Here is a 72,089-nt window from a genome sequence, read left to right on the forward strand (position 1 = left end):
TAGGTTGTGTGAAAATGAAGGGGTGAAGAAGGGTTTATATAGGGGAGGGGGGCTCATGGTTCGGTCATGTAAGGGTGGGTTTGGGAGGGAAAGTGGTTTGAATTTGAATGGTGAGGTAGGTGGGGTTTTATGAAGGATGGATGTGAGTGGTGAAGAGAAAGAAGGGATTTGATAGGTGAAGGGTTTTTGGGGAAGAGGTATGGAGGTGATTGGTGAAGAAGAGAGAGGGTGGTGGGGTTGGTGGGGATCCTGTGGGGTCCACAGATCCTGAGGTGTCAAGGAAAAGTCATCCCTGCACCAAATGGCATGCAAAATCACGTTTTGAGCCAATTCTGGCGTTAAACGCCGGGCTGGTGCCCATTTCTGGCGTTTAACGCCAGGTTCTTGCCCTTTTCTGGCGTTTAACGCCAGTCTGGTGCCCCTTTCTGGCGTTAAACGCCCAGAATGGTGCCAGACTGGGCGTTAAACGCCCACCTGCTAGCCTTACTGGCGTTTAAACGCTAGTAAGTTCGTCCTCCAAGGTGTGCTGTTTTTCTTCCTGTTTTTCATTCTGTTTTTGCTTTTTCAATTGATTTTGTGACTTCTCATGATCATCAACCTAAAAAAAATATAAAATAACAAAAGAAAATAGATAAAATATAATATTGGGTTGCCTCCCAACAAGCGCTTCTTTAATGTCAGTAGCTTGACAGATGGCTCTCATGGAGCCTCACAAATGATCAGAGCAACGTTGGAATCTCCCAACACCAAACTTAGAGTTTGAATGTGGGGGTTCAACACCAAACTTAGAGTTTGGTTGTGGCCTCCCAACACCAAACTTAGAGTTTGACTGTGGGGGCTCTGTTTGGCTCTGTTTTGAGAGAAGCTCTTCATGCTTCCTCTCCATGATGACAGAGGGATATCCTTGAGCCTTAAACACAAAGGATTCTTCATTCACTTGAATGATAAGTTCGCCTCTATCAACATCAATCACAGCCTTTGCTGTGGCTAGGAAGGGTCTGCCAAGGATGATGGATTCATCCATGCACTTCCCAGTCTCTAGGACTATGAAATCAGCAGGGATGTAATGGTTTTCAATCTTCACCAAAACATCCTCTACAAGTCCATGAGCTTGTTTTCTTGAGTTGTCTGCCATCTCTAACGAGATTCTTGCAGCTTGCACCTCAAAGATCCCTAACTTCTCCATTACAGAGAGAGGCATGAGGTTTACACCTGACCCTAAGTCACACAGAGCCTTCTTGAAGGTCATGGTGCCTATGGTACAAGGTATTGAAAACTTCCCAGGATCTTGTCTCTTTTGAGGTAATTTCTGCCTAGACAAGTCATCCAGTTCTTTGGTGAGCAAAGGAGGTTCATTCTCCCAAGTCTCATTTCCAAATAACTTATCATTTAGCTTCATGATTGCTCCAAGGTATTTAGCAACTTGCTCTTCAGTGACATACTCATCCTCTTCAGAGGAAGAATACTCATCAGAGCTCATGAAAGGCAGAAGTAAGTCCAATGGAATCTCTATGGTCTCATTTTGAGCCTCAGATTCCCATGGTTCCTCATTAGGGAACTCACTGGAGGTTAGTGCACGCCCATTGAGGTCTTCCTCAGTGGCGTTCACTTCCTCTCCTTCCTCTCCAAATTCGGCCATGTTGATGGCCTTGCACTCTCCTTTTGGATTTTCTTCTGTATTGCTTGGGAGAGTACTAGGAGGGAGTTCAGTAACTTTCTTGCTCAGCTGTCCCACTTGTGCCTCCAAATTCCTAATGGAGGACCTTGTTTCAGTCATGAAACTTTGAGTGGTTTTGATTAGATCAGAGACCATGGTTGCTAAGTCAGAGGGGTTCTGCTTAGAATTCTCTGTCTGTTGCTGAGAAGATGATGGAAAAGGTTTGCCATTGCTAAACCTGTTTCTTCCACCAGTATTGTTGTTGAAACCTTGTTGAGGTCTCTGTTGATCCTTCCATGAGGAATTTGGATGATTTCTCCATGAGGAATTATAGGTGTTTCCATAGGGTTCTCCTAGGTAATTCACCTCTTCCATTGAAGGGTTCTCAGGATCATAGGCTTCTTCTTCAGATGAAGCATCCTTAGTACTGCTTGGTGCATTTTGCATTCCAGACAGACTTTGAGAAATCAAATTGACTTGTTGAGTCAATATCTTGTTCTGAGCCAAAATGGCATTCAGAGTATCAATCTCAAGAACTCCTTTCTTCTGATTAGTCCCATTGTTCACAGGATTCCTTTCAGAAGTGTACATGAATTGGTTATTTGCAACCATTTCAATCCGCTCTTGAGCTTCTGTAGGCGTCTTCTTCAGATGAAGAGATCCTCCAGCAGAGCTATCCAAAGACATCTTGGATAGTTCAGAGAGACCATCATAGAAAATACCTATGATGCTCCATTCAGAAAGCATATCAGAAGGACACTTTCTGATTAATTGTTTGTATCTTTCCCAAGCTTCATAGAGGGATTCTCCATCCTTCTGTCTGAAGGTTTGGACTTCCACTCTAAGCTTACTCAATTTTTGAGGTGGAAAGAACTTTGCCAAGAAGGCATTGACTAGCTTTTCCCATGAGTCCAGCCTTTCTTTAGGTTGTGAGTCCAACCATGTCCTAGCTCTGTCTCTTACAGCAAAAGGGAATAGCATAAGTCTGTAGACCTCAGGGTCAACCCCGTTAGTCTTGACAGTGTCACAGATTTGCAAGAATTCAGCTAAGAACTGATGAGGATCTTTCAGTGGAAGTCCATGGAACTTGCAATTCTGTTGCATTAGAGAAACTAATTAAGGCTTAAGCTCAAAGTTGTTTGCTCCAATGGCAGGGATAGAGATGCTTCTCCCATAGAAATCGGGAGTAGGTGCAGTAAAGTCACCCAGCACCTTCCTTGCATTGTTTGCATTGTTGTTGTTTTCGGCTGCCATGGGTTCTTCTTCTTTGAAGATTTCTGTAAGGTCCTCTACAGAGAGTTGTGCATTAGCTTTTCTTAGCCTTCGCTTCAAGGTCCTTTCAGGTTCAGGGTCAGCTTCAACAAGAATGCCTTTGTCTTTGTTCCTGCTCATATGAAAGAGAAGAGAACAAGAAAATGTGGAATCCTCTATGTCACAGTATAGAGATTCCTTGAGGTGTCAGAGGAAAAGAAAAGTAGAAGACAGAAGTAGAAAATTCGAACTTATCATAGAAGAAGGAGTTCGAATTTTTCATTAAGGAATAGTGTTAGTCCATAAATAGAAGGATGTTAGGAGAAAGGAAGTAATTTTCGAAAATTAAGTAAAAGACTTTGAAAACATTTTGAAAAACACTAATTGATTTTCGAAAATAAGAGTGGGAAAGAAATCAAGTGATTTTTGAAAAAGATTTTGAAATTAGAAGTCAAAAAGATTTGATTGAAAACTATTTTGAAAAAGATGAGGTTAAGAAGATATGATTGGTTTTAAAAAATATGTGATTGAGAAGATATGATTTGAAAATAATTTTAAAAAGATTTTGATTTTAAAAAATTAATGACTTGCCTAACAAGAAAAGATATGATTTAAACATTAAATCTTTCTCAACAGAAAAGGCAACATACTTGAAATGTTGAATCAAATCATTAATTGATAGCAAGTATCTTTGAAAAAGGAAAGAAATTGATTTTGAAAACATTTGATTGAAAAGATATGATTTGAAAAAGATTTGATTTTGAAAAACTTTGAAAACTTGAAAAAAAAATTGATTTGAAAACAAATTTCTCCCCCTTGTGCCATCCTGGCGTTAAACGCCCAGAATGGTGCACATTCTGGCGTTTAACGCCCAATGCACTACCTTTTTGGGCGTTAAACGCCCAGCCAGGCACCCTGGCTGGCGTTTAAACGCCAGTCTGTCTTCTTCACTGGGCGTTTTGAACGCCCAGCTTTTTCTGTGTAATTCCTCTGCTGTATGTTCTGAATCTTCAATTCTCTGTATTATTGACTTGAGAAGACACAAATTAAAAATATTTTTGGATTTTTAATAATCAAAATGCAACTAAAATCAAATAACAATGCATGCAAGACACCAAACTTAGCAGTTTGTATACTACTGACACTAATGAGAATGCATATGAGACAGACAAAACACTCAAGTCAAGAGAATTAAAAGATTAGAGTAAGAAATCATCAATAACATCTTGAAGATCCTTAAGACACATGAATGAATGCATGCGATTGACACCAAACTTAAAATGAGACTAGTGTCTCAATAAGAAACATAACATATTTTTTTTTTTGGTTTTTATGATTTTGTAATTTTTTTGTGATTTTTCGAAAATTATATGGAAAAGAAAATAAAGGTATCAAAATTCTTAATGAGAATTCCAGGAATCATGCAATGTTAGTCTAAAGCTTCAGTCTAAAGGAATTAGACATGGCTAGCCAAGCTTCAGCAGGACATTGCATTCAAGAGCTAAATTGATGGAGATCAATCAGCTTTGGTGATGATAAGAACATCACCTTGAAACACTAGAATTCATTCTTAAGAACTCTGAAGAAAAATACCTAATCTAAGCAACAAGATGAACCGTCAGTTGTCCATACACGAAACAATCCCCGGCAACGGCGCCAAAAACTTGGTGTGCGAAATTGTGATCACTACTTTTCATAAAGATAAAGATAGAGGTAATTATGTAATTCATTGGTAGGAACTTCAGATAAGCGTATGAAGATGCCTTCCCTTCCGTCTCTCTGCTTTCCTACTGTCTTCATCCAATCCTTCTTACTCCTTTCCATGGCAAGCTTATGCAAGGGTTTCACCGTTGTCAGTGGCTACCTCCCATCCTCTCAGTGAAAACGTTCCTATGCTCTGTCACAGCATGGCTAATCATCTGTCGGTTCTCGGTCAGGCCAGAATAGAATCCAGTGATTCTTTTGCGTCTGTCACTAACGCCCCGCCTGCTAGGAGTTTGAAGCACGTCACAGTCATTCAATCATTGAATCCTACTCAGAATACCACAGACAAGGTTAGACCTTCCGGATTCTCTTGAATGCCGCCATCAGTTCTTGCCTATACCATGAAGACTCTGATCTCACGGAATGGCTGGCTCGTTTGTCAGGCGAGCACTCGGTTGTCAGGCGATCAACCATGCATCGTGTATCAGGAATCCAAGAGATAAACACTAGAGCCTCGTTTGCTTGTAGAACAAGAGTGGTTGTCAGTCACTTTGTTCATGAGTGAGAATGATGATGAGCGTCACATAATCATCACATTCATCATGTTCTTGGGTGCAAATGAATATCTTGGACAAAGAACAAGCGGAATTGAATAGAAGAACAATAGTAATTGCATTAATACTCGAGGTACAGCAGAGCTCCACACCTTAATCTATGGTGTGTAGAAACTCCACCGTTGAAAATACATAAGAACAAGAGTGATCATTGGTTTCGGCCCCAGAGAGGGAACCAGAAGAACCAAGATGAAAATACAATAGTAAAAGGTCCTATTTATAGGAAACTAGTAGCCTAAGAATTACAAAGATGAGTAAATGACATAAAAATCCACTTCCGGGCCCACTTGGTATGTGCTTGGGCTGAGCAATGAAGCATTTTCGTGTAGAGACTCTTCTTGGAGTTAAACGCCAGCTTTTATGCCAGTTTGGGCGTTTAACTCCCATTTTGGTGCCAGTTCCGGCGTTTAACGCTGGGAATTCTGAGGGTGACTTTGAACGCCGGTTTGGGCCATCAAATCTTGGGCAAAGTATGGACTATCATATATTGCTGGAAAGCCCAGGATGTCTACTTTCCAACGCCGTTGAGAGCGCGCCAATTGGGCTTCTGTAGCTCCAGAAAATCCACTTTGAGTGCAGAGAGGTCAGAATCCAACAGCATCTGCAGTCCTTTTCAGTCTCTGAATCAGATTTTTGCTCAGGTCCCTCAATTTCAGCCAGAAAATACCTGAAATCATAGAAAAACACACAAACTCATAGTAAAGTCCAGAAAAGTGAATTTTAACTAAAAACTAATAAAAAGTATACTAAAAACTAACTAAAACTACTAAAAACATACTAAAAACAATGCCAAAAAGCGTATAAATTATCCGCTCATCAACTACCACCATCCTCTGCCGCACCATTCCACCATTTCCTCCAGCAACAATAGCAATAGCTCTGTGCAAAAAAGAACAAGCGAAGGATGCTTCAGAAGAACAATATCGCCGTTGTCATCGTCATCCCCACTACCACTCTTCCATTGTCATTCCTCACCTCCATCACCACAACTACAACCCTCACAACCTCATATCTAACTCCACGACCCTGACTTCATACCCTTCTTTCCCCACCTCTGTCTCTATGGATCTGTTGCTCCATGCTTTCATTCTTTTGAATCTTGATGTCTTTCTTCCCTAAAACTTCTATTTATTCTGAAAAAAAATTGAATCATGTTGTTGTTGTTATTGGAATTACAAATGTGATGGTGGTAATAGAGTTTGGTGGCGGAGGTTGGAGATGACATAAGGATGGGATAGGATTACATTGATAAATTGAGGGTTTGGGAGGGTGGGCAGCAGCAGTGAGAGGTAAGGAATTTGGGAGGGTAAGATTATACAGATTTGTTGATGCTTGTGGTTGTTTTTGCTTCTGCTTCTAGTTGTTTTTTTTTTATGTTTATTGCATTGTTTTATTGTTGTTGCTGATGATGCTTTGATGAAGAAAGAGAAAAAAGAAAAAGAGATGATGTTGTAAAGGAGAAGGGTATTTTAGTCTGAAGGACGATTTTAAAATCAAGTTAAACTTTAAGGACGAATTTGTAAGCAAAAAAAGATTGGAGATGAAAAAAATGTCATCCCCTATACCTTAGGGATCAAAATCGTACTTAACCCTAACTATTACATAAACATGCCATCATTCCTTCTTCTTGGCAACGCCCGAGCTTTCACCCTCTCCTTCACCCATAGCATCATCATCCACGAGCTCTCCATTCAAAACAACCTTGGTCACATCCAACTTCTCAACATCTATCTTTGGAAAAAATGCCTCGATCTGGGCTACAACTCGATTGAATCCTTGTGTAATGCTTCATACACCTCGATCTCTAATTCCTAAATTCGAGCTACAAGTTTCTCTTTCTCTGAGTTTAGATCTTTAACATTATACTCTAAATTTTGTCGATGACCCTTGAAATTTGTCAACTCAGTCTCCTTAGACTTCACATAGGAAGTTAACAAGATAACTTCTTTCTCTTTTTCCTTTAATGACCTAGCCAGCAGTTCCACATATATAGCATCTTTCTTTTCCTTTTCCAAAGCAAGTTTTTGTGTCCGATCTATTGACACAAGGCGAGCACCCATAACCTATAAATAGTGACTAACCCCAACAAATCTAACTTCATTGATTAATTTCGCATCAGAAAAAAATTGGCCAAATTGATTAGCAAGTGCCATAAAAGGGAAAAACTCGGACCACAATGATTTCAAATTTTCCTCCTCAAAATAACCATGTAGCCTTTTCTGCACATCATAGGTCGCCTTAATCCCCTCTATATTCACTTTGTCGATGTCCTTAATATCAATAAAATCTGCAGATTTCTCCCTAGAAGGAGCCACTTCTCCTTTTTCTTTTGTACCTTGGCTTCAACTCTGATTGCACAGCTTCTGCTCCAGATTTCTTCATATTTGTAGTTGCCCTTTCTTTTTATTCGTTTACTTGCTATTCAGAAATGTCTTTAGTCTAACCATTGTGATGGTTGGAACTTTTTCACCTACATCACCATTAAATAATTATATTTTTCATCCCATTATAATATCAAGGCATCACAAAAACCTATAATTGCATATATGATCCAATAGTGTCTGTCTATCTTTTTTCAACTTCACCAACTCAATAATTGATAATAACTCACCAGTAGACATTCAGAAACAAGATATTCCATTACCAAATCATTATCTATACATCTATCCTCAACATCCAGGATTTGATTGGGTTCAAGTGATCCGAAAAGAGAAAACTTTTTCTCCAAAAGCTCATTGATATCAAATGAAAATTCATCTACTACACTTTGAACATTTACAAGCATTACCTTAAAATTTTTGAAAGAGGACTTATATAGTCCAAAAATGGACCTACCTGGATGGCTACTTAAGTTTACCCATAAGCCCCTCCTAACCCCTTTAACTTGAAACATTGAGAAAACAGTCCTAGTAAGGAAGGATAGTCTAGGAGTTCCATCAAGTTCTCAAATGTCCTAACAAAGCCCCAAGAGTTAGAATGTAACTGCGTTGGAGCACAGTTAAGTTAGTACAAAATACCACATTGAAAGTCTATAAACGAGAACCTAATGCCAAGTTCAATAAACAAACAGCTATACAAGTAGAAATAAGACCAGTCACCTCGCCTCTCACACACACGGTCCCCTTCCTCACATGGATGAAATTCTATCTTTACATGTTCTCCTTCCCTCACCCGTACATTTTACCCTAGTGCATTCACAGACTCCACATCACTAAACTATGAAATCCTACTCTTTACATCATCATCCACCCAGTTATATGGGTAATTTTTGTTAACCTCAACCTTAGCTTTTTCCATCCCTATACTATTACCTAAGATAGAAAATCAAAGAGAAAAAGAATAGGAGTAAAAAATATGAAAGTAACTAACATTTTTTATTCAACGCATGAAGTATAAGTTCAAAACTATTTTTCTTTCTCTCCACTACTTAGCACTAACGCAATCAAAACTGACTTGAAAAGAGAAACCATGTTTTAAGACACTAAAGTGTCAATAAAATAGTTATGTCTTCTCACATCCACTGCGATCAAATATGGACCGTGGATTAATACCATAAAAAGAGTTCTTTAATCTAATAGTTAGGAATTTTTCGAAATATGTGCTACGTGTCACATCAATAAATTTGCATCCGGCACATAGATACAAATTATGAGCTTGGGGGCTCACACCCTTAACACATATTGCATGAATGGCTAAGGTAAACACACATGCGAAAACTCAACCTGCCTCTTTAGCACATTGGCAGATCAAGTTTGGAGGCTATGATATGGTTGTTACACCTCGACCACTCTCCCTTAAAGCTCGACCACTCTCCTTAAAGCCCAGCCACTCTCCCTTAAAACTCAGCCACGAAGTTGTCAACTATATTATTCTCAGCTAACGCGCAAATAAATTAGAAGCAGACTCATTCAAAACTAGGATATAACTTAACAAAATACATACGCAAAATAGTAAGTGGCAAAATATCTAGAGCAAATGATGTCGAATAAATCGAAAAGTCGAACTCTATCAGGTAAAATATGTCTTTACTCTTTATATAAAGAAAACAGGCCAACAGGGAAGAGATAGATAAAAAAATAAACAAAAGTCACATTCTTTAATATTGTTATCCTTTTTTATATTTGAAATATTGACTTGAGTATTAGAGTGGCTTTTGCAGGTATCCTTTCTCTATATTCTATAGAAATCGATGTATAGCTCAATCAGAAGATAGACCTGGGATCGAGAAAAAGTACTATGTCTCAGCTAACTCATCTGAGACAGAACAATTACCACAGGATAAATTTAATATTTGTTAGATATATAACAAAAATGCGATGTATACATTTAACTGGAAGGTTAAAATTGTAAAATGTTCGTAAAATAAAATTAAACTAATTTACCTTATGTGGATAAAAATTGAATTTTTAGACGATTCTCAAAGTAAAACTAATGTTTTTTTCTATGCGATATACAATGATTATAATCCTACAATTATAGGAATTATATGAAAGTAAACAAATTTTAATATAATATGTTACAATAAAATATTTATGAGTATACTCAACAAACTATTTAAAATATTTATTTTTTATTATATACACAATCGGACACAACTGTCTCAAATAAAAAAAGCATTATACATTCAAAAGCATTCTTCGAGACTAAAAAATGAAATAATACATGAATTTCAACGGACAAATGATTTCTCACACTATATATATTATTAATCAAAAGAAATATAAAAGTGTGCTGTTCAAAAATATTCTAATTAAGTGTTTATCGTTTTAGTTATAATATTTAATTCGATGTTAAAGGGTGTTCAAAATATTTTTATTTTGGTGTTTGTCCAAATAATATATTATCGGTTGAATGAGTTGTTTACACTGAAGAGTATTGATACTTACCAACACAAGCATGCTGAATTTATTTTCTCTAAGTTAGCCATTCAGCGGATAAAGATAAACATGTAGCATTGACAAACCCCATTTTGACGGTTTATCTTGTATTGATTTTAAGAGATTTTATCACCTTTTACCCACATTTATTCAATGAAATAGCATGGTTTTGTGATTGTCTCCTTATTTGTGCTTAGATGTGAAAATATGTTTTTAGACCCTTAATTTGATGGTTTTAATCTCCCTTTGATTCCACTAGATGCCTTGATATGTTTGCTAGTGATTTCAGATTGAAAAGGCTAGGAATGGATCAAAGGAGTGAAGAAGGAAAGCATGCAAAGTGGAGAAATCATGAAAAGTTAAAGAAGTTGAAATCGCCCATGGACGCGCACGCACACCTGGCGCTTGCGCGCACCTGCGAATCATCCCATGGACGCGTACGCGTGCTGTGCGCGTACGCGTCGGTGTTGGTTTATGATTTTTTTAATGAAAACGTGGCCAACGAATTCTGAAGGGTTGTGGGGCCCAATCCCAACCAACTTTGGCGCCAAAGATGCTATTTAAAGCCAAGGATTGAAGAGAAAGGGGGATTCCAACTCATTAGTTCATTTTACACACATTAAGATTAGTATAGAAGTAGTTTCTAGAGAGAGAAGCTCTCTCTTCTCTCTAGAATTAGGATTAGGTTAGTTCTTAGATCTAGATCTATTTCTTCTTCTTCTCTCTTCCAATTTTCGTTCCTCTCCTCTATTGTAGTTGTAGAATTCTTCTTCTAATGTAATTCCTTTGTATTGATAGTTGTAGTTTGTGAATTCTCTTTTGTAGATCTACATTTCTCCTTCAATGCAATTGGTAAGTTCTTTGTTGTTTCATGATTGATTTGGTTTTCTATTGTGGACCTCTTGCCTTGTAGTTAGATCTCTCTTTAATTCTTGCAAATTCATGTGTTTACTTGTATTGCACTCTATGTGTTTGATGAAATGTCTCTTATAGCTATTAGTTAGATTTTGTTCCTCTTGGCCTAGGTAGAGTAATTAGTGACACTTGAGTTATCTAATTCCTTTGTTGATTGGTAATTGGAGAGATTGCTAATTGGTTTGGAGTGCACTAAAGCTAGTCTTTCCTTGGGAGTTGGCTAGAACTTGTGGCTCAAGTCAATTCATCCACTTGACTTTCCTTTATCTAGTAAGGGTTAACTAAGTGGTAGCAATGAACAATTCTCATCACAATTGAGAAGGATAACTAGGATAGGACTTCTAATTTTCATACCTTGCCAAGAGCCTTTTATAGCTGTTAGTTTATTTTTATTGCCATTTACTTTCATGCCTCTTATCAAAACCCCAAAACAACCCAAACCAATAACAAGACACTTTATTGTAATTCCTAGGGAGAACGACCCGAGGTTTGAATACTTCGGTTTATAAATTTAGGGGTTTGTTTTAGTGACAAACAACTTTTTGTATGAAAGGATTTGCGATTGGTTTAGAGACTATACTTGCAACGAGAATTCATTTGTGAAATTCTAAACCGTCAAAAATCCAATCATCAAAATGGCGCCGTTGCCGGGGAATTGCAATGGTGTTATGTTATTGGTTATTGTATATATGTGAATAGTGTGAATATGTTTGCTTTTGTTAGCTCTTGCTAGTTTTAGGATTTAATTTTCTTGCTTCTTATTTGATTTTGTTTTCATTTTCCTCTTGCTATCATGAATTCTCACCTTGGCTATGAGTTTGGTTATCAACATGTTGTAGGAAATGAGGACTATAATGAAAATGTGTATCAAGAATGGGATAACCAAAGGTGGGAGGAGCCATATGCTTATGATCAATCCTCATGGCAACAACCTCCACCAATGCACTATGAAGAAGAGCCATTCTATGATGCATACCAATCCAATGGCTATGGTGAATCACCTTGTGACTTTCAAGAACCACCACCATATGCCTATGAACCATATCCTCAACATAACTCTCAACCATACTCACAAGCCTCTTTTCACCAACCACCTTCATATGACCCTAATCCATATCCACCATTCCAACAACCATATGAGCCATATGAACCACATATAGAGCCACCACCATTCCAACATCAATCTTTTCAAGAGCCACCTCCTCCACATTATTACCAAGATGAACCACCTCCAATATACGAAAATTTTCAACCACAAGATGAATACTACTTTCCACCACAACCTCCCATGGAAGAATACTCATATCCATTGATCCAAGAGCCACATGATCCTAATCATATTTTCCAAGAGGAACAAGAGTCAAGGGATCATCTCAAGGAAGCATTGGATCAATTTCAAGCAACCATGGAGTGTGTTGTGCAACAAGTGGAAAGAGTGGAAAACATTGAACCACCACAACTCTACCAAGAAGAACCACCTTCCTATTATGAACCCTTCCTCCAAAATGATGAACCCTTCCACCTACCCCAATCTCTAATGGATGAAACCATTGGTGTTCTTGTTCAAGGGTAAGAAGAGATGAAAAGGGATGTGCAAAATTTCATGGCCGCCTTAGATGCGGTAACAAATCAATTAGCCTCCCAATGCTTGAACACTCAAGGAACTCCCATGGCTACATGTGGAGAATCAAATGAAGAACATAGCATGAAGGAGAGATTGGAAACTCCAGTGGGAAATGAAGGAAGTTGCTTTGTATTGGAACAATTGGAGGAAGCCTTAATTGTTGAAGACAAGGAAGAAGTGGTAGAAGACTTAGGAGATGCGGAGCCTCTATGGGAACATAAAGTTGAAGAAAACCCCTATAAGATGATTGAAATTGATGCTAGGGAGGAAAGTGCACACCTTCCAAGGCATATTCCATATGAAGACTTGGATGGGATAGAGAAAGAATTGAGTTCCCTTGGAGATGAAGATCAAGCATCAAGTCTTAGTGGTGAAGAATCCTTTGAGCATGAAGAACCTTCTCCGGTTGGATTTGAAAGTGTTGAGGAGGTAAATTTTTCTCACCCTCCCTATTATGATTTGAGTAAAGGAAAAGGTTTAGATAAAATTGTTAAACAAAGGATTGAGACTAAGAGATCTTGTGAAGAGGTGGAAGTCCCTAGACATAGAAGAACGAGGGTTGGCTATGCTTTGTCAAGATCTTTGGAAGCATCTTTGCCTAGGTTGCCATCTACACCTTCATTTGAGTGGGTGAAATTCATTTCTATTAGCTTTATTATCCCACTTGAATATGGTTTGCTTGAAACGGATGGCCAACTTAGGGAAGTTTGTGGGATGAAGCGTAAGCGGAAAAGGTTTTGTGGTGGGCGTTGCAAATCAAGGCTCATTATGGTTGAGGCATCAAACATGAGATATAAAGGATGGAGTAGTGCTCAAATAGATGGGTCTAGAAGGATTGTTGGGCACTTCATAGAGAATTCACCTTACTCACCACCCGGTTGGACTAATAATGATGATCAACCTCAAGACGGGTGTGAAAACAAAGTGTGGGACCCCGGATCACAAGAAGATGATCAACTTTGGGAGCCCCAAGCTTGTGAAGAACTCCATCAAGACTTGGCTCAATCCATAAGAAATCTTGGGGCACAATGGAGAACCAAGCATTGATGGGAGTTCCAAGATGAATACAAGCACAAGCCACCTTGATGAGGAGCTCCCCATAAGTCCAACTTAAGGACAATAAACAAAAGTGCTAGGTGGGAGACAACCCACCATGGTAAATTCTTTTCATTTTCCCTTTTTGTACATATTGATAGAATTAGTTTAATTTCATGTTTTGTTTAGATAATTGAGTTTGATTGGTAGTATAATATGATAAATAAGGTTTTGGGGCGTTTTGGTAGCTGTTTGGAGGATTGAAAGGCTTGGATTGGTGTAAGAACTTAGAAAAATATTTTTTGAAAAACAGAACACCATCCATGCGTGCGCGCACTTGACGCGTACGCGCATGATGAGCGGATAATTTGTACACTTTTTGGCATTGTTTTTAGTATGTTTTTGGTAGTTTTAGTTGAGTTTTTATTATATTTTTATTAGTTTTTAGTTAAAATTCACTTTTCTGGACTTTACTATGAGTTTGTGTGTTTTTCTGTGATTTCAGGTATTTTCTGGCTGAAATTGAAGGTTCTGAGCAAAAATCTGATCCAGAGACTGAAAAGGACTGCAGATGCTGTTGGATTCTGACCTCCCTGCACTCGAAGTGGATTTTCTGGAGCTACAGAAGCCCAATTGGCGCGCTCTCAACGGCATTGGAAAGTAGACATCCTGGGCTTTCCAGCAATATATGATAGTCCATACTTTGCCCAAGATTTGATGGCCCAAACCGGCGTTCAAAGTCACCTCAAGAAATTCCAGCGTTAAACGCCGGAACTGGCACCTAAATGGGAGTTAAACGCCCAAACTGGCATAAAAGCTGGCGTTTAACTCCAAGAAGAGTCTCTACACGAAATTGCTTCATTGCTCAGCCCAAGCACACACCAAGTGGGCCCGGAAGTGGATTTTTATGTCATTTACTCACTCCTGTACACCCTAGGCTACTAGTTATCTATAAGTAGGACCTTTTACTATTGTATTAGAAGACTTTGGTAGCTATCTTCGTTTTATGCTATCTTAGATCATTGGGAGGCTGGCCATTCGGCCATGCCTAGACCTTGTTCTTATGTATTTTCAACGGTGGAGTTTCTACACATCATAGATTAAGGTGTGGAGCTCTGCTGTACCTCGAGTATTAATGCAATTACTATTGTTCTTCTATTCAATTCCGCTTGTTCTTTGTCCAAGATATCACTTGTTCTTCAACATGATGAAGGTGATGATTGACGCCCATCACCATTCTCACTCATGAACAAAGTGACTGACAACCACTCTTGTTCTACACGCATCTGAGGCTTAGTGAATATCTCTTGGATTCCTGATAACACGATGCATGGTTGATCGACTGACAACCGAGTGCTCGCCTGACAAACGAGCCAGCCATTCCGTGAGATTAGAGTCTTCGTGGTATAGGCAAGAACTGATGGCGGCATTCAAGAGAATCCGGAAGGTCTAACCTTGTCTGTGGTATTCTGAGTAGGATTCAATGATTGAATGACTGTGACATGCTTCAAACTTGTAACCTGCTGGGCGTAGTGACAACGCAAAAGAATCAATGGGTTCTATTCCAGTAGGAGCGGGAACCAACCGGTGATTGGCCGTACTGTGACAGAGTGCGTGAGCATTAGCTTTCACTGCGAGGATGGGAGGTAGCCATTGACAACGGTGAAACCCTACATAAGCTTGCCATGGAAAGGAGTAAGAAGGATTGGATGAAGACAGTAGGAAAGCAGAGAGACGGAAGGGAAGGCATCTTCATGCGCTTATCTGAAGTTCCTACCAATGAATTACATAAGTATCTCTATCTTTATCTTTTATATTATTTTTGTTCATCATCATCATACATTTGAGTCTGCCTGACTAAGATTTACAAGATGACCATAGCTTGCTTCAATAGTAACAATCTCCGTGGGATCGACCCTTACTCACGTAAGGTATTACTTGGACGACCCAGTGCACTTGCTGGTTAGTTGTGTGAAGTTGTAGTGATCACAATTTCGCGCACCAAGTTTTTGGCGCCGTTGCCGGGGATTGTTCAAGTTTTGAGCAAGCTTCTTGTCCGGTAACATCAGTGCCAAGATCCGGCAACGTGCACCAAGTTTTTGGCGCCGTTGCCGGGGATTGTTCAAGTCTTGAGCAAGCTTTTGGTAACAATGCCTGAGATTGTTCAGTTTGGACAACTGACGGTTCATCTTGTTGCTTAGATTAGGTATTTATTTTTTTCGAAATTCTTGAAGATGAATTCTAGAGTTTCATGATGATTTGTTGAAATCTGGCTGGCTGAGAAGCCATGTCTAATCTGATTGGACCGAGGTTTCAACTTATCACCACAAGAGCTTGTTGATTTTCATCAATTTTGCTTTTGGAGCAGTGATCTGCTAAGGCTTGGCTGACCTTTTGGTCATGTCTAGTGTTTTGGACCGAAGCTTTCTTTAGCTTGGCTGGCTGTGAAGCCATGTCTAATTCCTGGACCAGAGTCTTAGACTAGCATTGCACGGATTCCTGGAATTCTCATTAAGAATTTTGATACATTTTCTCACTTAATTTTCGAAAAACACAAAAAAAATTACAAAATCATAAAATTCAAAAATATTTCTTGTTTGAGTCTAGTGTCTCATCTTAAGTTTGGTGTCAATTGCATGCATTCATATGTCTTAGTGATCTTCAAGATGTTCTTGATGATTTACTTGCTCTGATCTTTGAATTCTATTGACTTGAGTGTCTTGTGTGTCTCATGAGCATTTTCATTTTGTTAGTGTCAGTAGTATACAAACTGCTAAGTTTGGTGTCTTGCATGCATTGTTATTTGATTTTAGTTGCATTTTGATTATAAAAAAATCCAAAAATATTTTTAATTTGTATCTTTTCAAGTCAATGATACAAAGAATTGAAGATTCAGAACATACTGCAGAGGAATTATACAGAAAAAGCTGAGCATTCAAAAATGCCCAGTGAAGAAGACAGACTGGCGTTTAAACGCCAGTCAGGGTACCTGGTTGGGCGTTTAACGCCCAAAGAGGTAGCATTTTGGGCGTTAAACGCCAGAATGTATACCATTCTGGGCGTTTAACGCCAGGATGGTGCTAGGGGGAAGATTTTGTTTTCAAAATCAATTTTTTTTTAAGTTTTCAAAGTTTTTCAAAATCAAATCTTTTTCAAATCATATCTTTTCAATCAAATGTTTTCAAAATCAATTCCCTTTCTTTTTCAAAGATACTTCCTAACAATTAATGATTTGATTGAACATCTCAAATTTGTTACCTTTTCTGTTGAGAAAGGTTTTATGTTTAAATCATATCTTTTCTTGTTAGGCAAGTCACTAATTTTTAAAATCATATCTTTTCAAATTGTTTTCAAATCATATCTTTTAAAATTGTTTTCAAATCATAACTTCTCAATCACATCTTTTTAAGACCATAACTTTTCAATCATATTTTTTTTATCACATCTTTTTCAAAATGGTTTTCAATCAAATCTTTTTTAAAAAAAAAACTTCTAATTTCAAAATCTTTCTCAAAAATCACTTGATTTCTTTTTCACTTTGAATTTTCGAAAATTATCAATCAAATTTTCAAAATGTTTTCAAAATCTTTTAACTGAATTTTCGAAAATTCTCTTCCCTCCTCCCACATCCTTCTATTTATGGAGTACCACTCCTTCTTAATGCACAATTCGAACCTTATCTAATTAAAGTTCGAATTCTTCTTCTCCTTCTTTCTTCTATTTTTTCTTTTCCTCTGACACTTCAAGGAATCTCTATACTGTGACATAGAGGATTCCACATTTTCTTGTTCTCTTCTCTTTCTTATGAGCAGGAGCAGAGACAAAGGCATTCTTGTTGAAGCTGACCCTGAACCCGAAAGGACCCTGAAGCGAAAACTAAGAGAAGCCAAGGCACAACTCTCTTTAGAGGACCTGACCGAATTCTTCAAAGAAGAAGAACACATGGCAGCCGAAAACAACAACAATGCCAACAATGCAAGGAAGGTGCTGGGTGACTTTACTGCACCTACTCCTGATTTCTATGGGAGAAGCATCTCTATCCCTGCCATTGGAGCAAACAACTTTGAGCTAAAGCCTCAATTAGTTTCTCTAATGCAACAGAATTGCAAGTTCCATGGACTTCCAATGGAAGATCCTCATCAGTTTTTAGCTGAGTTCTTGCAAATCTGTGACACAGTCAAGACTAATGGGGTTGACCCTGAGGTCTATAGACTGATGCTATTCCCTTTTGCTGTAAGAGACAGAGCTAGAATATGGTTGGACTCTCAACCTAAAGAAAGCCTGGACTCTTGGGAAAAGCTAGTCAATGCCTTCTTGGCAAAGTTCTTTCCACCACAAAGATGGAGTAAGCTTAGAGTGGAAGTCCAAACCTTCAGACAGAAGGATGGAGAATCCCTCTATGAAGCTTGGGAAAGATACAAACAATTAATCAGAAGATGTCCCTCGGACATGCTTTCTGAATGGAGCATCATAGGTATTTTCTATGATGGTCTCTCTGAACTATCCAAGATGTCTTTGGATAGCTCTGCTGGAGGATCTCTTCATCTGAAGAAGACGCCTACAGAGGCTCAAGAGCTGATTGAAATGGTTGCAAATAACCAATTCATGTACACTTCTGAAAGGAATCCTGTGAACAATGGGACTAGTCAGAAGAAAGGAGTTCTTGAGATTGACACTCTGAATGCCATACTGGGTCAGAACAAGATATTGACTCAACAAGTCAATTTGATTTCTCAAAGTCTGTCTGGAATGCAAAATGCACCTGACAGTACTAAGGAAGCTTCATCTGAGGAAGAAGCTTATGATCCTGAGAATCCTTCAATGGAAGAGGTGAATTACCTAGGAGAACCCTATGGAAACACCTATAATTCTTCATGGAGAAATCACCCAAATTTCTCATGGAAGAATCAAGAGAGACCTCAACAAGGTTTCAATAACAATAATGGTGGAAGAAACAGGCTTGGCAATAACAAGCCTTTTCCATCATCTTCTCAGCAACAGACAGAGAGTTCTAAGCAGAATACCTCTGACTTAGCAATAATGGTCTCTGATCTAATAAAAACCACTCAAAGTTTCATGAATGAAACAAGGTCCTCCATTAGGAATTTGGAAGGACAAGTGGGTCAGCTGAGTAAGAAAGTTACTGAACTCCCTCCTAGTACTCTCCCAAGTAATACAGAAGAAAATCCAAAGGGAGAGTGCAAGGCCATCAACATGGCCGAATTCTGGAAGGAAGAAGAGGCAGAGGACGCCACTGAGGAAGACCTCACTGGACATCCACTGACCTCTAATGAGTTCCCCAATAAGGAACCATGGGAATCTGAGGCTCAAGATGAGACCATAGAGATTCCATTGGACTTACTTCTGCCTTTCATGAGCTCTGATGAGTATTCTTCCTCTGAAGAGGATGAGTATGTCACTGAAGAGCAAGTTGCTAAATATCTTGGAGCAATCATGAAGCTAAATAACAAGTTATTTGGAAATGAGACTTGGGAAGATGAACCTCCCTTGCTCACCAAAGAACTGGATGACTTGTCTAGGCAGAAACTGCCTCAAAAGAGGCAAGATCCTGGGAAGTTTTCTATACCTTGTACCATAGGCACCATGACCTTCAAGAAGGCCTTGTGTGACTTAGGGTCAAGTGTAAACCTCATGCCCCTCTCTGTAATGGAGAAATTAGGGATCTTTGAGGTGCAAGCTGCAAAAATCTCACTAGAGATAGCAGACAACTCAAGAAAACAAGCTCATGGACTTGTAGAGGATGTTCTGGTAAAAGTTGAAGACCATTACATCCCTACTGATTTCATAGTCCTAGAGACTGAGAAGTGCATGGATGAATCCATCATCCTTGGCAGACCCTTCCTAGCCACAGCAAAGGCTGTGATTGATGTTGATAGAGGAGAGTTGATCATTCAAGTGAATGAAGAATCCTTGGTGTTTAAGGCCCAAGGACATCCCTCTATCATTATGAAGAGGATGCATGAAGAGCTTCCCTCAAAACAGAGCCAAGCAGAGCCCCCACAGTCAAACTCTAAGTTTGGTGTTGGGAGGCCACAACCAAACTCTAAGTTTGGTGTTGAACCCCCACATTCAAACTCTAAGTTTGGTGTTGGGAGGTTCCAACACGGTTCTGAGCATTTCTGAGGCTCCATGAGAGTCCTCTGTCAAGCTAGTGACATTAAAGAAGCGCTTGTTGGGAGGCAACCCAATGTTTTATAGTTAACTATTTTCTTTTGTTATTTTATCTTTTTTGTAGGTTGATGATCATAAGAAGTCACAAAAACAATGAAAAAGCAAAAAACAGAATGAAAAACAGGAAGAAAAACAGCACACCCTGGAGGAAGAAGCTGCTGGCGTTTAAACGCCAGTAAGCCTAGCAGTTGGGCGTTTAACGCCCAGTCTGGCACCATTCTGGGCGTTTAACGCCAGAAAGGGGCACCAGACTGGCGTTAAACGCCAGAAAAGGGCTAGAACCTGGCGTTAAACGCCAGGAATGGGCACCAGCCCGGCGTTTAACGCCAGAAATAGCTCAAAACGTGGATTTTGATGCTATTTGGTGCAGGGATGACTTTTCCTTGACACCACAGGATCTGTGGACCCCACAGGACCCCACCACCACCCTCTCTCTTCTTCCCCCATTCACCAATCACCTCAACATCTCTTCCCCAAAAACCCTTCACCTATCAAATCCCATCTTTCTCTTCACCACTCACATCCATCCTTCATAAAACCCCACCAACCTCACCCTTCAAATTCAAACCACTTTCCCTCCCAAACCCACCCATAATGGCCGAACTTCCTTCTCCCCTCTCTCCTATATATACCCTTCTTCAACACTTCATTTTCACACAACCTAAACACCACTTCTCCCCCTCTTTAGCCGAACACACCACCATCTCCCTCTTCCTCATTTCTTCTTCTTCTACTCTCTTCTTTCTTCTTTTGCTCGAGGATGAGCAAACATTTTAAGTTTGGTGTGGTAAAAGCGTTGCTTTTTCGTTTTTCCATAACCATTTATGGCATCCAAGGCCGGAGAAACCTCTAAAAAGAGGAAAGGGAAGGCAAAAGCTTCCACCTCCGAGTCATGGGAGATGGATAGATTCATCTCAAGGGTGCATCAAGACCACTTCTATAAAGTTGTGGCCTTGAAGAAGGTGATCCCCGAGGTCCCCTTTTCACTCAAAAAGGGTGAATATCCGGAGATCCGCCATGAGATCCGAAGAAGAGGTTGGGAAGTACTTACCAACCCCATTCAACAAGTCGGAATCTTGATGGTTCAAGAGTTCTATGCCAATGCATGGATCACAAAGAACCATGATCAAAGTATGAACCTGGATCCAAAGAATTATCTCACTATGGTTCGGGGGAAATACTTGGATTTTAGTCCTGAGAGTGTGAGGGTGGCGTTCAACTTGCCTATGATGCAAGGAGATGAACATCCTTACACAAGAAGGGTCAACTTTGATCAAAGGATTGGACCAAGTCCTTACAATCATATGTGAAGAGGGCGCACAATGGAAGCAAGATTCAAGAGGCAAGCCGGTTCAACTGAGAAGGCATGACCTCAAACCCGTGGCTAGAGGATGGTTGGAGTTCATCCAACGCTCAATCATTCCCACTAGCAACCGGTCCGAAGTTACCATAGACCGGGCTATCATGATCCATAGCATCATGATTGGAGAAGAAGTGGAAGTTCATGAGGTCATAGCCCAAGAACTCTACAAGGTGGCGGATAAGTCCTCTACCTTAGCAAGGTTAGCCTTTCCTCACCTCATTTGTCACCTCTGTTATTCAGTTGGAGTTGACATAGAGGGAGACATCCCCATTGATGAGGATAAGCCCATTACCAAGAAAAGGATGGAGCACACAAGAGACCCCTCTCATCAAGATCCCTGAGATGCCTCAAGGGATGCACTTTCCTCCACAAAACTATTGGGAGCAAGTAAACACCTCCCTAGGAGAATTGAGTTCCAACATGGGACAACTAAGGGTGGAGCATCAAGAACACTCCATTCTCCTCCATGAAATTAGAGAAGATCAAAGAATCATGAGAGAGGAGCAACAAAGACAAGGAAGAGACATTGAGGAGCTCAAGCACTCCATAGGATCTTCAAGAGGAAGAAAGAGCCGCCATCACTAAGGTGGACCCGTTCTTTAATTTCCTTGTTCTTTATTCTTCTGTTTTTCGAAATTTTGTGCTTTATGTTATCTATGTTTGTGTCTTGTGATCATTAGTGTCTTAGTGTCTATGCCTTAAAGTTATGAATGTCCTATGAATCCATCACCTTTCTTGAATAAAAACGTGCTTAAATTGAAAAGGAAAGAATTGCATGAATTTTGAATTTTATAACAGTTTAATTATTTTGATGTGGTGGCAATACTCTTGTTCTCTGAATGTATGCTTAAACAGTGCATATGTCTTTTGAATTTGTGGTTCATGAATGTTGGCTCTTGAAAGAATGATGAAAAAGGAGACATGTTACTGAGGATCTGAAAAATCATTAAAAATGATTCTTGAAGCAAGAAAAAGCAGTGAATACAAAAAAAAAAGAGAAAGAGAGAAGCAAACGAAAAAAAAAACAAAAAAAAATAGAAAGAAAGAAAAGAAAAAAAAAGAGGAGGAATAAAGTTGTGATCCAAGGCAATAAGAGTGTGCTTAAGAACCCTGGACACCTCTAATTGGGGACTCTAGCAAAGCTGAGTCACAATCTGAAAAGGTTCACCCAATCATGTGTCTGTGGCATGTATGTATCCGGTGGTAATACTGGAAGACAGAGTGCTTTGGGCCACGGCCAAGACTCAATAAGTAGCTGTGTTCAAGAATCATCATACTTAACTAGGAGAATCACTAACACTATCTGGATTCTGAGTTCCTAAAGAAGCCAATCATTCTGAGTTGCAAAGGATAGAGTGAGATGCCAAAACTGTTCAGAGGCAAGAAGCTAAAAGCCCCGCTCATCTAATTAATACTGATCTTCATAGATGTTTTTGGAATTCATTGCATATTCTCTTCTTTTTATCTTATTTGATTTTCAGTTGCTTGAGGACAAGCAACAATTTAAGTTTGGTGTTGTGATGAGCGGATAATTTGTACACTTTTTGGCATTGTTTTTAGTATGTTTTTGGTAGTTTTAGTTGAGTTTTTATTATATTTTTATTAGTTTTTAGTTAAAATTCACTTTTCTGGACTTTACTATGAGTTTGTGTGTTTTTCTGTGATTTCAGGTATTTTCTGGCTGAAATTGAAGGTTCTGAGCAAAAATCTGATCCAGAGACTGAAAAGGACTGCAGATGCTGTTGGATTCTGACCTCCCTGCACTCGAAGTGGATTTTCTGGAGCTACAGAAGCCCAATTGGCGCGCTCTCAACGGCATTGGAAAGTAGACATCCTGGGCTTTCCAGCAATATATGATAGTCCATACTTTGCCCAAGATTTGATGGCCCAAACCGGCGTTCAAAGTCACCTCAAGAAATTCCAGCGTTAAACGCCGGAACTGGCACCTAAATGGGAGTTAAACGCCCAAACTGGCATAAAAGCTGGCGTTTAACTCCAAGAAGAGTCTCTACACGAAATTGCTTCATTGCTCAGCCCAAGCACACACCAAGTGGGCCCGGAAGTGGATTTTTATGTCATTTACTCACTCCTGTACACCCTAGGCTACTAGTTATCTATAAGTAGGACCTTTTACTATTGTATTAGAAGACTTTGGTAGCTATCTTCGTTTTATGCTATCTTAGATCATTGGGAGGCTGGCCATTCGGCCATGCCTAGACCTTGTTCTTATGTATTTTCAACGGTGGAGTTTCTACACATCATAGATTAAGGTGTGGAGCTCTGCTGTACCTCGAGTATTAATGCAATTACTATTGTTCTTCTATTCAATTCCGCTTGTTCTTTGTCCAAGATATCACTTGTTCTTCAACATGATGAAGGTGATGATTGACGCCCATCACCATTCTCACTCATGAACAAAGTGACTGACAACCACTCTTGTTCTACACGCATCTGAGGCTTAGTGAATATCTCTTGGATTCCTGATAACACGATGCATGGTTGATCGACTGACAACCGAGTGCTCGCCTGACAAACGAGCCAGCCATTCCGTGAGATTAGAGTCTTCGTGGTATAGGCAAGAACTGATGGCGGCATTCAAGAGAATCCGGAAGGTCTAACCTTGTCTGTGGTATTCTGAGTAGGATTCAATGATTGAATGACTGTGACATGCTTCAAACTTGTAACCTGCTGGGCGTAGTGACAACGCAAAAGAATCAATGGGTTCTATTCCAGTAGGAGCGGGAACCAACCGGTGATTGGCCGTACTGTGACAGAGTGCGTGAGCATTAGCTTTCACTGCGAGGATGGGAGGTAGCCATTGACAACGGTGAAACCCTACATAAGCTTGCCATGGAAAGGAGTAAGAAGGATTGGATGAAGACAGTAGGAAAGCAGAGAGACGGAAGGGAAGGCATCTTCATGCGCTTATCTGAAGTTCCTACCAATGAATTACATAAGTATCTCTATCTTTATCTTTTATATTATTTTCGTTCATCATCATCATACATTTGAGTCTGCCTGACTAAGATTTACAAGATGACCATAGCTTGCTTCAATAGTAACAATCTCCGTGGGATCGACCCTTACTCACATAAGGTATTACTTGGACGACCCAGTGCACTTGCTGGTTAGTTGTGTGAAGTTGTAGTGATCACAATTTCGCGCACCAGCGCACCTGAGCATTTTTCGACCATCCACGCGGAAGCGCACTGTACGCGTACGCGTGGATGCAAAAATTCTACCCCAGCCAAAAACCCGAGAGTTAGGCCTGCGTTGTGCGAACATTGGGCCTAGAGCACAAGTCTATGCACGCGTGCGCGCACTTGGCGCGTACACGCACATGATCTTAAATTCGCAATGCACGCGCACGCACGCTGTGCGCACGCGCGTCGATTGCACAATCTGCACCCCCGGTACTTTTATCCGAGAGTTGTGCCAGACTTGGGCCGACACTATGCCTCCGGCCTAACTTGACGCACGCGTGCGCGCACCTGGTGCGTACGCGTCCTTCGACCAATATACCCATCGACGCATAAACGTGCATGACGCGCACGCGTCGGTAAAAAAAAAAAAAAGAAAAAAAAGAGTTTTTTCTCATCTTCCATTTTCTCTTGTTCACTGCATTCGCATACTTCTACTCTTTCCATTTTCATTTTGTTTCTATAGCATGTTTTCAGTTTTTTTCTAAGTGTCATTTCAATAATGGTGTTGGATTCTTACACTCAATTGTTGAGAAATTCTTGCATTATATTGGTGCTTCTTGACTTGTTTGATATTGTTGGGTGATGAAACTTTTAAATCAATGCTTCATCTTGTATGACTCTTATGTCTTTGTGCATTGATATGACCTCATATTGTCTTTCATGACCCACTTCTTCTTATGTGAACTTGATGTGCCATATGCTCTTCATGCTTCGATTTTACTCTTGCATCAAGTATTAGTTAATATGCCATTAGCTTATATTGTTTTCTCACTTACATGCGTAGCTAACATGTTGTGAGAACCTTACTCTTCTTTGGCATTAGCACCGCCTATGTTCTATTTGCTTCGATATCTTTGTTATAGGCTTAACTTTCTTTCTTTTTCTTTCCTTTTTGGTTGGCCACCAAGGAGGGAGAAAGGAAAAGCTTTTAAATGGGGCAACAAATAAGTCATCCGCACAACCTTTTGAAGGAGCTCATCAATTGTAGCAACCCGTACCCCCTTGCTCATCTTTGAGTGCACCGAGGACGGTGCCAACTTTTAAGTGTGGGGAGGTCGTCCGACCATTCGGCGATTTTGGGTGACAAGTTTCTAATCCCAACACTTTTGCATTTCATTTTAGGTTTTTAGGATTCTTATTGCATATATATACACAATAAGCTTAGTCAAAATAATGAAAATTTTCAAGATTTCTATCTATAGGGCACCTTAATTGATTTGAGTGAAAACTTTTTATAGAACTTGCTTGAAATATATATATATATATTGTGGATCATGTTTTTTTGAGCTAAGAACACAAGCAAGTGAGATTTGAGCCTAATAGTGTGGTTACATCTTATAACCACTTATTTTCCCTTCTTGTGTGCATTATTCTCTTTCTATGATTGTAATTTTACTTTGTTTGATTCTTTATGTCCATTATTTTGTGTATTCATGCATTTATATGATTGAGGCCATCATTTCATTAGCTCACTTACCTAAATGGCCTTACCTTTTATCTTCCTTGTTAGCCAAATTTGAGCCTATGCTTAACCCACTTTGTTCTTAATTTAGCACATTACAAGCCTTAAAGCGGAAAACAATGAATGTCCTTTATTTGGATCTTTGATTGGCTTAGGCTAGTGAGTGTGAGTGTCATCCAAGAGTGGGAAAACTTTGGGACATTGGTTGGGATAAAAGGGTGTTTGTGTTTTGTATTTTTATATTGGGAATTTGGTACATACTCATGTATTGATCAAATGTAAAACCTTATGCATTAAGGTTCTTGTATATAGAAAGAAAAAAAATGAGAAAAACAAAAGAAAAAAAGAAAAAAAATAGAAAAAGAAAGAAAAAGAAGAAAAAGAAAGAAATAAAAAGGGGACAAAATGCCCCAAAGCAACGTGAAGCTCAACAAAGATCAATGCATAAGTGTTGTGAAATGAAAAGGAAAAGCATGAGTATGTGAAAAAGTGAGAAATGGGTAGTTAGGTTAGCTTTGAATTTGTATAGGATGTCGTAGGTTAGGTGGGAAGTTTAAGCTTATCAAAGATTCAAATTTCAAGCTCACTTAACCAAATATGCATCCTACCTTGACCCTAGCCCCATTACAACCTAAAGAAAAGACCTCATGATACTTGTATGCATGCATGAAATATATGTCGATTGTTAGAAGAAAAATAAATCTTAGAAAGCATGATTAGGAGAGAATTGAGTGAATCAACCCTAAACACTTGAGCGAATAGAGTGCAAATACATCCGGTGAGGGTTTGATGCTCAATTACATGTTTCCACCAATGATCATCTCCTTTCATGCAAGTTTGTAAAAATATTTAATAGCTCAATTCAATTGTGGTTTGGCATGGTTGTTAATACCTTTTGCCCTTGTGCTTATATATGCTTCTTGGGAATTTATTTATTTTGACCAAGCAATTGCATTCATGTAGATAGTTGCATATAGGTAGATTGCATTTAGTTAGTTTCCATTAAATAAATGCCATACCCTTTACTTCATTCTTGGTTTAAGCATGAGGACATGCTTGGTTTAAGTGTGGGGAGGTTGACAAACCCCGTTTTGACGGTTTATCTTGTATTGATTTTAAGAGATTTTATCACCTTTTACCCACATTTATTCAATGAAATAGCATGGTTTTGTGATTGTCTCCTTATTTGTGCTTAGATGTGAAAACATGTTTTTAGACCCTTAATTTGATGGTTTTAATCTCCCTTTGATTCCACTAGATGCCTTGATATGTTTGCTAGTGATTTCAGATTGAAAAGGCTAGGAATGGATCAAAGGAGTGAAGAGGGAAAGCATGCAAAGTGGAGAAATCATGAAAAGTCAAAGAAGTTGAAATCGCCCATGGACGCGCACGCGCACCTAGCGCTTGCGCGCACCTGCGAATCATCCCATGGACGCGTACGCGTGCTGTGCGCGTACGCGTCGGTGTTGGTTTATGATTTTTTTAATGAAAACGTGGCCAACGAATTCTGAAGGGTTGTGGGGCCCAATCCCAACCAACTTTGGCGCCAAAGATGCTATTTAAAGCCAAGGATTGAAGAGAAAGGGGGATTCCAACTCATTAGTTCATTTTACACACATTAGGATTAGTTTAGAAGTAGTTTCTAGAGAGAGAAGCTCTCTCTTCTCTCTAGAATTAGAATTAGGTTAGTTCTTAGATCTAGATCTATTTCTTCTTCTTCTCTCTTCCAATTTTCGTTCCTCTCTTCTATTGTAGTTGTAGAATTCTTCTTCTAATGTAATTCCTTTGTATTGATAGTTGTAGTTTGTGAATTCTCTTTTGTAGATCTACATTTCTCCTTCAATGCAATTGGTAAGTTCTTTATTGTTTCATGATTGATTTGGTTTTCTATTGTGGACCTCTTGCCTTGTAGTTAGATCTCTCTTTAATTCTTGCAAATTCATGTGTTTACTTGTATTGCACTCTATGTGTTTGATGAAATGTCTCTTATAGCTATTAGTTAGATTTTGTTTCTCTTGGCCTAGGTAGAGTAATTAGTGACACTTGAGTTATCTAATTCCTCTGTTGATTGGTAATTGGAGAGATTACTAATTGGTTTGGAGTGCACTAAAGCTAGTCTTTCCTTGGGAGTTGGCTAGAACTTGTGGCTCAAGTCAATTCATCCACTTGACTTTCCTTTATCTAGTAAGGGTTAACTAAGTGGTAGCAATGAACAATTCTCATCACAATTGAGAAGGATAACTAGTATAGGACTTCTAATTTTCATACCTTGCCAAGAGCCTTTTATAGTTGTTAGTTTATTTTTATTGCCATTTACTTTCATGCCTCTTATCAAAACCCCAAAACAACTCAAACCAATAACAAGACACTTTATTGTAATTCCTAGGGAGAATGACCCGAGGTTTGAATACTTCGGTTTATAAATTTAGGGGTTTGTTTTAGTGACAAACAACTTTTTGTATGAAAGGATTAGCGATTGGTTTAGAGACTATACTTGCAACGAGAATTCATTTGTGAAATTCTAAACCGTCAAAAATCCAATCATCAAGCGTACAAGAAACATCGTTGTGTACCGATTTGATAGAAGAAACGAGGTATTTAATATATGCGAAATGCCTAGTGAAAAAAATTATTATTACTTATATTATTTATTCGTATTAAGATTTAATAGTATATTTAGACAAAAATTATTCAAGTAAATAGTGACAAACTACTAAACTAATGCTAACCAAATAAATACTAACAAATTAACTGAAAATAATAAACTTACATAGTTAGGATGTCCCAAATAGTTGATGATATGATCTTCTGCAGACGTATAATTACGTATTATTTTAGATATTCTAATCTTACTCTCAACTCTAAAACTAACTAATCACTCCTAACACAATAAATAAAACAAAATGAAAAAAAATCATTGCTGCTAATGCCTATGGCCATGGCTCATGAGATGAGATTGTATAATGATAGTGAAGGGGGGAACGAAAATGAAATGAAGCCAAGCCCCACTCCTCATCTCCCTTTATACAACTGAAGCCAAACTTAAACATCAATTGACACTAGTTCCCGGAACAAGGCTTGCTTCTTATATGGAGACACCCTACAACACGTTACCTGCGTACTGGTGCATGGCGGACATGTGGCGATTCGATCTTATCACGCATCCTGCGTGTTAACCAGATGGAGATACGTGGCTTGCGCATGTTTGGAGCCGCTGGTATCACGGATGCTGCGTGTTGCTCTGCAGCTGCCATGTGACGAATTTCTGTTGGGAATCTCTGATAAAGTTGACTCGAAAAATTGCGCCGAATTTCTGCTACGTCAACATGTTACCTGCGTGTTGCTTGGGAACACGATACGTGACAAATCTCTACTAAAAGTCTCTGCTACGAATATCACAGAACCTGCGTGTTGAGCAATATTTTTAACACCTCTATAACTCTGTAAAACACTTCAAACACCAATATTTAACTAAAACACCAATTTCTTTTTCATATCTAAAATAATTTCCGACACTAGAATACCATCTTCATGACATAATGAGTTTTGTATTTTGTCTTTACTCATTAAAAACACTTTTTGTATTTTGACTACGAGTGTCTTTGAAAATGTTGAAAAATCAAATTTTCTTTAATAATTATTTATTAGTATATTCATCTTTTAGTATAATTAATTATGTAACCATTAATTTTTATTTAAATATTTTAGTTGAAAAATGATTATATGATAAATTTTTTTGTATCTAGAATGTGTACAAAAAATTGTTTTAAAATGATATAATTACAGAAAAGGTGTAAAATTATCATTTTATATTATTTAATATAATATTATAAATAGATGCATAATATTATATAAGATTTAGTTTAATAAATCAATCAAATACCTCAGGGGTCTAACCTAACTGAATATGTTCTTTTGATATGTGTGTTTTTAATTTTTTATGCTTAAGATACAATGTTTAAGGTACAGTGTTTAATATTATACGATAATTGCCATATATTTGAATTCTTTATAATTAGGTTTAGAGATCTTTGTTTTGGCGAGTCTAAGAACTCAAAGAAAGTTATCTGTCCTCCCACAAAAGAGGTAAGTCCAGGAAAATCTACTAGATATGGAAACAAAAGATTTATGAAAGGTGTTCCATAAATCTAATTGAATCCAAAACCAAACAGATTTATTTTTTAAAAGAAGAAATCTCTTTCAAAACCCTTGAATCACAACTTACTCAACCAAAGATTCAAGAAAAAATAAAAAATCTTTCAAATCAAATTAAAAAGTCTATTTGTTCTGATTTGCCTCATGCCTTCTGGAATAGGAAAGAACACATTGTTGATCTTTCCTATGAAAAAGATTTCAAAGAATCAAAAATCCCTACAAAAGCCCGCCCCATTCAAATGAATGAGCAGCTTTTGTAGCATTGTCAAAAAGAAATTAAAGATCTTTTGGATAAAGGGTTAATTCGTCCTAGCAAGAGTCCTTGGTCTTGCTCTGCTTTTTATGTTAATAAACAAGCTAAGATAGAACGAGGAACTCCCAGGCTTGTCATTAATTACAAACCTTTGAATCAAGCTTTACAATGAATTCGTTACCCCATCCCAAACAAAAAGGATTTGCTTAATAGGTTAAACTCAGCAAACATTTTTTCAAAATTTGATATGAAGTCCGGTTTTTGGCAAATCCAAATCACTGAATCAGACTGATATAAAACGGAATTCACAATTCCATTTGGGCAATATGAATGGAATATAATGCCTTTTAGTCTGAAAAATGCCCCTTCCGAATTTCAAAAAATCATGAACGATATTTTCAACCCATACTCAAACTTTGCAATCGTTTATATTGATGATGTCTTAATCTTCTCCCAAAATCTGGATGATCATTTCAAACATGTTAAAACTTTTATGTACATCATCCAGAAAAATGGAATTGTTGTTTCTAAATCGAAAATTGTTCTTTTTTAGACAAAAATCCGCTTTCTTGGTCATATGATTTTCCAAGGAACAATAACTCCTATTGAAAGATCAATTTTGTTTATAGAAAAATTTCCAGATTATATCCTTGATAAACCTCAGCTCCAAAAGTTCCTAGGATGTCTCAATTATGTTTCAGATTTCATCCCAAATCTTAACAATCTCATTAAGCCCCTCCATGATAGGCTTAAGAAGAATCCTCCACCTTGGACGGACAAACATTCTGATATTATCAGATTTTTTAAAACCAAAGTCCGCAATCTTCCTTGTCTATACCTACCTGTTCCTCATGCATTCAAAATAGTGGAAACTGATGCATCATATTTAGGATATGGTGGTATCTTAAAACAAAAATTGCATGATAAAGAATGTATCATTGCATTTACATCAAAACATTGGAATACTACTCAACAAAAATATTCCACTATCAAAAAAAAATTTTAGCCATTGTCTTATGCATCACAAACTTTCAATCTGACTTACTCAATCAAAAATTTTTAGTACGAGTTGACTGTAAATCGGCTAAAGATGTTTTACAAAATGATGTTAAAAATCTTGCATCAAAACAAGTTTTTGCCAGATGGCAAGCTATATTAAGCATTTTTTATTTTGATATTGAGCACATCAAGGGCAACTCAAACTCTCTCCCTAACTTTCTCACACGTGAATATTTGCAGGGAGACAAGCAAAGAAACGATGCCTAAAAAGGCAACTTTAGCCTCAGCAAGAGGCAGAGGCATTCGCCTAGCCCTACCCGGGCCAATCAAAAGATCTGGATCTAGCACCCCAATAGGATCATCTACTCAACAGCCTACTCAACAATCTAGGTCATCTACCCAACAACCCACTCATCAATCCATTGAACCGACAAACAACCAAGCCAAACAAACTAAGGTAAACTATGCCTTCCCAATTGAAACTCTCTTGGCCTTACAAGACCAGGGTCTCACTAAACTCAACAAAAAGTCTTGGGCTGACATTTGCAGCGAGTCAGATGAAGAAATTGACTTAGCTCAATTGATATCCCAAATGGCCAATCATAAAACAGCCATACAAATACCAAAAGAAAAGGCTATTGTCCAAACACCCCAAACATCCTCAACCTCTACCAAAACACAAAAAGCCCAAACCAATTACATGTCTACAAACAAAACCTCAAGCATTATCCATATGGAGCCTGAATTCTGAGATAGCTCGCCAAACAAAGTCATCCCAAAGATTTTTCCTACTGGGTTCAACTTCAGGCCTTTAGCACCCAACAAAACCCGCCAATTTTACGAATTCATCTTAATAGATACTAACTCAATATCTATTAAACATTACAAGGATAAAACCAATCCTGAATTTATAACCCATTCAACTATCCAAATCCTCATAATTTTGTCCCTAAAACAATTTGGGAACAACCTAAACAAAATTCAAAAATTTTCTCAAAATTATGACCCAATAGGTTTTAATTATTGGGACTACATGGAAGCCTGGACTAAAGTATTTTGGTTTCAAAATACCCAGTACAGACATTCATGGTTAATCTATTTTAAAAGAAAAACCAATTATGTTTTTCCAAATTGGTTCTACCAATGGTTGGACTTCTTTGGGTCAATCCCCGAAATTCTACCCTCACCAACAGATGAAGGGTATAAACTTTTTCAATCAAAATTTAACAGTCAGGAATCATGTATTCCTGTAATGTTAAAATTTTTCTCAAATTTTTCACTAGCATGGATATTTTCTTGGCAATACAAATATGCAAAATCAGACCACTACAAATCACTTCCAATCCTACAAAGGCATGGTTACGTAAAATGGCGGTCTCAATTTGATTCATCAATGGCCTATCCAGATAAGGTCAGAGAATGGTTCAAAAACAATCCACACATTCAGAAGATTTCAGATCCAAAAACGGCTTCGTTTCTCAATCAGCGAGCTCAAATAGCTGCAGCCCTTGTAGGAGCTCAATCAAAAGAATCCTTGACAAAACACCTTCAGTAAATCATGCAGATGATCGAAGAAGATGAAAAACACAAAGAAAATCCTACTTCGTCAGCAGAATCCTCAAGCGGTTATAATCAAAATGAAGATGATTGCTTTGGAATTGACCTCAGAGAAGATTAGCCTTTAATCTCAAAATTTATGTAATCACTAAATTCAAAATCATATCAACCTGTACTGTAGGAATAGTACCGGTCATTTTCACCTGTATTGTAGAAACAGTAGTATCTTCAATTATAAAAGGAGGCCTTGTTCTCATTGTAAGGCACCCTTTAGTTTACAAACACATAGAGAGAAGTTAGTGAGAGAAGCTCTGAGAGTTCCCTTGTAAGCTCTCCAGCTCTTCTTCTTCCCTCTTCTTTCTTTTCCAATCATTCAATAAAACTTCAGTTCTTCATTTTCGTATTTTCATATTTACTTTTCTGCATCTACATATGTGTTCGGACTACCGCCACATCTAACCTCATACCTAACCTGCATATGCGTGCGGACTACTGCCGCATCTAACTTCATATTTATTTCCTTGTTCTTGCATCTGCATTCATTTTTCTGAAATTTCCTTTTGCCACTATATATATATAGCTTCAGCATAATGCTATTCTTGCTTTTTCAATACTCAGAATAAATACATCAATGGAAGATTATAAAATTAAACAATCTAGAAGAAAAAAAATTAATCTGAACAGAATTTAAAACCTTGTCAAAATTTTCAAGTGTCTTAGTGGATTCTCTTGATGAAATAAACACATCCTCAATACCAGCGAACTACAGTACCTTCTTTGGAACCCTCATACTCTATTGATATAAAACAGTAGGCAAGAATAAAATATAAGGAGACATCTTCAATTATATATAAAAGTCATGAAACTTCAATGCTAACAAATCCGTATAAGGCATAACAAAGTCATAGTATCCCCTATTTTCTAATTTCAATCATGATTAAACAAAAATTTGAACCTCTTGAAACCTAAATTTGTAAATTTCCTCCATAGAGATTACGTGTATCATAGATATAAAAATAAAAAAATTGAAAAAGAAAGAACAAAGGTATACCATACATGGCTTGAGTGATTGATTCGAAATCCATGAAAGTTTTGGTTGCTTTATCATGATAGCTCTGAATTAGAATGATCAGATCGCGATTTGACTGCAGAATGTGAAAAGAATAGAATAGATTAGGGTTCATACCCATAAAAGAGAGGAAGAGAAGGACGACAAGGGGAACGACGAACGGCAAACGGCGAACAGCAAACGTCGAACGGCGAACGGCGAACGGTGAATAACGAACGGAGAACAGAGAACCGCGAACGCAAACTGTAGTGTGGTGAAGGCTACGCTGTGGTGATACTTTCTCATGTCAAACAAGGCGTGAATAGGATAGAAGAAATAGGAAGTAAATGAGAAAGAATGAGAGATATAGACTCAATATAGTAGCTAGTGACGGATAAAAAATTTGATGCAAAAGTGTCACAGTATTACTAAATAGATACACTTATTTTAAGTGTCGTAAAATAAGTGTAGCTATATATTCAATTTGTTTTCGTGCTAGGAAGGCCCATATCGCATTGCCAAAGTTCTTGGAAATGAGGCTTACATACTTCAAACATTAAAGGCAACAATGTCCTGGGTACTTGGAATATTTCGTCATTAAAATTATATCAAAGTTAAAATTGTATGAATGGTGAATGAAGGTACTCTTTTTTCTACTCATGAGGTTTTTCCCCACATTGGGTTTTGCTCAAAGAGGTTTTAATGAAGCTAGACGCCCACATATTTTTCTTCTCTATTTTTTTTTTATATTTAACATGATATACATCAGACACTATTGTTCTCTTTATGTCACACTTTCACAATCTATTTATCACTACAAACCAACATCAAAACAAAGTTGGAACAATTTATCAACTAGCCATTATACGTTAAACTATTATAAAATAGCAAATCATACTTGCAGAAGTTTCATACTCGGACTCTGTTCATATGACAAAAACAAACCGATAATATAAATTGACGACATAACAAACATTCAAAATTTAAATTTCAAAGTTATACATAATAACTAATAGGGTTAAGTATGATTTTGGTCTCTAAGGTAGAGGCTGAAATTTTTTTGTTCCCAACCTTTTTTTCCTTATATTCCTAATGTTTAACTTAGTTTTAAAATCATCTTTTTTATCAAAATTTTAATTTTTTATTTCCAAATTACCCCTAACTAAAAAAATATAAAATAATACTAAAAAAACAGGTTAAAAGAAAAGGGGAAAGGGAATCACGTTGGGGGTGTTTCAAGGAAGAAGAGGGGAAAGAGAAGGTGGGGAAGGGAAGAGAATCCGCTACCGCTGTTCCTCGCTGCTCGGCGTTTCTCCTCGTTGTTCGCGTCGTCGCTGCTAGATCTCCATCACACGCCACCTCTACTTCCACCACCATCATCGTCCTCCTTCATCTTCTCTGCCTTTATCGCCACCGCCACCACTCCTTCTGCACCATCCTCACCCTTAGCCTTCCATCAATACCACCGTCTCCAGCAGTGCACTACCACCATCCTCTGCCGCACCATTCCACCATTTCCTCCAGCAACAATAGCAATAGCTCTGTGCGAAAGAGAACAAGCGAAGGATGCTTCAGAAGAACAATATCGCCGTTGTCATCGTCATCCCCACTGCCACTCTTCCATTGTCATTCCTCACCTCCATCACCACAACTACAACCCTCACAACCTCATATCTAACTCCACGATCCTGACTTCATACCCTTCTTTCCCCACCTCTGTCTCTCTGGATCTGTTGCTCCATGCTTTCATTCTTTTGAATCTTGATGTCTTTCTTCCCTAAAACTTCTATTTATTCTGAAAAAAAATTGAATCATGTTGTTGTTGTTATTGGAATTACAAATGTGATGGTGGTAATAGAGTTGTGGTGGCGGAGGTTGGAGATGACATAAGGATGGGATAGGATTACATTGATAAATTGAGGGTTTGGGAGGGTGGGCAGCAGCGGTGAGAGGTAAGGAATTTGGGAGGGTAAGATTATACAGATTTGTTGATGCTTGTGGTTGTTTTTGCTTCTGCTTCTAGTTGTTTTTTTTATGTTTATTGCATTGTTTTATTGTTGTTGCTGATGATGCTTTGATGAAGAAAGAGAAAAAAGAAAAAGAGATGATGTTGTAAAGGAGAAGGGTATTTTAGTCTGAAGGACGATTTTAAAATCAAGTTAAACTTTAAGGACGATTTTGTAAGCAAAAAAAGATTGGAGATGAAAAAAATGTCATCCCCTATACCTTAGGGATCAAAATCGTACTTAACCCTAACTATTACATAAACATGCCATCATTCCTTCTTCTTGGTAACGCCCGAGCTTTCACCCTCTCCTTCACCCATAGCATCATCATCCACGAGCTCTCCATTCAAAACAACCTTGGTCACATCCAACTTCTCAACATCTATCTTTGGAAAAAATGCCTCGATCTGGGCTACAACTCGATTGAATCCTTGTGTAAATGCTTCATACACCTCGATCTCTAATTCCTAAATTCGAGCTACAAGTTTCTCTTTCTCTGAGTTTAGATCTTTAACATTATACTCTAAATTTTGTCGATGACCCTTGAAATTTGTCAACTCAGTCTCCTTAGACTTCACATAGGAAGTTAACAAGATAACTTCTTTCTCTTTTTCCTTTAATGACCTAGCCAGCAGTTCCACATATATAGCATCTTTCTTTTCCTTTTCCAAAGCAAGTTTTTGTGTCCGATCTATTGACACAAGGCGAGCACCCATAACCTATAAATAGTGACTAACCCCAACAAATCTAACTTCATTGATTAATTTCGCATCAGAAAAAAATTGGCCAAATTGATTAGCAAGTGCCATAAAAGGGAAAAACTCGGACCACAATGATTTCAAATTTTCCTCCTCAAAATAACCATGTAGCCTTTTCTGCACATCATAGGTCGCCTTAATCCCCTCTATATTCACTTTGTTGATGTCCTTAATATCAATAAAATCTGCAGATTTCTCCCTAGAAGGAGCCACTTTTCCTTTTTCTTTTGTACCTTGGCTTCAACTCTGATTGCACAGCTTCTGCTCCAGATTTCTTCATATTTGTAGTTGCCCTTTCTTTTTATTCGTTTACTTGCTATTCAGAAATGTCTTTAGTCTAACCATTGTGATGGTTGGAACTTTTTCACCTACATCACCATTAAATAATTATATTTTTCATCCCATTATACTATCAAGGCATCACAAAAACCTATAATTGCCTATATGATCCAATAGTGTCTGTCTATCTTTTTTCAACATCACCAACTCAATAATTGATAATAACTCACCAGTAGACATTCAGAAACAAGATATTTCATTACCAAATCATTATCTATACATCTATCCTCAACATTCAGGATTTGATTGGGTTCAAGTGATCCGAAAAGAGAAAACTTTTTCTCCAAAAGCTCATTGATATCAAATGAAAATTCATCTACTACACTTTGAACATTTACAAGCATTACCTTAAAATTTTTGAAAGAGGACTTATATAGTCCAAAAATGGACCTACCTGGATGGCTACTTAAGTTTACCCATAAGCCCCTCCTAACCCCTTTAACTTGAAACATTGAGAAAACAGTCCTAGTGAGGAAGGATAGTCTAGGAGTTCCATCAAGTTCTCAAATGTCCTAACAAAGTCCCAAGAGTTAGAATGTAACTGCGTTGGAGCACAGTTACGTTAGTACAAAATACCACATTGAAAGTCTATAAACGAGAACCTAATGCCAAGTTCAATAAACAAACAGCTATACAAGTAGAAATAAGACCAGTCACCTCGCCTCTCACACACACGGTCCCCTTCCTCACATGGATGAAATTCTATCTTTACATGTTCTCCTTCCCTCACCCGTACATCTTACCCTAGTGCATTCACAGACTCCACATCAGTAAACTATGAAATCCTACTCTTTACATCATCATCCACCCAGTTATATGGGTAATTTTTGTTAACCTCAACCTTAGCTTTTTTCATCCCTACACTATTACCCAACATAGAAAATCAAAGAGAAAAAGAATAGGAGTAAAAAATATGAAAGTAACTAACATTTTTTATTCAACGCATGAAGTATAAGTTCAAAACTATTTTTCTTTCTCTCCACTACTTAGCACTAACGCAATCAAAACTGACTTGGAAAGAGAAACCATGTTTTAAGACACTAAAGTGTCAATAAAATAGTTATGTCTTCTCACATCCACTGCGATCAAATATGGACCGTGGATTAATACCATAAAAAGAGTTATTTAATCTAATATTTAGGAATTTTTTGAAATATGTGCTACGTGTCACATCAATAAATTTGCATCCGGCACATGGATACAAATTATGAGCTTGGGGGCTCATACCCTTAACACATATTGCATGAATGGCTAAGGTAAACACACATGCGAAAACTCAACCTGCCTCTTTAGCACATTGGCAGATCAAGTTTGGAGGCTATGATATGGTTGTTACACCTCGACCACTCTCCCTTAAAGCTCGACCACTCTCCTTAAAGCCCAACCACTCTCCCTTAAAGCTCAGCCACGAAGTTGTCAACTATATTATTCTCAGCTAACGCGCAAATAAATTAGAAGCAGACTCATTCAAAACTAGGATATAACTTAACAAAATACATACGCAAAATAGTAAGTGGCAAAATATCTAGAGCAAATGATGTCGAATAAATCGAAAAGTCGAACTCTATTAGGTAAAATATGTCTTTACTCTTTATATAAAGAAAACAGGCCAACAGGGAAGAGATAGGTAAAAAAATAAACAAAAGTCACATCCTTTAATATTGTTATCCTTTTTTTATATTTGAAATATTGACTTGAGTATTAGAGTGGCTTTTGCAGGTATCCTTTCTCTATATTCTATAGAAATCGATGTATAGCTCAATCAGAAGATAGACCTGGGATCGAGAAAAGGTACTATGTCTCAGCTAACTCATCTGAGACAGAACAATTACCACAGGATAAATTTAATATTTGTTAGATATATAACAAAAATGCGATGTATACATTTAACTGAAAGGTTAAAATTGTAAAATGTTCGTAAAATAAAATTAAACTAATTTACCTTATGTGGATAAAAATTGAATTTTTAGACGATTCTCAAAGTAAAACTAATGTTTTTTTCTATGCGATATACAATGATTATAATCCTACAATTATAGGAATTATATGAAAGTAAACAAATTTTAATATAATATGTTACAATAAAATATTTGAGTATACTCAACAAACTATTTAAAATATTTATTTTTTATTATATACACAATCGGACACAACTGTCTCAAATAAAAAAAGCATTATACATTCAAAAGCATTCTTCGAGACTAAAAAATGAAATAATACATGAATTTCAACGGACAAATGATTTCTCACACTATATATATTATTAATCAAAAGAAATATAAAAGTGTGCTGTTCAAAAATATTCTAATTAAGTGTTTATCGTTTTAGTTATAATATTTAATTCGATGTTAAAGGGTGTTCAAAATATTTTTATTTTGGCGTTTGTCCAAATAATATATTATCGGTTGAATGAGTTGTTTACACTGAAGAGTATTGATACTTACCAACACAAGCATGCTGAATTTACTTTCTCTAAGTTAGCCATTCAGCGGATAAAGATAAACATGTAGCGTACAAGAAACATCGTTGTGTACTGATTTGATAGAAGAAACGAGGTATTTAAGATATGCGAAATGCCTAGTGAAAAAAATTATTATTACTTATATTATTTATTCGTATTAAGATTTAATAGTATATTTAGACAAAAATTATTCAAGTAAATAGTGACAAACTACTAAACTAATGCTAACCAAATAAATACTAACAAATTAACTGAAAATAATAAACTTACATAGTTAGGATGTCCCAAATAGTTGATGATATGATCTTCTGCAGACGTATAATTACGTATTATTTTAGATATTCTAATCTTACTCTCAACTCTAAAACTAACTAATCACTCCTAACACAATAAATAAAACAAAATGAAAAAAAATCATTGCTGCTAATAACTATGGCCATGGCTCATGAGATGAGATTGTATAATGATAGTGAAGGGGGGAACGAAAATGAAATGAAGCCAAGCCCCACTCCTCATCTCCCTTTATACAACTGAAGCCAAACTTAAACATCAATTGACACTAGTTCCCGGAACAAGGCTTGCTTCTTATATGGAGACAGCCTACAATACGTTAGCTGCGTACTGGTGCATGGCGGACATGTGGCGATTCGATCTTATCACGCATCCTGCGTGTTAACCAGATGGAGATACGTGGCTTGCGCATGTTTGGAGCCGCTGGTATCACGGATGCTGCGTGTTGCTCTGCAGCTGCCATGTGACGAATTTCTGTTGGGAATCTCTGATAAAGTTGACTCGAAAAATTGCGCCGAATTTCTGCTACGTCAACATGTTACCTGCGTGTTGCTTGGGAACACGATACGTGACAAATCTCTACTAAAAGTCTCTGCTACGAATATCACAGAACCTGCGTGTTGAGCAATATTTCTAACACCTCTATAACTCTGTAAAACACTTCAAACACTAATATTTAACTAAAACATCAATTTCTTTTTCATATCTAAAATAATTTCCGACACTAGAATACCATCTTCATGACATAATGAGTTTTGTATTTTGTCTTTACTCATTAAAAACACTTTTTGTATTTTGACTACGAGTGTCTTTGAAAATGTTGAAAAATCAAATTTACTTTAATAATTATTTATTAGTATATTCATCTTTTAGTATAATTAATTATGTAACCATTAATTTTTATTTAAATATTTTAGTTGAAAAATGATTATATGATAAATTTTTTTGTATCTAGAATGTGTACAAAAAATTGTTTTAAAATGATATAATTACAGAAAAGGTGTAAAACTATCATTTTATATTATTTAATATAATATTATAAATAGATGCATAATATTATATAAGATTTAGTTTAATAAATCAATCAAATACCTCAGGGGTCTAACCTAACTGAATATGTTCTTTTGATATGTGTGTTTTTAATTTTTTATGCTTAAGATACAATGTTTAAGGTACAGTGTTTAATATTATACGATAATTGCCATATATTTGAATTCTTTATAATTTGTTAAAGATCATTGTGTCCTTTAATTGCTAAAATGATACAGAATTAGTCAACAAGAACCCTAATCTTAGTTGATTACATAAGTATAAAATACTATATAATTATATGGCTACACATAATAAGCTTTTATATATATTTATATTACTTTTAGTGTAAAATAGTTGTCATGTATAGTTGTTAAAATCCATTATTTCTTATTTATATAACATTTTTCTAACGCATTTTGAATTGTTATTCTCACGCAAATAATGAAATGCCTTTAAAAACCACAATGGCAATATCTTCAATTCACCAAGTAATAATTTCGTTTGCTTTCCACAATACACATCTTTCATTTGATGGAATTTATCCTCTTCGAAAAGGAAGAATTTTCTGTCTCTTCTACATATCACATTTCATTTGAAAATTGAGAGACGATATCAAAGAATTGTCAAAGGGGAAATTTGCTTGTGTTTGTGGCAAAGATGCAATTTCGGTTAGAAATTAAGAGGGACAAAACAACAGTGGTGAACACTTTTTTCTGGGACTGTAATTAAGAAGGTACACAACACATTACACAACAAAAGTGGAGTTAATGGGGGAAGAAAAGAACTAGGAAGAAGAAGAAGAATAATAACAAGAAACATTTAAAGCTTAGCCGTTGTTTCTAGTCTATCTGTGAACATTGGGATTCTGAGTCCCAATTTCACATTCATATAAACCACTCAGTTCAAAAGGTTCAATGGTTTTTGCTTTGCCTTTTGAGATAGCTTCAGTGCTACATAAAGTTCAGATCTTTCACCGTACTTTGACTTCTTTACAGGTTAGTTTCCTTAATTGGCCTTAAACTCGAGTGGGTTTCTCGTTGTTTTTGGGTTTGAGCTTGTGGGGTATTATAAAAAATTGAGCTTGCATCTTGTGGTGTCTTAACAAAAATTAAGGTCTTGTGGCTTTCTTTTCTTTTTCTTTCTTTGTTTGGACCAAAAATTTGGCTGTGGATAAATTGCCTTGGGGCTGGAAGTGTTTGTTAGCTTAGTTGAGTCATGGTTCTTAAAAGGACTAATTGAATTTGTTTAGTGATCATGGTCTAGAACATCATAAGAGTTCTCTTCTTCCACTGAATTTGTTTAGTGATATTCTCAGCTGAACTTGTGGGTTATACATGATCAATTAATATGCGAGATACTGAGAAAAAGTTAAATAAGAGAGGATTTAGAAAATCCAGTCACTCAAGGGAACATACTGATTCAAAGCTTGATTTGTCACCGAGATTCGAAACAAGTAGTAACAAAGGCCAAGGGAAGAAGCAGAAATTGAAATCGAAACCTCACAAACTCGTTGTTTGCAGAGCCACATCAAGGGGCACAGCAACTGATTCTTCTTCCATCAAGGGGTCAATCAAAGATGCTTCAAGTGAAAAATTGATTGTTGGACAAAATATGCATTACAATGATGGGAAATCTTTGCAGATGCTCTCTTCGACAAAGCAACCGGGGGAGAAAATTTCTTTTGGTCCTATTGTCGACAGGAACGATGCTGATGGGGAAGTGAATATTCAAAAAGTTAAGAGAAGGAGAAGGAGGAAAAGGCGAAGGGATAATGTGGATCTTGATGATGCTTTGCGCCTGCAGAGGAGAACAAGGTATCTGTTAATCAAAATGAAGGTAGAGCAGAATCTTATAGATGCATACTCTGGAGAAGGCTGGAAAGGTCAAAGGTACTAATTTTTTATTTTCTTTAAGCTGTCTATTTTTCTTATTGTCATTGTTAGAGAATCTGTGAAGGCATTGTTAATTTGTTATTACTATAAGTTATGTATCATTTCTTGACTAGGATATTTTAAGATGGCTTTTAGATTATTGGACTTTCGCTCTTGTTCTTAGTCTCCAGGGTGTGTTAATTAAGCTTGATAGTAAAAGGCACAAATATGAAGCAAGGATAAACATAGATTTTGTAGGAAACTTAGAAAATAAGGTGTAATCCATATACGACGACAGCAAAAACCAAGTCTTGTTCCACTTGGTGGAGTTGACTTCGCAGAACAAACAACTTCATGGTGGTCGATCATGAAATGTAACAAAATGATTTGAAATTGATTTTCTTTTAAAAACTTGTGTTTAAAGATTCAGTTTCCTTGTCTTTAAGGAATGCATTCTCTGCTGAATAATCTTACAGAATTCTACGTATGCTGTTTAAACTTTTGAAGTTGCAATTCAATATGGTCATATAAGAATAATGAAACTAAAATTCGTTAATCCCTTTAGATGCATACTAGTTCCATACTTCCATGGATAAATAACATATAGTTTTGAACATTGCATTGATAAATTACTTTGTGGCTGATCTTGTTCTTTTTTATTGTGGAAATTCTTTTCACAGTCGAGAAAAGATTAGACCGGAGAAGGAACTACAAAGAGCAAAGAAGCAGATTTTAAAATGTAAACTTGGTATTCGCGATGTCATTTGCCAGTTGGATGCTCTTAGTTCTGTGGGCAGGATTGAAGATTCCGTCATTGCTCCAGATGGATCTGTTTATCATGAACATGTGAGCAAGTTGATTAAAGCTTCTCTTGATAGTGATCTTTATACTCTGATGGCTCATTCAATCATGCTTTGGACCAAACATGTTCTGTATGTTCATTATTCTCTTTTCTCTTCACGTAGATATTCTGTGCAAAATGCAAGTTGCCTGAAGCATTCCCCGATAATGACATTATACTCTGCGACGGCACATGCAATCGTGCTTTTCACCAAAGATGTCTCGACCCACCGTTGGACACTGAAAATAGTGAGTTCCCTTCCATGCATGTCAACTTGTTCTATAGCCTTTTCAGGTGTCAATGACTGTTCAATACCAAATTGCTTATTTACACTGCACAGTTCCTCCTGGAGACCAATGCTGGTTTTGCAAGTTTTGTGAATGTAAGATGGAAATACTCGAGGCAACGAATGCTCATCTTGGGACTGACTTCTCCTTGGACAGTACATGGCAGGTATTTTACACTAATAATTTCTTGCACCATTTTTTCAGATTTTCAATTCTCTCTAGATAATTGATACATTATCACTACTGACAGATGTAACATTCTTTCTTGAATTAAGGATGTATTCAAGGAAGAAGCTACTGTACCTGATGATTGTGCCGCTTTATTAAATCCGGAAGAAGAATGGCCGTCAGATGATCCAGAAGATGATGATTATAACCCGGACAGGAGAGAAAACACTCACAACATCAATGCAGAAGGCACTGATGAAAGTCCATCTGATTCAAGCAGCTCTATCAGTCTTTCATCCTTAAACGATGAATATTCTCCTGTAGACAAAGCCATGAGCCTTGAATATCTTTCTGTTAATAGTTGCGTTGATTCTGATGGATATGGGGAAATAGTATGCAGCCGCAGGCAGCGTAAAGCAGTTGACTACAGGAAACTTTATGATGTGAGTATATATAAGTTCTTATACAGCATAAGAATATACTAATGTTTTTGGAGCAAAGTTGACAACTTAGCTTCGGTCGATTGCTCAAAGCATCAAGGCTTTTTGTTAACTTATTGGATTTCTGTTTATGAATTGGAATATTGATTGTATTAGATTGTCATCATGTCATGTAGATGATGTATTTGATTATGTTTTGTGTGTGGAATCGCATCCAAAGAGTTGAGTTTGTTATTTCCTTCTCTGGCTATATTTCAATGATGATTAAGATCATGCAAAATGAAAAATCATTTGAGTTCATATATCTATGTAGGAAATGTTTAAGGATGCTCCTCCATGTGAACAAGTGAGTGAAGATGAAGACTGGGGTCCTGGCAAAAGAAAGCGGAGAGAAAAGGAATCTGATGCTGCTAATACACTTATGACGCTGCACGAAAGCGATAATAAATTTCCGAATAATGAGAACAACGATACAGTAAGAGAGGGCACACACACACATATAAAAAGATCTTGCTTCAGAATTCCACATCATGCAGTTGAGGTATTACTTAACACAATAATTCCAGCTTAATTCAAGTATAGAGTTATATAGTCACTAATCTGTGCCTAGTTTTTAATGAAATGTGCCAGAAGCTTCGCCAAGTTTTCGCAGACAATGAACTTCCTCCGAGATCCGTGAAGGAACACATTTCAAAAGAGTTGGGAATCGATGCTGCAAAGGTTGTTCCTTACAGGCTCTTGCTGTATCTTCACTATCTTGTTTCTATTTTATTCTGAATTTTATATGCAAACTGCATTAGCTTCCCACACTTATTGCATTGTTTTTCTTTCCTAACGCATTATAAAATGCAGGTTAGCAAGTGGTTTAAAAATGCTCGTTACTTAGCTCTTAAAACCAGGAAGGTTAGTGATAGTGTTTGGATTTTCACTTTCGCTGCATGTATGTATGTATATGAAGGATGCAACAATGACACTTTGATTTGAATAGTTGTCTGAGAGTAAGAAGTAGGACAAATTGTGATTGATGAATTTTTCTAGAGGCACTGATAAATTTGCGGTGAAGTGTAAACTAGGATGTTATCAAACCTTGAATTGTTCTTGGAACATCAAGCTTGTGAAGACTTAAGGATTTAGTATCATGTTATGCTATTGGATACTAGTTTGAATTTGTAATAACTCTAACATGAGTGAGTTTTGTTCAGCATCAAGTCAAAGGAGGAGAGCTGCCTTTGAGTTTGTTGTGTAAGACCTCGAAGGGTTCCAGTTTACAAAATGTGGACAAAGATGAGATTTTGCAGAAATCAAAGGCCTCTAAAATTGTGATGGTTCATTCACCGAATAATGGTAACGGTATTACCGATAGACAGAAAGTGAAGTCATCTGGCAGTATTTGGAAAAAAAGGCAACCGGAAATATCTCCTGCTAAGACAGCAGAAAATGGCAACAAGGTACTTACCTATTATCACAAATCTCACATTCTGTATGCATTTTGGTGCTTTGGAAGTAACTTTCTGCACAAACAAGCTCTGGCAAAGCAAAAAACTGAGTGTATAATAAGATGAAAGTAAAGATTTCGTTGAAAATCAAATCTGAAATTCTATCTAATCCATGTAGTGTGTTAAAAGTAAGATCAAATTCAATCCAAATTTTTGCAGTTCTAATCGTTTTAATGGTTTTAATTGAATTGGATTGGATTGGATTACCCCTTACAAGCATAGATGCCTTAATGATGTTGGCTTGAAGAAGGACCATAATTCGCAAATTTTCACATTTTCAGGACTTGGAAGAAGGGAGTGATGATGTTGGCTTGAAGAAGCTGCTACAAGAAAAGAAAAGAAAGATGGAATTTGTGTTTGGAGGAGACTCTAAGGCAGCAGAGTTGGAATTTGAAAGACTTAGCAAATTGAAGGCTAAACTAGATAGCATGAAGGTTAAATTAATTGAAGTTCAAAACCACAGAGCAAAGGGTGCAAAGGAACCATGTGTTATATATGTGCCCACAGCTCAGTTAAGGGAAAAAGGTTGAATAATTAGTAGATTATTTAGTACCATTTATTTTATTTTATTTTTTTAACAGAAGGTTATATAATATATACAATGTTTTTTGTTGTATAATGAAAGTGAAGCAAACCTAAAAGGTGAGCCAGTAGGAGTAGTTTAGATTCAAGCTTCATTGTCATAATGTACCCCAAAGAAAATGAAAGAAGTGAGGCAAACCTGTTGAAGTTGGATTTGCTTATACATATTGATAATTTAACATTAGCAATTGCTCATTGCAAGAACCCTCTCTCTCTCTCTCTCTCTAGCATTTGGAGTCTCTTTATTCTCCTGTATCTCAGAATCTGAAAGATAACATTCTTTTTTACAATCTAGATCTGCAAATAGATTCGGAAGCGAGTTAGCATTGGTTTGATGCTGCATCTAAAGTTTATGACTCACGCAATAATTATTTGTGGTTGTGTAAGCAGCTTTTTAGTTGGGAGGAAAGCTTAGCTTGTATCACAGGGTTGGATAATTCTTGTCATCCTTTGGATTTGAAGAACTAGTTCTTGTGTCATAGCAGAGAAAATCCGTTCAGGTTGTTTTCGGGACTTTGGCAAATATGGCGAGTAAGGAATAATAACATCTTTAATACTCGTGAGACTGAGCCTTTGGAAAAAGTGATTTGTCTAGCTTTAGTTTCAGAAAAGGAGCTTGGGAGTGTTTTTGAATTACAACGTATGTCCCTTCCTTCTATTTTAAGTGGTTTTTAGAATCTTCCATCTGTAGGTACTTTTAAGATTAATTGTGATACTAGTTATCCTAGTTCTGGTGATAGTATTGGTTTTGCTTGCATTATCAAAGATTGTAATGAGTGTTGGCAAAGAGGGTATTTGAGAATGATTGAGAGTAATAATATTTTTTAACGGGAATTGTTTGCTATTTGGAGAGGTTATCTCTTAGGGATGTGCGTGAATGAGATGTTATTTGTAAGATGTTGTTTAATCTTGTTACTAATTATCAAGATGATTTTAGGTTTATTGATCCATTAGTGCTCAAAATAAGGGATACCATGCATTAGAATTGGCTTGTTGACTTTCATTTGATTATGAGATATGCGAATACGGTGGCAAAGATAGCGATGAGATTACAACTCTATCAAGTAGAACTTTCCTTTCCTTAAGACGAGTTTGAGAATAGTTTTAAGTAGAACTATCCCTCTATTTAAGTAGTTTCTGGCTTTTATTTTCTTTCTTACAAAAAAAATGCTTCTATTACGAATTTTAAGGTCAAATTATATAGAATTCTTTCTTTTTTTATCTAACACTATCGGAACCTGGAAAATGAATCCACAAGCACACACTTCACATTTTTCATCATTAAAAATATGAAATAGAATAAACCTAGAAAAAACAAAATATAAATTTCCTTAATTTTTTAATTGTACAAAAATGGAAAAAAATAATCAGATATTAAAAGACAAACTCTTGAACTCTTTTGCGGATAGAAAATGTGCAACTGGGTTTTTTTAAGACGAAATTCGAACCTTTAACACTTGTTTAAACTTTAAACAGACTATGTGGTCATTCAACCAATTTAAGTTGATTTCATTCCAAGAATTTAATTAAAAATTTTAAATTTCAAACCATAATTTTAAAATTGAACCGAACCGAACCAATTAGTTCCACTGAGTTAATTAAAAACCAATTCTCCAGTTGATTTGGTTGAGTGGTTGACATAAAAAACCACCTAACAAAAAATCAATGAAAAAACCGGTTGAATCAGCAGTTAACTGATAAATCATGTGAGCCGGACGGATTTTTTTAAAGATTTTTGGTTCAGAATTAAAACCCTAAAAGCGATGCCGTTTGAAGTTTTTTTTTTTAAAAAAAAAGGAAGAAACAGTTTCTCTCAAAACAATCTCACCCTAAACGCACTCACCTCACTCTCTGAAATCATTTTCTTCCTCTCCCAGCTGTCTGCCAGCTGTGCTCTCCTCCTACCGAGCTGCCGCATTCCCTTCTCCGCCGTCGTCTCCTTCACTTCGCCGGCACAAGCTCGTCCGTTTTCGCTTTCCTCGCTCTTGCCTTCGTTGCCGTCGCAATCATCACCTTCCGGCCACTTTGTAGACGTTGTCGTCGCTGTCTCCCTCCCGTCAACTCCTCCCTCTCAGAAGCCTTGCAATCGCCGACGTCGCCTCTCAAACTGCAATTCGAAAGGTTCAAATTGAGCATCAATTGAATTCAGCATAATTGGCAAAATCATGTTTGGTTTTTAATTGTAAAGCACATTTTGTACAAAAGGGTGCTACTTAAGTTTTAATACGATTCATTTAGAGTATGGTTTGTTTCTCTGTAGCAACTAGTGTTACAGAGATTTGATTGTTGTTCAAGCACAAAGGGGAAGATAAAAGAGTGAACCTTGGTTCTAGTTATATTTTGTCCCTTTGTGATGCATTGAGAATTGAGCTATTTAGGGGTTTGAATTGGTTTTGTTGTCATAGGTTATTATTCTCTTTTGGGCAAGTTTTGTGGATTGGTGATTCCTAGTTCGCTGATTGCCATTGATCATTGGTCGCCGGAGGTGAAGGTATGCTATTGTTGTAACTGCAACTGAAACATGAAGTTGGTTTTAGACTTGTAGTTTCTTCTTTGAGGTTGTACTAATTTTTTAGGAGAACTGTTTAGAAGGTTTGAATGTTAAAATAGAAGTTGGTCAATCATTGGTAAATCTCTTTCCCTTGTACGATTTTCAGGGGCAGGGGATGGTTTGTTTTGCACATCTTGAAAAAAATGTTGCTTCTGAGATTGGTTCATATGCGGATGTGATTCTTGATGCTTGTTGCCAGAATATTGGAGAAGCTAATTAGAATTTTTTTTTGTGTAAGTTTGTGTTTTCAATTGTTTGCTGATTACTTTAATTAGATTTTTTTTTTTTATTCTGAATTTTTGTTGCTTATGTGATGGGTTTCTGGGTAAGTTTGTGTTTGTCATTTATATGCGTTTTGATTTTTTTTTTTTAATTATAAACTTTGATATTTCAATTTGGAGTAAATAGCTATTTCTGAACATCAAAGATTTGAATGCTGACAAAACTAATTATAAAAAAAATTTAAATTGGCATTGTACCCATGAAAAATATATATTGTTTCACAAAAATATCCAATCGTTAAATTTAGTGTTGACTCTTTTGTACAATTCCCAAATGGCCAAATTGCCCTTTTTTATTATTATCTTCTCCATCTCAACTCTTCAACTACTTTCCAGAATCAAATTCAAAACCAAAATAAAAAAATCCAGGATAAACAGCAGAGCAGGGTTGAGACTTCTCCCTTTTCACCCCTTCCCAGACCAAAATCTGTTCCAGAGAGCCATCTCCCCCTTTTCTCTTCTCTCTCTATTACCTGCTATTGTTCTCTCTGGTGGCGTCGTCGTTATTCGTGGCCGCGCGTCTCATCTTTCCGGTCCCAAGGGAAGACCGCCGTTGAGTGGTGGTGGCATAGCCACGATCAGAAGTTCGCGACGGAACCCACAAGATCCGAGATCTTCACCTTTCCCCATTGCTGCTCCATCAAGGTAAATAGAACTTGTTTTCGTCTTCTTTGCTCCGCTTCTCCTTCACGACGGCACTGTTGCTTGCCGTTTGTCGCGCGACAATGGTGTTCAAAGGGGTTCCATTGTCGGCTTCTTCAGCCGAGTCTATTTCGCGCCGCCCACAACCGCCTTCATCCGGAGAGCTTGATTCTGCATCCAGGGAGGTTGGTACCAGATCCAGAAGCTTCGATTGTAAATCTGGAGTTTTTGTTTCTGAGTGTTTTGAATGGATGTTGAGCAGTAGAAATTCTGAATTAGAAAATGTCTTGAGTTTATGGCGACAAGGAGTAGATCTGGCAGGGACTAAGCTGGCGGCGACGATCTGGGGGAGTTGGAGATCACTGGAGGTGGTTGAGCCAGCTGAGGGTGGCGTGCGAGGGAGGATGAGGGAGGTGATTATGGTGAGTGAGGCCACCTCTGTGACTGAGAGAATGAGGTTGAGCCAGTGAGAGTGGAGATTAAGAAGTTAAGCGGATGAGAACGGTGAGTGAGGGAGGTGAAGGGGTTGAGGATTATTATTAGGATTGTATGTTTGATTCAGTTATGTTAAAGAGAACTGTGATAGATATGTTTAAGAGGACTGTGATAGAGAAGATAATAAAAATGGCAATTTGGGAATTGTACAAAGTCAACACTAAATTTAACGATTGTGTTTCTCATTTGAATTTGAATCATGCGTTTGTATACTTTTAAGTTACCCTGTGATTAGACTTCTATTTTTTATCTTCTTTTAGGTTAATGGTTCTAGTTCCTATACTAATTGTTCTGATTTCATGTTACTTCCTCTTATGATTTTCTTCTTTTCTGTTATATCAGTTATTATTTATGGAGCCAAAAAATGAGCAGCCAAATTCTTCAAAGAAAGCAAAGGATCTGAATATTGAGGGATACCCAGTTGGGGGTCTTTCCATTGGAGGCCATGAAACTTGCATCATGTTTCCCACTCTTAAAGTAGCTTTCGACATTGGTCGCTGCCCACCTCGCGCCGTTTCCCAAGACTTTCTGTTGATCTCCCATGCGCACATGGATCACATAGTTAGTCTTCTTTGTGCATAATGCATGCATGAGATCCTGTTTGGAATTTTGTTGCACATGTATCACATTGTAATAATATTATCAAACCAGTATATGAATAATTTTTTGTTTATTGTTTAAGCTAATACTTTGATGGGGAGCCTTGGAACAACGGTTGTGTTGTCTCCGTGTGATCTCAACGTCAAGGGGTCACAGGTTCAAACCGTGGAAACAGCCAATGATGTAATTATCAGGTTAGGCTGCATACATTACACGGTGCAACCCTTCCCCAAATCCTGCATTAATGGGGATGCTTGCGCAGCGAGCTGCCCTTTATGCTAATATTTTGCATTGGGGTTTTATCTAGCGAATGTATGGCTAAATTAATTTGTTGTTGAAATTCTGTCTTGTGACATACAAATGATTTATCAGGGAGGACTACCGATGTATGTTGCCACACGTGGCCTGTACCGTATGAAGCCACCAACAATTATTGTACCAATTTCAGTAAAAGAGGACGTAGAGAAACTCTTTGAAGTCCATAGGAAAATGGACCATTCAGAGCTCAAGCACAACTTGATTGGGTTAGATGTAGGTAATGGTTAATTTCAATCAAACTTATGCAAGGTTTTGAGTTATTCCAATCATGCGCAGTAGTTGCTAATACATGGCTTACATTTGCAGGAGAGGAGTTTTATTTGAGAAAAGATCTCAAAGTAAAAGCATTTCGGACTTACCATGTTATACCCAGCCAGGTACCCGACCAGCAATTGCTGCTCGAGTCAAAAGCTATATATTCCTTTGTGCTATGGACTAGGGCATTGTTTAAAAAATGTAGCTTTAGGTTTTGGTGCTCTCTGAGAGTAGCTGTTTTGATAATGCTTTCTCATTGCAGTTTTATGTGCCATTGGCAATTCCGAGAGGCACTATAGCAGATGACTTTTGAAAGGCTTTATTATTTTGTAATCTCTTACTTGATCCTTTCGATATTTGAAGTCTTAAACCTGTTTATTTTTAAGTTAAAATCATCTATTTTGTAATTTAAGTCTTGAAAATAGCTTTAAAAATTATGTTTATCAAACTTCCATTTGTCACCATATTCACCAGATAAATTTTGAATGACCTTTAGCAACACCCTTTCTATGAAACCAAAAGCATTTTGATGTAAGACAGATACTTAATATGCATTTAATCTAATTAATATGCACTCTTTTGGGGCAGGGTTATATACTGTACTATGTAAGGCAGAAACTTAAACCAGAATACATTGGTCTTTCCGGAAATGAAATCAAGAATTTGAAGTCTTCTGGTGTGGAGGTCAGTATTCATTATTCTACTGTCAACAATTTGAAACATGTACATTGTTGCAGTTTTAATGGTGCTCTATCTGTCCCAATTGTTTGGAATTTTTCCCGTATCTTTCGTTAATCTGTATTTGGTAAGAAGAATGAAATGCACACAAAATGGAATGGTGATTGGTGGCCATGGCCATGGCCACGGAGGAGGTTATAACTTGTAGCTGACTATTAACACAATGTTTGTATGGTTTATATTTGGTCTTAAACTTCAAAATGGTGAACTACATATTACTTAGTGTTTATTCTTGCAGTACATTGGCAAATGAGTCGTTATTTGTTGTTCAGTATTTTTTATTCTCATAAGCACTGAACTTTCTGTAGCTTGTGTGGGCCATTGTGCGAGGAGGAAGAGTGTTATGCAATGTGTGGGCTCAAATTTTAACAGCCTACCAACTCATGGGTAGATTGGGTTGATGGCAAGTTTAATTGTTTCGGAGCAGTATAAAAGGAAATGAACTTGTGGGGAGAAACCAGATCCCCTTGAATACCAGTAACTATCTGTATTTGTTTTCCTAAGATTTTTCTACATTTCCTCAGTAAATCCATGTTATTGTTACTGAGATACACTGATACCAACAGTTTGCGATATAGTATAAATCATAGATACCATTTTCCATTCTTTGTTTGAGCCAGATTCTCTGAATTAATTTTTGTGCTTAAGAATATTGTTTATAATCCATGCATCATTTACATGGAAGTTTGGTGAAAAGTTCAAATGCACTCTATTTGTGGTAGAAGTTGTGGTGGATCGTCTGTTATATCTTTTGGTTCACTTTGCATGCTAATCAAGCTTGGTACTTGGTAGATAACATACACTTTGACAGAACCTGAGATCGCATTCACGGGAGACACCATGTCAGATTTCATAGTTGATGAAAATAACACTGATGTTTTGCGGGCTAGAATTCTTGTCATAGAGGTGAACGATATCTATCCAACATGTTTAAACTTATAAATCATTGAATATGGTGTGCGCTAGGTTTCATAATTCTTTATGGATTGGACTTAGACCCATGTAATGTGTGAGATTAAGATGGATATATATTTTTTTGGAAAATAGTAGTATATAATACTTTTTTCTATTTGAAACAAAGAAAGTATGTGTTAGGTTAATGATAAATTTAGTAATCTTGCATAGAATGAAGGAAAAATAATATTTATTTAGAATGAATAAAAATAAATACAAGTATATGTTATTTGGAAAGAGTTTGTAAACTAATTTTTCTATTCAACTAACGTTCTCTTTTTCTCTCTTTCTCTTTCTCTTTCTCTTTTTCTTTCTCTCTGGATGAAAAGGACTATGTTTGGATTCTTTTTGTTTGTCAGTTATTAACCGAAAAATCTGCTTTCCTAGTTGGAATGATGTTGTGTAAACTCATCTGTTGTTGGAAAAAGTTTGAGAATTCGCTTCTCTCAAAAGTTAATAACAATGAACTGAAATTTTTATAAATGTGTAATATGAACTTTAAATTTTTACAGTAATACCAATAGAAATCTTCGAATGTATCATCGGATGAAACAACTCGAGTGTAGTAAGTGTTACTTATAGAAGTTTAATGTTGAAACATTGTGGCCATGATTTAAGAGTGATGATGAGTGAGCAAATAAAAAATAATATATGATGTGTAGTTAGTGATGATAATTAGTGAGAGTTGGTGATTGTAATTAGTGAGAAAAATAAATATAAACGGAACCGTTTCTAAATGCACTATGGATAAATGGTTAAGTTTAGATGGTCATGTAAGAAGAAAATAGACACCTACAAAAAACCATGCTTATGTGACAAAGTTATAGAATAGCAATTGTGCGACAACATTAGTATTAGATTGTAGCTTTGCAACCTCAATGAACTAAGTTTGGCTTTTCTCCTTTTCTCTTTTAGTGTACCTTCGTGAACAATTCAATCACTGTGGAGCATGCCAAAGATTATGGACATACACATCTGTCGGAGGTATGCTATATACTGCAACAAAAAGCAGTCAATGCATCATGTAAATTTCAGTGGCAATTTATTTATTATGACTGTTGTTTTCCAGATAATTGGTTATGCAGAACGGTTTAAGAACAGAGCAATCCTCTTGATTCACTTTTCAGCACGTTACACCGTGGAGGTAAGATGCTACCTTCAATCTTGAAAATAATATATTCAACCTCACAAAGCCCTGATCTTTGTGATTGGGATCCTGGGAGAATGTTGCTATATCTTTGTGATGCATATGCTATGCAGGAAATTGAAGAAGCTGTAACTGGTTTGCCACCCCCTCTAGCTGGTCGAACTTTTGCACTTACCGAAGGTTTCTGACAAGAAGTTGGGAGTTTGGTTCAATACACGAGTGACCAATGTGGCCACAAGATTGTTGTTTAGGCGTTAACTGCTTTGGAATCTTAGCGGAAATTGCAACCTTTACTATGTATACCATTTTAACCCCAATTTTCGCATCACGCCACATCCACAACCACCATTGTAGGTGCAATTTAAAACCATCCAGCCGCTTTTTTAGCAAGTGGTCATAGGCAAACTGCACATTGTCATTGATGGAAAATGTCGAGCAGTGAGCAAATTAGGCTGTGCAGGGAGCACAAATTTTTAAAAGGTACCCTCACACTACGACACAAAATATATGTATTTAGCATTTTGTTATAGATATTAAACCTACACTGATTTTTATTACAATTTTATCCTTTAAAAATTTTACTTTTTAATCTTATTAATTTTATCGCTAATTACTAATGTTATAAAGGTTGGGTAATGGTGGTAGCAAAGACTAAAGACTTGAGATGGGTTAAGAAGTTAAAAAGTTGAAGACGATAAAAAAAATAATTTGAAAAATATTTAATGAAGTCAATTCTAAAATTAACCATTCAATACTTCGGTCAAATGAAGTTTATTTTTTATAGATACGGTTTATACTATGATCTAAAATTATGGTCCAAATATTCACTTCAACAAAAAATCCTGAAAAGTATAATAGATATACTCAAATTGTGGTTATGTGCTAGTTAACCACATGGGTTGATCTATCCAACTTACTTGAGGCATGGGTTTCATGACCCATAGTCGACTTGACTTGCATGGCAAATAAGATTTTGTTAACCCACTACCTCATATATTTGTCCTTAATTCATTTATTACTCTAATGTGGGATAACTTACTAGATATTGGAGAAGTTGCCCACTAATGTAAATGATGAGAATTGAGTGGTGGTCAAGTAATCACTTACTATCAAATTCAAGTATTTCTCAATCACAATTCATTTAAATTTGTCTAAAGTTCTTGTTAATTTAAGTATCAAAGTCTTTTACAAATACCCCCACCAGTGTTTAGATGAGGATATCAGACAGATCTACTATCTCAGTAAACAAGTCGAAACATTCACCCAAAAAAATCTGAACCTCATGTCTAGGCCCATATCACTTTGGTTTCATGTATTACTTTGAAATATTGGCGCCGTTGTCAAGTACTTGGAGTCTAATCTTCAACAAATGGCGGATGACTAGCAATAAAATAGATACACAACATTTGATTCAAGATCTAGAAGTGGAGATCATTACAATAATGACAGAATCCTCTCATTTCATCGAGATTTTAAGAGAAAAGAAAGATGACAACAGCATCCCTTAGGGGCAACGTAAGCCCAAAAAAATCATGCACAATAACCAAGATTAACCACTCACAGCAACAAATATCATCTTGCCAGAAACAACAATTTACAATTACCAAGTACCTTTAAACCAACAATCTTCATGGAGACATTTCTAGAAATTCAGAAACATTCTTTATAAATAAAAGATCAACAATAAAGGAATCATTAGCATGCAAAAAAGCCACGAAGAACAAAGCAGGAAAAAAACAACACTACAAGAAAAAAGCCAGTTATCATCAGATTAATCAAATAAATCAGCCGCTAAGTACCTTACTGTCGGATTTACGGTTGTCCTATAGGTGATGGTATAAACGGCACTAGAATCTTTTACCGGCAGAATTTTTTGTCCGATGCTAATTATCGGCAAATTTTCCGTCGGTGTTTACAATGGATTGTCGAGCCTGGGTTGATGACTACCGTCGGATTAATCTGACGGTAAATCCGTTGGCAGGATCTTTATTATTTATTTTTTTGGCACAATTAAGCCACAACTAACAGTCAAAATGAAATTAAAACTCTTCTTAACGAAATTGTTATCAAAAATCTAAAATTAGCCGAAATCAACAAATTATTTTATTAAAAATAAATGGTATGAATACAATAAAATGTAACCGAAGTAGAATAATGTACCCTAAACAAACAAAAATACATATAACCCTAAGCAATTTCACATATCCTAATAATCGTCGTTGTCGTCGGTGGCAGCGGCGGTGTCGTGGTCCCCCTGCTGAGGTGGCAGAGTAGGTGCTGCCATCGGTGCCCTTCCAGCAGCATTGCTGGGGTAACCAGCAGCGCCGCAGCCTCCAGCGTGCATCTGCTAGCTATACTCCTCCATCTGCTGTCGCAGCCGCTCGAATTTCTCCAGCTTCTCCGTCAGCTTCCAACAAGAATCTCTCGATACCTCTCCTCAGATTGCTCCTTCTGTTGGTGAAGCTCCTGTGTTAGCTTATGCACCTCCTCCCTCAGGTCGATAACCTCCTAGGGATCAGCAGGGCTGGTGGCAGAGGAAGCTACCAACGTGAAGGAGCGGAGGCCACTGGCGAAGAACGAGCCCAACCCGATGCGGCAATTCTTGTGGAGTTCAGAGGCGGTCTCGCACCAAATCCTGTCAGGATCCACGACTGAAGTATCGGAGCTGGCTTCGTCGACTCCACTAGGTGGCTGAGATTGTTGGGTCGCGGCCTCCAACCTCTGCTGATACTACTCCTGCATCACACACGTTAGTTACTATTAGGATAATAGTTAAATAATTGACTTTAAACCAAATGAACCTGAAATTTAGGATTAATTTAAACTCACATAATAGGTTGCCGACCGCTCGTCAGCAAATCTCTCCTTGTTTGCTATCAAAGTATGTGTATACTTGAAGGTCTCTGACAGTGTCGCTTCACGATCCAACGACTTAAACTACAAATTAATATATCAACTAAACAATAAAATAAACGAACAAATTAAACAATGACAGACAAATATATATGAAGCAGGAAATATCTATTCTATAGTCAAAACATAATTTGAAATTTTTTGATTTAAATGAAAATCTTATAAAAATTTCACAGTCAAGCATTTTCCAAACAATTTTAGCAGCAGGAATCAGTAAACAGTTAAATAATCCAACATTTTCATCAATCTCAAAGCCGAATCTAACCACTTAAATCCGCTAAAATTGCAAATTAAACACCCTAAACTCTACTAACTACTTAAGTAACTTGATAATGAAAAAGGAAATCAAACACCATAAACTCTAGTAACTAATTCAAGTAACTTCTATAACACAAAACAATGCCAAAATTCTTACAAGTCTCATCTTCATGAAGGTCACCGACCCACCCGTATACCACGACGACCTGGGCGAAGCCCTGTTGGCGATGTTCGTCAGATATCGATGCTTGAAGGCCTCGTTATCTCTAAAGTGAGCCTCCAGGTCATGCTTTATGTTTGGACGAATCCACTTCGTCAAGTGGTTTTTCTCTAATGAATATCGCTCATCATCTGTTGAAAATGTTTGCCTGCCCGGTGGTCGTAGATCTTTCAGATCATGAGGTTATGCTCCACATCCCATATGAATTTCAGCTGTAAAACGTGATTCACCAACATTAGTTAGAATAAAATACAGTTCAAATACAGTAAATTAATTCTAACCAAATTTGGTTCTTACCCCCCATTTCTGAAACTAGAGCTCTCTGGTCTCAGCTGGGATCTGCATGTAGGTCGGCTACGGGTGATCATACATGGACTTAATAACATCCGATATCTCCCGTATGCAAGCATTGGGATTCGGTGCAAACCTATTAGAGAAAAAACCGCACAGTAGAAATTACATAAGATAAACAAACTTAACATAAACAAACTGAAGATAAAAAACATAAGATAAACAAACTTAATATTAAAAAATTGAACTCACGACTGCATGCCACTGGGCCAAATCCTCAACCAGATGACGGGCGGGGGTAGAGGGGCATCCTGCTCGGGGGTATTAGAAGAATCACCCACCGCAGGCTCTGTCGACAAGGTCATTGCATCTGCAGAGGGCATAGCAGTAGGAGGCACTCAGTTCGGGTTTGAGACCATGATAAATTTCTGGTCCAATGGACCCGCCTATGACGTCACAAGGGTCGATGGGGTAGCCGAGGGATAAAGGGCGATGATTGGGCAGCCCTGGGAGATTCGGCGGAAGCCCTCCTTCTACCACGACCACGTGATGACCCATCGACCTACTTTTACTACTTGTCCTCATGTCTGTACAGTGAACATATTAGTAACATATTAGTAACAAATTGCAATTCCCAGTTAAACAAATTTAGCAAATAGTAGTAACACAGTAAATCACCGCACAATCAAACAATTAACAACATGAACATTAGCAACAATTCACAATAAATCAGCAGCAATTAATCCATCACACATCAAGTCAATCCAAATACTTTTAACAACAACAATCAGAACCTAATAATTTAAACCAAATTATCCTACCTAACCACCAATAATCAACTAACAACACAAAACCAACATCATTTCTTAGAAATTCAACATGAGCAAGGCAACAAATTGCAATTCCCAGTTAAACAAATTCAACAAACAACAGTAACACAGTGAATTGCCACACAATCAAATAATTAACAACATGAACATCAGCAACAATTCACATCAAATCAACAGCAATTAATCCATCACACATCAAGTCAATCCAAATACTTTTAACAACAATAATTAGAACCTAATAATTTAAACCAAATTATCCTAACCTAACCACCTATAATCAACTAACAACACAAAACCAACAACATTTCTTAGAAATTTAGCATGAGCAAGGCAACAAATTGCAATTCCCAGTTAAACAAATTTAGCAAACAACAGTAACACAGTAAATCGCCACATAATCAAACAATTAACAATATGAACATCAGCAGCAGCAATTAATCCATCATATATCAAGTCAATCCAAACACTTTTAACAACAACAATCAGAACCTAATCATCTAAACCAAATTATCCTAAAACCACCTATAATCAACTAATAGCAACTAATCTAACTAAGCTAATTAACAAAATCAAACTAACTAAATCTTAAAGTAGTCCCTGAATTTGCACTCGAGCTTTAAAGTGATCCTTGCAGTTAATAATTACTCAAATTTGTCCTCAAAATCACCATCTGGGACTCATAGTAATCCCTAAAATAATTTCTGTCCCTCCTTGCCACTGGAAAGAACTAAAATGACGTCGTTTTGTATTTATTAAAAAAAAAACCCGAGCTTTCTTTTCCCTAACCCAAGCCCTTTCCCCTTTCCTTCCCCTTTCTCTCTGTTGCCACTTCTCGCCAGCCTCCAACATGGTGTCACGCCGCGCCACATGCTCCCCCTTCCCCACCCTAGTCTCTTACACTCTTGTCTCCTCTCTATCTCTCTCTCTCTGCCTCTCCCTCTTCTCTTGTCTCCTCTCAATCTCCCTCTGCCTCCCTTATTCCAAAATTAATTCCTCCATCACCTCATTTTGTTTTTCTTTATACACAACCAAGCATCAATTTCTATAGATAAATTAACTAAACATTCTCATTACTCATCAATTTCTAGTCAATAAAAGCTATAAATAAAAAAAAGAAAGGAAAAATGATGTGCTTCTGAAGAAGTGATCACTGAAATCATACTTATTGTTTGACATCGGAAGTTTGACAATGGCAAACTCCGGTGCTACTTTTGTCACTACTGCATCAGTTCAGTTTGAGAACAGCTCTGATAGCAGAATGACAACATAGCAGTGCAGCTGGTGTAGAAGGAAAAGCAGAGAGGCAGCAGCGGTGACGCGCTGACTTATTGGAGCCGAGAGTCGCGAACTAGAGTAGAAGATGCGAGTCATTTCTGGCAGCTAAGATTGGCGATGGTAACAGCTCTCAGTGCAGCTGAGAAACAAAAGACATCGAGTGATGTGCCATAATAATAATAATAACAAAAAACTAACTTAGTAGTAGAGGTTGGAGAAGGGGGAGGAGAAGGGGAAGAAAAAGGGCCTCAGGTTGGGGAAGGAGGAGGAAAAGGGGAAGGGAAAGGGCCTCAGATTGGGGAAGGAGAAGGGGAAGGGAAAGAGAAAAGGGAACTAAGGATGGGTTGGAGAAGGGGAAGGGAAAGGGGGAACTGAGGAAGGGTTGAGGAAGGAGAGCGCATTTTTCTTTTTTTTAATAAATACAAAATGACGTCATTTCAGTCCTCTCCAATGGCAAGGATAGACGAAAATTATTTTATGGACTACTATGAGTCTCGGAGAGCAATTTCAGGGACAAATTTGAGTAATTATTAATTTCAGTGATCACTTTGAAGCTCGAGTGCAAGTTTAGGGACTACTTTGAGATTTAACTCTAAAACTACTCTAACTTAATAGAAATTAAAAGAAAAAAGGGCGAAAACCTATAAGCAAAGAACTACACCATGGCAAAAGGGAAGGAGGGATGGGTTGGACCAGCAGTGGAGGCCAACCACTGAAGCAGGTGGCGCCGGCGGTAGTGACTCGCCGAAAATGATGGGGAAATAGGGGCTAGAGTAGCTCAAACAGGGGTGCCTTGTTTTGGTTCAATCGCAGAGGAAATGAAGAGAGAAAGGATGGAATTAGAGGGAAGAGATGACAAAGAAGCAGCGGCAGCGGGGGTGGCAGCGGCTAGAGAGAGATTGAGAGGTGAGACTATGAGAGGGTAGAGAGAGAGAGGAAGGTGAGAGAGAGAAAAGGAATTCGAAATGAAGGGGAAGGGTTCGTAGTTCCAATTTAGGATATGATTATCGTTAGATTTACTAATGGATATTTCCAATGGTAACACGGTTCAGATCACGAAAACACAACGTTTCCATTTAACGTGTCTACTGTCGGATTCTTCTGACAGTAAATCCGACGCTAAAATTGGCGCCCATTTGTTGTGGTTTTCCGCCAAAAGTTACCGGCAGTTTTATCATCAGAAGTCACTATCCGCCAGTAATTATTTGACTTGAAGAATTTCTCATCAAATCCATTGCTAAATCCACAGCTTCGCCAAATCGCTTAGCCCCATTGATCGAGCGCTCTTGCCGCTAAATCCGATGGTAAATCCGATGGTTTTCAGCGCTTTTCTTGTAGTGCAACAATGCATACAGAGAGAAGGAAGAAGAAAAAAGCACCCACCTTGAAATTGAAGTGGCAAGAAATGCAACAAAGAACTCCTGAAAACCTTGGAAGCACCATTAGAAATAAAGAAAAATGGGAACTTGGAAGAAAAAGAGTGACAGATATGAAAAGATGAAGCGATAGTCCCATCAAATCACGTCGAGTTGTCTAGCTACATTGCTCCAATCACGTCGAGCATATTGACCTATCAAAGTAAGAAGTTTGCATTTGTATGACTTCTTAACAAATAAGCAAAATGACAACAACACGACAACCTTCTTTGCTCAAATCCCGACTTCCATAAGCTCAGTCACGAGTAGGGGCACTGTTTATACATGGCCAAAACCATGGTCCAAATAAACATTTACTTCAACAATGAATCCAAAAAATCCCAACAGAGCAAATTGTGCTAGTTAACCACACGGATCGACCCACCCGACCTACTCGGGGTACGAGATCCATGAACCGTACCCGACCCTATTTGGGTGACAAGTAAGACCTTGTCAACCCACTACTCCAGATATTCATCATTAACTCATCCATTACTCTAACATGGGATAACTCCCCATATATTGGAGGAGAAGCTGTCCACTGCTGTAAATGAGGATAATCAAGAGTGGTGGCTAAGTAATCACCTGCCTCTATAAATACCCCCACCAAATTCAGGTATTTCTCAATCCCAATTTACTTAGACCTGACTAAAGCTCTTGCTAACTTAAGTATTGGAATCCCTTGCAAGCACCCGCACCGTTCAGACGAGGACATCAGATAGATCCACTATCCTAACAAACAAGTCGAAACATTCATCCAAAGGAATCTAGACCTCGTGTTAGTTTTATTATTTTTTTATGAATTAGTTTTTTCAATGTTCAAATATTTGATCATAAAAAATGATAGTTTATTCTTATTTTATAATTGAATAATTAATGAATAATGACTAATATAAAAAAGTTCAAAGCATGAATTTACACATTTTGAAACATTATACAAGAGAGGTTTACACATTTTTAGACACTACATATACGAGAACTAATTGGCTGGTCGAATCTAAAAACACCAACTAAAGATCAGCATTTAGAATCAATATTGGATCAGAAAAATCAATTTAAAACAAAATAGTTATAAATGAAACATCAAATAAATCCTTAAAAAATTATGATGAATTTGTTGAAAAAAAATACCAATAAATCTTAAAGAACTGTAATTTTAAATTTATAAAATTTTCAAATTACAATATTAAGCACAATTGCTTTTTTTAAAATAAGAAATTCGTTATAATTTTAAATTTTTGATGGAATTTATTTTTTTTTTTGGCTCAAGAATTGGAACCACGTTGTTTTCGACATAGTATCAAACCTGACCAGTTCGATCGAAAACTCAATGACCATGGTTCTGAAAATCAGATCGGATCGGATGGTTAGACCATTCCGATTGGGAACCAAACACATATGCGGTTCGGTCCTAAGGAGAAAACCGTAATTTTAGAAACCTTTTATGGATCACTAAAAAGGTCGGGAACTGGCCGGTTAGACCAAACCAAGACCTGATTGGTTTACAATAAACGACCACGTTTTGAACTTAAAAGAAAGAAAGGGCGTTAGAATCCCTTCCTTCCTCTTCTCTGTAGTTCAAAATTAACAAAGCTCAAAGTTAAAACCCTGAAACCTAGCTTCACCACCACCGGAAGGATTACCGCCGTCCGTCGCGCTCAGGCATCGCCTGGTTGTCCACTCTTCTTCCTTATTCAAGAGTCACAACTTCTTCCTTGAGCTAGGCGTCAGTCCCTGGTCTTTATCTGCTCTGTTGTGCTGAGGCACCACCGTCTTTGTCTGGTCATGGTGCTCGAAGTTTCCAACCCACCAATCGCAGCTTCTTCCTCGAACTCGGCATCTTGGAGTCTGCCCTTTGTTTGCTCAACTGCAGCTCTTCCAATCTACCACCATCTTCGAGTTGTGTTTGTCGCCTGACCTTTGTCTCTGTCGTGCTTCTGCTCCTCTGCTTAGAGTGCTGAGAAGTCAGAATGAAGGATTAGGATTTAGGAAGTGCTACTTAGATTTGTTTCTTCATTTTTTTTCTTGGTTCTTTGTTCTTTGGTTTAGGATTCTGCTACTGCTAGTGCTATTCAGATAGAATTGTTGAATGATTAGCTCTGATCACTGCTGTTGTGTTGTGTTATACCCTGTTTTGTTGCTTCTTTTTTATTTGTAATGTACTAAAAATAATTGTGCTGAAAACATGAAATCTTGGTAATCCTAGTTAATCTATGAAAAAGTTTGTTGTTGCTGTTATTCTGTGTAGCTTTTATTGTGATTTAATTGTTGGTGTTGCTGTGTAACTTTCAATTGTTCCTGTTGCTGTTGTTGCTTTCTTTTAAATTTTAATGGTGGTTTTATTGTCTTGTTATAATTTGTTAATTTGGTGTAATTTTTCTACTGTCTTAATCTTTGTTTTAGTTGTTCAGTTATTCTTTGTTTATCGTTTTAACTGTTATTGTGAACTTATCAGTTTGTTAAATGTTTTTGTGATGTTCTGTGGTCCTTAATTTTTTTGTTTCTGTAGTGATTTTCTATTCTTGAATTTGTTAAGTTGATAATTTGCTAATTTGTTGGACTGCTGTTGTTTAATTTGCTAACTTATTAGGTTGTTGCAATTTAATTTGCCAGATTTTTTACTTAGGTCTTGTTCTTGTTTATTTGTTAAATTGCTATTGTTATGTATCTATTGTTATTTTTGAGATTATTAGGTTGGCGTGTTCTTCTCAAATTATTAATTTACTAATTTGCTAAATTTTCTATTCTTTAATTTAGATATTTTAAATTTTATATTACGTTATAACTGTTGTAAAATAATTAAGGAAGATATAAATATAAAATAAGAAAGTACAAATAGGAAATTTTAGTATTAATATTCACTAATATTAATATCCTACAATAATAACAATAATTTATATATTAATATTGTATTTGTAGTATATGAAGAGAGAAAGAGAAAGAAAAGCTTTATATTGTACGTATAGAGAGAGAAGAAATGTTTTATTGATGTGTGTAATTGCTCCTCAGTTGCTTCTCTATTTATAGGCGAAGGAAGATTTACATTTTCAAATTTCTTTAATGCATTCATCCTTGAGAACATGAGCCGCCCATAATAAATGGAATCCACATACTCATTCTTATCACAATACTCCCCCTTGGATGCCCATTTAGGAATATGCCTCATTAAAACCTTACTAAAAAAATCTAGTGGAAAAAAAACTTTAGTGAAGGAAAAAGAGTACAATATCCTTTGTGATGGGGACTGCCTCATTAAAAACCTTGTCAAGAAAAACCCAATGGGAAAAAACCTAACAAAGGAAAAAAGAGTACAGTCTCCCCCTCTTGTCGACATCATTTAATATCTCGAAATTGGCGCATCCCAATCTCATGCACCAATCTTTCAAAAGAGGATTTTGGGAGTGACTTTGTTAATAAATCTGCCAAATTGTCACTTGATCGGATCTGTTGGACATCAATTGTCCCCTGATTTTGAAGATCATGAGTGAAGAAGAATTTGGGAGAAATATGCTTTGTTCTATCACCTTTGATATATCCGCCTTTAAGTTGAGTAATGAATGCTGTATTATCTTCAAATAGGATAGTTGGAGCTTTCTTATGATCAATCAGTCTACATGATGACAGAATATATTGGATCAAACTCCTGAGCCAAAAACACTCGCGACTTGCTTCATGAATCTCTAGTATTTCAGCATGATTAGAGGATGTTGCAGCAATTGTCTGTTTCGTGGACCTCCATGATATAGCTGTTCCACCATATGTAAACAGGAATCCTGTTTGAGATCTCTCTTTATGTGGATCAGACAAGTATCCAGCATCTACATAGCCAACTAGTTGTGACTTGGATCCATAGGGATAAAACAATCCCATATCAATCGTTCCATGAAGATATCGAAAGATTTGTTTGATTCCATTCCAATGTCTTTTGGTTGTAGAAGAACTATATCTTGCTAGTAAATTCACAGAAAATGATATATCGGGTCTTGTATTATTAGTAAGATACATAGCGCTCCAATGGCACTTAGATATGGTACTTTAGGACCAATGATATCTTCATTTTCTTCTTTAGCACGGAATTGATCCTTTTCCACATCCAAAAATCTTACGATCATTGGAGTACGCAAGGGATGTGACTTATCCATATAAAATCTTTTCAAGATCTTCTCTGTGTATGTTGTTTGATGAATAAAGATCCTATTTTTTATATGCTCAATCTGCAGGCCGAGACAAAATTTAGTCCTTCCAAGATCTTTCATCTCAAACTCTTCTTTTAGAGTTTTTATAATTGTTGGAATCTCTTCAGGAGTCCCAATGATATTTAAATCATCAACGTACACAGCAATTATAATGAATCCAGATGCAGATTTTTTTATGAAATCATATGGACAGATATCATCATTCTTGAATCCATTTTTGGCCAGATACTCAGTAAGACGATTATACCACATTCGTCCAGATTGTTTTAGACCATAAAAAGATCTTTGCAATTTGACTGAGTATAAACCTTGCAAATATTCATTGGATGGTTTAGATATCTTTAGTCCTTCAGGGACTTTCATATAGATATCCCGATCTAATGAGCTGTATAAATAGGCTGTTACCACATCCATTAAATGCATATGCAATTTATGATATGCAGATAAACTGACCAAATAACGCAATGTTATCGCACCCACTATAGGGGAATACGTTTCTTCATAATCTATATTGGGTTTTTGTGAAAAATCCTGTGCTACAAGTCGAGCTTTGTAGCGCACAACTTTATTTTTCTCATTTCGTTTTCTCACAAATATCCATCGGTATCCAACAAGTTTTACATCTTCTGGTGTACGGACTACAGGTCCAAAGACATCATGTTTTGCAAGTGAGTCTAACTCATCCTTCATGGCTTCTTTCCATTTTGGCCAATCATTCCTTTGTCGACATTCTTCGACTGATCTTGGCTCAAGACCCTTACTTTCATGCATGATATTTAATGCCACACTATACGCAAATATTTCATTGACAATTGTCTTATTTCGGTCCTATTTCTCTCCTGTAAAGACATAATTTATCAAGATCTCGTTATTTTCACAATTTTTAGGTACCTGAACGTCTTCTAGTGTTAAAACTATATCAGAATATTGGACAACTGCAGGTGTCTTTACTATGTCTTTTTCAACAAGAATAGTATTTACCTCTTTTTTCTTTCGAGAATTTTTGTCTTTGGAATCGACAGGCCTGCCACGCTTCTGGCGTGTATTTGCTTCGGTGGCAATTTGTCCAACTGGGACATCAATTCAAATTGGTGCATTTTCCGCTGGTATATAAGACTTGGTTATCCTCTTTGTATCGGAAAATGCATCAGGCAATTCATTTGCTATTCTTTGCAAATGTATAATCTTTTGAACTTCTAGTTCACATTGCCCTGATCGAGGATCCAAATGCATCAAAGATGATGCTTTCCAATTAAGTTCCTTTTCAGGAAGCTTATTCTCTCCCCCTAATGTTGGAATTTTTTATTCATCAAAATGAAAATTCGCAAACTGGGATTTAAATATATCTCCAGTTTGTATCTCAAGAAACCTCACTATAGAAGGAGAATCATATCTAACATATATCCCCAATTTTCTTTGGGTCCCATTTTGGTGCGATTAGGTGGTGCAATGAGAACATATATCGCACACCCAAATATTCTTAAATGGAAAATATTTGGCTACTGGCCAAAAGCTAATTGCATAGGAGAGAACTTATGATAACTCGTTGGCCTCAAACGAATAAGTGCTGCGGATGTAAAATAGCATTCCCCCAATCGAGGTTGGGAGATTTGTTCTCATAAGTAAGGGTCTAACAATTAATTGGAGGCATTTAATAAGTGATTCTGCTAATCCATTTTGTATGTGAACGTAAGCTACTGGATGTTCAACACTTATTCCATTAGCCATACAATAAGAAAGTTTGGGAAGTAAATTCGCTAGCATTATCAAGATGAATTGCTTTGATTGGATTTTCTTGAAATTGTGCTTTTAATCGAATAATTTGAGCCAGTAATTTCCCAAACGCCAGGTTGCGAGAAGACAATAAGCACACATGTGACCATCTCGAAGATGCGTCTATTAGGACCATAAAATATCTAAAAGATTCACATGGTGGATGAATGGATCCACATATATCGCCTTGAATCCTTTCTAGGAATTTAGGGTACTCAAATCCAATCTTTACTAGTGATGGCCTTAAAATTAACTTTCCCTGAGAACATGCAGCAGAACGAAATTCACTAGATTTAAGAATCTTCTGGTTCTTTAGTGAATGTCCATGAGAGTTTTTAATAATTCTCCGCATCATGGTTGTTCTCGGATGACCCAACAGGTCGTGCCAAGTTATGAATTTATTTGGGCTAGTAAACTTCTAGTTTACAATGGCTTGTGATTCAATTGCACTAATCTTGGTATAATATAACCCAGATGAGAGTGAGGGTAACTTTTCTAATATAACCCTTTTATTTAAATCATGAGTTGTGATACATAAATACTCATGATTTCCCTCATTCATTGTCTCAATATGATATCCATTTCGGCGAATATCTCTAAAACTCAACAAGTTCCTCAAAGACATGGTAGATAATAGTGCATTATTTTATTATGAATTTTGTTCCTCATAGCCTTCTATCACATTGTCTGAGCCAATAATAGTATTCACATATTCTTCTTTTGGCACAAGATAGGTAAAATATATATCACTTTTGAGAATGGTGTGCAAACTTGCACTATCCGCAAGGAAAAAAACCTAACCAAGGAAAAAAGCGTACAGTCTCCCCCTCTTGTCGACATCATTTAATATCTTAAAATCAGCGCATACCAATCTCATGTACCAATCTTTCAAAGGAGGATTTTGGAAGTGACTTTGTGAATAAATCTTCCAGATTGTCACTTGAGCAGATCTGTTGGACATCAATTGTCCCTTGATTTTAAAAATCATGAGTGAAGAAGAATTTAGGAGAAATATGCTTTGTTCTATCACCTTTGATGTATCCGCCTTTAAGTTGAGCAATACATGTTGTATTATCTTCAAATAGGACAGTTGAAGCTATCTTATGATCAATTAGTCCACATGATGACAGAATATATTGGATCAAACTCCTGAGCCAAAAACACTCGTGACTTGCTTCATGAATTGCTAGTATTTCAGCATGATTAGAGGATGTTGCTGCAATTGTTTGTTTCGTGGACCTCCATGATATAGCTGTACCACCATATGTGAATAGGTATCCTATTTGAGAACTCCCTTTATATGGATCAGACAAGTATCCAGCATCTGCATAGCCAACTAATTGTGACTTGGATCCATAGGGATAAAACAATCCCATATCAACCGTTCCATGATGATATCGAAAGATTTGTTTGATTCCACTCTAAAGTCTTCTGGTTGGAGAGAAACTATACCGTGCTAATAAATTCACAGCAAATGATATATCGAGTCGTGTATTATTAGCAAGATACATTACTGCTCTAATTTTACTAAAATATGGTATTTCAGGACCAATGATATCTTCATTTTCTTCTTTAGGACGAAATTGATCCTTTTCCACATCCAAAGATCTTACAATCATTGGGGTACTTAATGGATGTGACTTATCCATGTAAAATCTCTTCAAGATCTTTTCTGTGTATGTTGTTTGATGAATAAAGATCCCATTTTTTGTATGCTCGATCTGCAGGCTGAGACAAAATTTAGTCTTTCCAAGATCTTTCATCTCAAACTCTTCTTTTAGAGTCCCAATGATATTTAAATCATCAACGTACACAACAATTATAATAAATCCAGATACATATTTCTTTATGAAAACACATAGACAGATATCATCATTCTTGAATCCATTTTTGGCCAGATACACAGTAAGACGATTATACCACATTCGTTCAGATTGCTTTAGACTATATAAAGATCTTTGCAATTTGACTGAGTATAACCCCTGTGAATATTCATTGGATGGTTTAGATATATTTAGTCCTTCATGGACTTTCATATAGATATCATGATCTAATGAGCCGTATAAGTAGGCTGTTACCACATCCATTAAACGCATATGTAATTCATGATATGTGGATATACTAACCAAATAACGCAATGTTATTGCATCCACTATAGAGGAATATGTTTCTTCATAATCTATACCAGGCCTTTGTGAAAAACCTTGTGCTACAAGTCGAGCATTGTAGCGTACAACTTCATTTTTCTCATTTCGTTTTCTCACAAATACCCATCGGTATCCAACCGGTTTTACATCTTCTGGTGTACAGACTACAGGTCCAAAGACTTTACGTTTTGCAAGTAAGTCTAGCTCAGCCTTCATGGCTTCTTTCCATTTTGGTCAATCATTCCTTTGTCGACATTCTTCGACTGATCATGGCTCAAGATCCTTACTTTCATGCATGATATTTAATGCCACGTTATATGCAAATATTTCATTGACAATTGTCTTATTTCGGTCCCATTTTTCTCCCGTAAAGACAAAATTTATTGAGATCTCGTCATTTTCAAAATGTTCACAATTTTTAGGTACCTGAACGTCTTCTGGCGTTAAAATTATATCAGAATTTTGGAGAACTGCAGGTGTCTTTACTATGTCTTTTTTAACAGGAATAGTATTTACCTCTTTTCACTTTCGATGATTTTTGTCTTTGGAACCGACAGGCCTGCCACGCTTCTGGCGTGTATTTGCTTTGGTGTCAATTTGTTGAACTGGAACATCAATTTGAATTGGGGCATTTTCCCCTGATATATAAGATTTTGTTATCCTCTTTGTATCAGAAAATGCATAAGGCAATTCATTTGCTATTCTTTGCAAATGTATAATCTTTTGAACTTCTAGTTCACATTGCCCTGATCGATGATCTAAATACATCAAGGATGATGCATTCCAATTAAGTTCCTTTTCAGGAAGCTTATTCTCTCCCCTTAATGTTAGAAATTTTGATTCATCAAAATGACAATCCGCAAATCGGGCTTTAAATACATCTCCCGTTAGTATCTCAAGATACCTCACTATAGAGGGAGAATCATGTTCCGAGGGTTACCTGAAACTGAAGGTCGATCTAGGATGAGATCTGCTGATGAGGTCGGAGTTGTTGTGTCTGACTTGTTGAATCTTGTGGTGCTACTGACCCTTGGTCACTAGAGGGTGGTGGTACCTGCAAGAGACTCCGATGCTTAAGTTAGCACATGCTTTAGGCAGGATTTTGTGTAGAATCAGAGTATGAGTTATACCTGGTTGCTCCAGTGTATTTACAGTAGTGTTGAGTAGCCTTCCTTGAGATAAGATAGTTATCTTATCTTATCTTTTTAGGGGAACCGCCTTATCTTTTTAGGGCCTAGCCGCCTTCAGAGTGGGCTACGTCCTTTTGGGCCTACTTGGGCCTCTATGGCAATTTGGCCGACCTCTTTTAGGGAGAGGTCGATAACGAGCCAACCTTTACAAGAGGTCGGTCACTTTCGTCTTCGGTCAGCCCGGATCATATAGCTCGACCCAGGGTATGAACAGTGCCCTTGCTCGAGTTCGATCTTTCCCTTGAGGTCATGTCTTTAGACTTCGACCCCTTTGAGGAAGTCGTGCTCGAGCATTTGCCTTTGGTCGATCTCACTTTGCTTTGAGTTGGTACTTGCTAACCCTTTGCTTTCGGCAAACATTATCCTTTGCGGCTTGGTGTCCGAGCTTTCAATGATTCGTTCGACAACTTTTTAGTGTTCGGTAGAACCTTTTTAGTTAGTTCGAACGACTTCTTTGTAGCCCTATTTTGAGATTGCGCCTTTTTTTAACGGAGTTGTTCCCTTTTTAGCTAAGCGCCTTTGAGCCTTAAGTTGTTTTCAACCTTTTTGGCTTTTGACTTGTTCTCTTCTCGGGTTTGTTTCTTTGCGCCTTTAGCTGCTGTCGATCTATCTGGCTTCACCGTCCGGGCTTTTTAGTCATATTCCAACAACTTTTTAGGTAATGTTCCGAGGAGGAACCTTTTCTTTTATAGTTTGTTTGGAAGACTTTTTAGCGTCGTTTTGACTTGTGCTTTCGCTTTTTAAGTAGTGTCTTTTTCAAGACTTTGTACCTTTCAGCAAAGCATTCCTGGCCTTTTTTTGGCCTTTGCGAGATGTTTTTGTCCCTTTTTAGTGATCCTTTCACTGGTCCGACTTCTCTGTCGGGCCTTCTTAAGTTATTTTTAGTAATCCATTTTTAGTTAGACCTCGTCAGATCGCTTTCTATGGTTTACTTTTTATAACTTCTTGCATTAATCTGCTTCTACGCTTTCACCTCGTCGACCTCTTTGTAATCGGACGATGAATTTGATTTTCACCTTGCCGACCTCTTTGTAGTCAGAAGATGAATTTGATTTTTACCTTGCTGACCTCTTTGTAGTCGGACGATGAATTTGGTTTTCACCTTGCCAACGTCTTTGT

At 37.2% G+C, this 72,089-nt stretch overlaps 2 protein-coding genes and 1 non-coding gene across 6 annotated transcripts; all 3 read left to right on the forward strand.

Moving 5' to 3' along the window:
• The first annotated feature begins 2,398 nt into the window (after window positions 1–2,398).
• LOC130972258 (small nucleolar RNA R71) lies at window positions 2,399–2,506 on the forward strand. The gene has a single exon (XR_009083448.1). It is a non-coding gene; the product is annotated as a small nucleolar RNA R71 (small nucleolar RNA).
• Window positions 2,507–41,287: 38,781 nt separating this feature from the next.
• LOC130966209 (pathogenesis-related homeodomain protein-like) lies at window positions 41,288–46,656 on the forward strand. 3 transcript variants are annotated; one of them, XM_057890990.1, is made up of 11 exons: window positions 41,289–41,791; window positions 42,112–42,685; window positions 43,348–43,513; window positions 43,633–43,756; window positions 43,849–43,961; window positions 44,071–44,406; window positions 44,717–44,944; window positions 45,034–45,123; window positions 45,256–45,306; window positions 45,606–45,851; window positions 46,181–46,655. In XM_057890990.1, the coding sequence occupies exons 2-11, from the start codon at window positions 42,144–42,146 to the stop codon at window positions 46,427–46,429; spliced, it is 2,145 nt and encodes a 714-aa protein (XP_057746973.1). In that variant the 5' UTR covers window positions 41,289–41,791; window positions 42,112–42,143; the 3' UTR covers window positions 46,430–46,655. The 3 variants fall into 3 exon arrangements, with proteins under 3 accessions (XP_057746974.1, XP_057746973.1, XP_057746975.1); XM_057890992.1 differs by having other exon boundaries at window positions 41,291–41,791; window positions 42,317–42,685; window positions 46,181–46,653; XM_057890991.1 differs by lacking the exon at window positions 45,256–45,306 and having other exon boundaries at window positions 41,288–41,791; window positions 46,181–46,656.
• A 1,630-nt stretch (window positions 46,657–48,286) lies between these two features.
• On the forward strand, window positions 48,287–55,001 carry LOC130970244 (tRNase Z TRZ1-like). Of its 2 annotated transcripts, XM_057896255.1 has the most exons (11): window positions 48,287–48,602; window positions 48,887–48,972; window positions 49,139–49,265; window positions 50,793–51,011; window positions 51,423–51,585; window positions 51,675–51,745; window positions 52,212–52,307; window positions 53,154–53,267; window positions 54,231–54,299; window positions 54,385–54,459; window positions 54,576–55,001. In XM_057896255.1, the coding sequence occupies exons 3-11, from the start codon at window positions 49,218–49,220 to the stop codon at window positions 54,648–54,650; spliced, it is 930 nt and encodes a 309-aa protein (XP_057752238.1). In that variant the 5' UTR covers window positions 48,287–48,602; window positions 48,887–48,972; window positions 49,139–49,217; the 3' UTR covers window positions 54,651–55,001. The 2 variants fall into 2 exon arrangements, with proteins under 2 accessions (XP_057752238.1, XP_057752239.1); XM_057896256.1 differs by lacking the exons at window positions 48,287–48,602; window positions 48,887–48,972; window positions 49,139–49,265 and adding an exon at window positions 49,581–49,958.
• The last annotated feature ends 17,088 nt before the right edge of the window (window positions 55,002–72,089 follow it).

The sequence above is a fragment of the Arachis stenosperma genome, chromosome 3, assembly GCF_014773155.1.
Source record: "Arachis stenosperma cultivar V10309 chromosome 3, arast.V10309.gnm1.PFL2, whole genome shotgun sequence".
NCBI classification, from domain to species: Eukaryota; Viridiplantae; Streptophyta; class Magnoliopsida; order Fabales; family Fabaceae; genus Arachis; species Arachis stenosperma.

Coding starts and splice junctions, on each gene's coding strand:
- LOC130966209 (XM_057890990.1), top strand. CDS start 42,144: ATGCGAGATACTGAGAAAAAGTTAAATAAGAGAGGATTTAGAAAATCC. Junction 42,686..43,347: donor GAAGGCTGGAAAGGTCAAAG/GTACTAATTTTT, acceptor TTCTTTTCACAG/TCGAGAAAAGATTAGACCGG. Junction 45,307..45,605: donor TAGCTCTTAAAACCAGGAAG/GTTAGTGATAGT, acceptor AGTTTTGTTCAG/CATCAAGTCAAAGGAGGAGA.
- LOC130970244 (XM_057896255.1), top strand. CDS start 49,218: ATGCTTGTTGCCAGAATATTGGAGAAGCTAATTAGAATTTTTTTTTGT. Junction 51,012..51,422: donor ATGCGCACATGGATCACATA/GTTAGTCTTCTT, acceptor ATGATTTATCAG/GGAGGACTACCGATGTATGT. Junction 54,300..54,384: donor GACATACACATCTGTCGGAG/GTATGCTATATA, acceptor GTTGTTTTCCAG/ATAATTGGTTATGCAGAACG.